Source organism: Sphaeramia orbicularis, chromosome 9 (genome assembly GCF_902148855.1).
Source record: "Sphaeramia orbicularis chromosome 9, fSphaOr1.1, whole genome shotgun sequence".
In the NCBI taxonomy this organism is placed as follows: Eukaryota; Metazoa; Chordata; class Actinopteri; order Kurtiformes; family Apogonidae; genus Sphaeramia; species Sphaeramia orbicularis.
The window spans coordinates 15,633,947-15,706,035 of NC_043965.1; positions in this window are offsets into that span (position 1 = coordinate 15,633,947).

A 72,089-nucleotide genomic window follows, 5' to 3' on the forward strand; every position below is an offset into this window, starting at 1 on the left:
AAAGAGAATTTTTAAGCGATAGTGTCATTACATTTGGTGTGCGTTTGGTGCAGGAAGACTGGGGCACTTTAAAGGGGGGTAAACATGACAAATTCATGGGGCCCAGCATTTCTGGGGGGCCCATAGAGCAGTTGAGGGGGTCCAGGGGATTCAGGTCAGAAGAGGTGAAAATTTTGTGTACGGTGTGGCGTACAACAGAGGCATAGAAGCCGGAACTCAAACATCTGAAGTGTCTCGAGTTTGACTTTTGGTTTACGCCATTTATGGTAGTTAAGGTAGTTACCCCCAACCCACCCCTGCTGCTCCGACAGTTACTTGGAAAGGCCCACAACATTTAGCTTTCAGGGGGCCCACAATTGCTAGCAGCGCCCCAGCAGGAAGAGACAGTAAAAACTGTCTTCTGAGGGAATTTCTTGCAAGCAGGAAGTCCTTGCATGACAGAAAACCTATCACCACATTTCTATTGGTGGAAAAGTGACAGCCCAGACACAGAGACAAGCCATTGCGTGAGTAATTTTACTTAAAAAAAATACTAAATAAATTTAAAAGTAAGTGTTTAATACTTTTAGTTAAGTAAGATTGTTCATTTCATCCATTCATTTTCATTCATTTATTTGTTTTGGAGCAGAAGAGAAAATTTAACATTTTTTGTGTACAAGGAACTAATAAACGAGCAAATACATTAATAAATAAAGATAATCAAGACAAAATAGCAAATGCCATGAACACTAGTAATAACAAAATAAATTCAATATGTACTGCTCAAAAAGGAGTGGGAAGAAGAAAACTTATTAAATCCCACCTCCTTCTTACATTTATACAACATAACACATTACTTTTGCTTCCTTAAAGATATAATAACATCTGTTTAGAGTCCTAATAATGTAAATAACATAGAAAACAGATTAGGAAAACTGATGTATATTCCACTTAGTAACTATTTAAATGATAGTCTGCATAACTTATAATACAATATATGTCAACAATAATCACATACCAACAATGGTAGTGGAAGTGAAACATACCAACAAAGGTAAGAAAGAGCCAAGGATGGATGTAGTACTTTTACTTGAGTGTATATTTTTTGCAGGATATTTGTACTTTTACTTAAGTACTAAGCCTCAGTACAGCCTCCACCACTGGCTGGAGTGGGCAAGTATTGGAATTGGAAGGTTTGATATTTGCTTGTTACTTATTTCTGCTGTTGTGTAACACTGTGACCAGTGTTCAGAGATTTTAAAAGAAAAAATAACAACACTAAATCCATAAACCAGTCAAGCAGTACTTTCACAATGTTCACACGACAATCATAATTTTATATAACACTGATTATTGTACATCTTAAACTCCAGTTAATACAACTTGACGTGATAAAACTCTTTCTCCGTTAAAACGCTGTCATCTGTTTTGTTTGAGTTTGGCTTTTCAGCAGATTCCTGCCTGCAGTTCTGGAAGGTAATTCATTACATTAGAGCTAAATTCAGCCTTGACAGTCCTAGTTGTTACATTAGACCTCAAAGAAAGCCTCACTGGGCCTCAATAAATCACACATGCAGATACTAATGGAGATCTTCGTACCATTTATAAGCAATGCTCTGGCAGTGCAGAAAGGGAAGGGTAGTGTCTGATCTGAAACACATAAGACTTGTTCTCAGATCCATAAAAGAGATTTTGGTACAAGTGAGAACAAAGTGGTCAGTCAGGAATTGCTCAGTGAGAGATGGATTTATGCCAGTGGAAACTGTTTGAAAAACCAATGACTGAGTCTCCAAAAGGTTGACTCTTTTGAGACGGCGCTGAAAGGCACCAGTCATTGTCAGTGGTGTGTATGATACCCCAGAAAATGTGCACTATATGGCCCACATCCAAAAGAACATTAAGAATTCATTCAAGCTTTACTTTAATGCCAAATGTGTATTTTAACATTTGCACGTCTTTATACTTGAGTTCTGTTAAAGATGTGTAATTTATCACTTTAAAGAGCTCTATCACTTTCACAGAAGACAGAAAAAAAAAAAAAAAAGTGTCTTTTACTCCTAGTCTGCTTTGGCTTCAAATACAAACACCCATACTCTTATGTTAAGATTTTTTCTGTCAGGATTGCAAGAAAAAAAAGATCTAAGCATGTGGAATTAATACCCACAATCCTTTCTATATCTACAGCCATGGGAGCAGCATGCCTCTTTGTTGGTTCATGGATCAGTTTGTTCTTTTTGGTCCAGCTTTATCAAACCACATGTGTTGATGTTCTGGTAACACATTAGGAAAGGTCAGGTGATCACACAAGGCATTTGGATGGATCCATTAGGCATCATGACTTTGTGTTGAGAATGTCATGGCAATCTGGACAGCAGTTTACCAACAGACTGCTTCCAGCTGTAGTATGATAGTATCACTGGGCAAAAAATCCATAACCGTTCCCTATGTTTCGTGATTCAACCGGTCTGAAAGGAAACTAGAGTTCTGCATCGACTCCCTGTGTGTTTTCAGGCTTTGTTTTCTGCTGGAATTGTCAATCAATGATCAGATCCATTCACACACGAACTGGATGAAATTCTACTGCTCTTTTTCATTTCTCAGTATCAGAGTTTGGAAAAGCAGCATCACTTTTCCGTAACAGCATGAAAATGGTGTCAAGTCATCTATCTTTATATACAGGTACATGTCAAAAAAATTAGAATATCATGAAAAGGTTCAATATTTTTTGTCACTCATTTCAGAAAGTGAAACCGAGATATTATAGACTAGGAGTGCAAACAAACTAACGATTAATTGTCAATAAGAATTTGCTCGATTAAATTATTAATTGTCAGTTAATTGCCCTTGTCCACCTGTCCGAAGGCTCCCGGTTGTTCTGCGCTGTGAAGCTGCGGCTGGGATAGCCAGTCATTGAACCAGATCATGGCGTTGATGAGTTCGAATGTCTTTATGGACATGGTGGAGCCAAACACAGACCGGCCGGTTTGTGGGAGCCCAGCGGTACACCCCCGACTAAATACATGCAGAAATGTGGGGTCGGTATCGGAGCATTTTCACTGGAGGTTGGTCTAGTCCAAGGTCAGTGAGACAGAAGTTGAAAATATCCTCCAGGCTCCTGATTTGGATCACATGTATGTAATGCATTTGTGAAGCTTCAGGAGGTGGAGAAAAGATAAATGAGCGAAAAGTTTCACTTTCACTTCTGTGGGTGCACAGACTGTACTACCCCCATAGTATTAGAAGTAGGACGGAAGTGACGCACGCACGCGCACGGTTAACAACCAACACGCACGCATCCCCCTGCGTGGGGCAGACCGACAGAAGCGTGGCTGCCAGTCTGCCCCCTGCGTGGGGCAGACTGACAGAAGCGTGGCTGCCAGTCCACACCTACAGCCCCTCTGATCATTCACACACATTCTTACACCAGTGTGAGTAGCCCCACTGGAGGCAAGGGGGGTGAAGTGTCTTGCCCAAGGACACAACGGCACATGGATTCAAACCGCCAACCCTTCGGTTATTGGACAACCCGGTCTACCATCTAAGCCATGGCCGCCCTATATTATTCTTTATATATTATTGACTTTTAACTTTTTTTTTTTTTTGACATTATACAAACACATCAGACATACATACCCATACACACACACACACACACACACACACACACACACACACTTAGGGTTGCCAACTCCCTGAAAACAAAAATAAAATAAGGGACACCTCGTTGGCAGGTCCGCCCGACCCAATTGCCTTCACCCTTCCCGGGGTGGTGAATTCATTTTTCGTTTTTTATATGTGTGAAACAATTAGTAAACTTTTAGACTGAAACCTCAATTTAATTAGATGCATGTTTTTGAGTGATACGAATACATGGAAAACAATTTATTATTAAAGTGTATTTTTTTAATACAAAATGACAAAAGTAACAGATTGAAATAAATAGATTTCTTAGCCCTATTCTGTTAAAGTTCACTGAATAATTATTTTTTTAACAGAACTCTGACTGGCTTAACTTAAAGTACAATAAAATAAATACCTTTCTTGAACAGAATTCAGTCCTGCTTAACTTAAGATCGTATAAAATAATAGAAAGCAATAGAGAGCAGAACATTCTTGTAATAGTGCACATTTAGAGTAATAAGAAAACAGCAAACAGAAAGTCTGTGGAAACTTGTAAACAAAACACTTTGTGCCTCAAAGGCCATGACTGTATAGTTGTAGCAAATAATAATAATGAAAATACTGAACTCAAAAGCTCAGTGCTACATAATATAGAAATAGCTTATTTCTTCCATTTGTATTTTGTCTGAGCTCTAGCTGCAGCAAGTAGTTGCTTGCCTTTCAGAGTTGCAGAGTAAAACTTTGAGTAAGACATTTCATAATTGAGAGTAATAATGAGCTCACTTCTAATGAGGACACAGGGTAAAACAACTTGAATGTTGGGGAGGTCAGCTGATGAAGAACTTACATCCACCTCTCTGCTGTTCCTACGCAACTGCTTGAAGCCCGTACTGTCGGCAGTGTCCGACTCCACGACCCCAAAATTACTGTTTTTTGTTGCCATCGCTTGCCTTCCAGTATCTTCCTTGCAAGGAATAGTACCTCGACCAATGAGATGAGGCAGATTCTGTGTTTTCAAATCCTCCTGAGGCCCAGCAATGCATTTTTGTCCTCTGTAGGCGACAAAAGTTTGACAGTGTGACTCAAAAAATGCTGTCCATTGCCAAGGACATTCCATTAAAAAATAAATAAATATACATAATAATTAAAAAAAAAAAAGTATCTATCATTGAGAACACATAAGTATACTGTTCAGTTTTTGTTTATGTTGGGCCGAAAGGCTGTTATGACCAAATGGGTTGGAGAAGAACCTCCTTCAATATATCTGCGGAAGTCTTTGATATCAGACTATATTTCTCTGGAAAAACTAAGATTTTATATTAACGATCAGAAGAACATCTTTACAGCAAAGTTTGGAAAAGTGTTGGATCCGGTGTCATGTAAAATCTACGACCGTAAAGCTCTGTTTCCACTACATGGTACTGGGTCGACTCGACTCGGCTCGGCCTTTTTTGCGTTTCCATTACGAAAAAGGACCTGGAATCTGGTACCCGGTACTACTTTTTTGGTATCACCTCCGCTAAGGTTCCAGGACTGGGGACCAGATACTAAAACGTGACATGTACACACTACAGACCACTGATTGGTCAGACAGTTATCTCTGTGACCCGCCGTTTTACAAAAAACAGATACGGAAGTTGACAGTAAATATAGCGGTACATTAATCTACATGATAACAGCCCAAAACTACACCATGGTCGGTCGAGGAGATTCAGATGAGACAACACGCAACGAGCGACTTTATCAGCAACTCTCTGAACAGACGACACGGAAGTAACGCGCTGCATCACTATGACGACCAGGTACTGTAAAGTCGGTAGTATCTTGTAATGGAAACGCTCTCCAGAAATACCGAGCCGAGTCGAGGTAGTTCCACTTAGTAGAAACGCGGCATTAGTGGGAGACATCTCTGGTCTCTTTGACGCACTTCTCCTGTTGTATTTATGTCTGTACTCCCATCTATGTAGTTGAACTTTGTCGAGTAACAGTCACATAGAGCCAAAGACAAACTCAGAGATCGAGCAGAATTCGAGCCGCATAAAGTGTTTATTCATACACAAAATAAACACTGAGTTGACATCTGCAGAAACAACTGACTTCGCACTGGGAGACCACTTTTATATCGTCAAAAGTAGGTTGGGTTTAGCTACAAACCATACCCATTTTTTATCATATATTGAACATTAATCTAGTCACGTCGGAAACCCCCTTTTTTAGCTTGTCTCCGATAGAGTAAGGTCTTTTTGGTGTCTGTCAGGATTGGTCCCAGTATTTGATTACCATATATACATATGTAACTTTTTCCTGGAAAATGTATGGTACTTCCCAGAATGTTCAAAAATTTCCACTCACGTCTACTTCTTTTGTACACCACGTTTTCCAAAACTTTCCAGGAGCTCACATGCTCTTTCTGCCCACCCCATTTTGTGACTTTGCATAAATTCACGTGTTCTTTCGATGGCTACATGTGTTTGTTCTTTTGTGGGTCTCCCAGGCAAAAAAAGTCAACTGCTCTGTTACAACCGTGACATTATATTGAAATTTTACTTTTGGCATGCAAATGAATACTTTGATAGAAAATGAATACTTTGGTTAAAATACTGGTTTTTGACACCACACTGGGAACTCAGTCTGCAACTACCTGAAATAGATTTAATACGGACTTTTAGATCATTGATGTGGACATATTTTGGATCTGCTATACATTTCATATGACTTGTAAGCACTGTGCTGGACTGTATAATTTTGAAAATGTTCAATAAAAAGAATGTTCCAAAAAAACCAAAAAGTATCTGAAAAAACTGTTGCATTAAGCAGTTTCCAATCAAGACAATTGTTTAATGTAAAAAAAGCTAAAATGTTGACTTCCCTGGGTCTCAGGAGGATATGGTTGTATGTGTGTGCTGTCAGCTCATTGGTCACAGAGCAGGAGATAGGTGGGAATAAGTTTAAAGTACATTTGGATTCAAAGCTACCTGTCTTTCATTAATTCTGTTTACATTTTACAGGTTATTTTTTATTCTCATTGTAATACGGGACAAAGTGCGTCCCTTTTCATTCAATACGGGATGCGTACTTTTGTTTCTAAATACGGGACGATTCTGTTTTTCAAGGGACAGTTGGCAACCCTACTCACACTTAACATGCATCACATCGTAATAAATTAAGATGTTCCCCCAGAACAGTGGTAACAGAAATATAATCAATAATTAAAGCAGAGTTGAAAACAATAATACATTGTAAAACAAAACAAAACAAACAAACAAAAACGGTAATATTCCGGCAGCAGGGGTGCCAAAAAAATACTGTAAAATAACAGAAAATAACCATCTCATAAAAACACGGTAATTTTCCATAATTAAAATGCAGTTTTTTGCCCTAATTTTTCATGAGATTTTGCTTTTTTTTTTTCTTTTTAATGTTTAATAAATAATATTTTCATGTAACTTAAATTATTCAAAGAACCATATTTTTTGCATTTGTTGTACACATCTTTCTTATTGTGTTGCTTCTGTTTTAGTGCTTTTACTTGCTTCTTGTATCCTGCTGTTGTGCCCTCTGTCAAAGCACTTTGTAAACTTTGTTTTTAAAGGTGCTATATAAATAAAGCTATTATTATTATTATTATTATTATTATTATTATTATTATTATTATTAATATTATTATTTATTAAAATAATCAAATTACCTATAAATAAATATATAAATAATTTTCAATGAGACTAAGTTGTACAATCCACTGATAAAAACTGTATTTGGACAGTTTATCAGTGCTTATACATGTTATACATTCACAAAAATACATTTATTCAACCTTTTTGTTGTGAAACCTCCTGTAATTAAACAAGATATTTGTCAATTAACAAACAAGTCTTGTTAAACTTACAGAACAAATACTTCTTTTATGGTTAATTGTAAGTAATTTTATATTGTTTTATTATTAATTTTTTTACAGTATTAAACTTTAAATTAACAGTTTAATCTCATTAATAGAAAAGAAACATTTGTGAAATCATGATACATTTGCAAATGTATTTTAACTGTATTTTTCTGTGAAAAAAGAAAAAAATTCTTTTAAAAAAATGGAATTTTTTTTGTTATTCGCAGTTACAGTTTTTTTGTGTTATTTTCCATTTGACATGTAAAATCACAGCCTGTTTTTGTCATTTCATTGATATTTTCCTGTATCTTGAAAATACAGGAAAAATCTGTAAAATAAACAGTGAAAATTCTGTTAAATTACAGATTTTTTTTTACAGTGTAATATAATAATGATAAAGTAACTTAAAACTATCTATCTTTACCCACAGATGAATGACTCTAAAAATCCACTGCTAGAACTATTTATAGACTTAAACAGATTTCATACTTTTGTAGCAGTTTTTTTTTAATAGTATGCACACAGCACTGTTATATAACAGCACTTTTTACATATTGAGATGGAATATTTGACAACTGTATTTATTTTTTAATACTATGTTTGAGAGTCATGCAATGAAATTTCGTTCAAGTGCACAGTTATTTTGTGTCTATCCATCCGTCCGTCCTTCCTTCCTTCCTTCCTTCCTTTTGGCAGCCCATACAGCACTATGTGTTGTGATTTGTTGTTTGGAATTTAAATGCGGAAGGACTTAACTGGTCCGAGTAAACAGACACACAGTTCCGTCAGTGATGTGTCATTTTAGGGATTCTGGTTAAACATCTGAGTAGGGTTTCACTGGACCATCTCCAGTGGCAATGAGGCAGTAGTTCAGTAATCAGTGATTTTACTACTGGATAATTAACCCTTTCATGCGTACTAGTCACTACAGTAGACAGGTATTCTACAGCTGTTCTCTTGTATATTCATGGGTTTTGTTGTTTTAGTTGCGTATCAGCCAACACAGTGGACACTTATGCATCATCCCATAAACTGCAATTCATACCATTACTGTAACTTTGCTGTTCTTGATAAACCTGATCTGCAATAATAGGTTTTAGTGTAAATCCATCGCTAATTGTTATTAGACTGTAAGTAACAGTTTTCTTATTCAAAAACTTTTTTTTTTGTTGTATATTATCTCCATGAAGTGAGTGATAACTAGTATTAGAGAGTGTTAAAATGTGTGAAAACCTCAGATTAGCTGAATGAAATATATTTTTATTTCATAGTTTACACTTAGTTTATATCACTTTTGATAAAGAATTAAAAACATGCACGTCACTCACCACATTTAAAAGGATGTTTAACCTTTTCATGCATGAATTATGAGAACCTTATTCAATTTTTTTTTTTTTTCCTGAGTGTTTTTATTCTTCTTTAGGCGTAAAAAAAAAAAAAAAAGGTGATTGAAATTTTTTATGAACCTATTTTTCATGTTACAAAAATGTCCACTCAGCTGGACACCATGCGTTTTAATGTATTTAGTTTTTTTTTTTTTTTTTTTTTTTTTTTAATTTAACCTTTATTTAACCAGGTAAGTTAGTTGAGAGCTGATTCTCATTTACTGAGAGAATGACTAGCAGCACAGGTTGCATGTACAATTGAAATGTATTTTTGAAGCAAAGAAATATGCGTTTACTGACATACTGTGTGAAAATTATGAAATAAAAACATTTTCAATGCTGCTAATCTGATGTTTTCTCGCATTTTAACGTATTGTAACACTCTTTATTACTTACTCAGATAATGTGCAACAAAAAACAACTTAAAAAGAACTGTTAATTACAGTCTAATAACAATTAGCAATTAAGTTTCATTCAAATATGTTACTGCAGATCAGGTTTATCAAGAACAGGAAAGTTACAGTAATGGGATGAACTGCTGTGTATGGGATGATGCAGAAGCATCCACTGTGTTGGCTGATATGGAACTAAAACAACAAACCCATGAATATACAAGAGAACAGCTGGAGAAGAGCTGTTCATTGTAGTGACCACTATGCATGAAAGGGTTAAAGCTAAGGTATTCAATAAATATAAAATATTAGGATAAAGTAAGCTAATTATCAGTATGAATCTCAGATTTGGCTTAGATTGTATTATTTGTTTTATTATATTATTGTTTAAAGCTGCGCCATCTTGTTGTCTTGTTTTGTTTCTGCAACTTTCCTTCGGGTCGGCGTAAATAAACTGTTGTATATATGTATGTATGTATGTACATGTATGTTGTATGTGTACTGTATGTATGTATATATCATGTTTTGTTAAATGGACGAATAAATGACTGCTACTACTACTACTATTACTACTACTACGTTCTGATGATGGTTTCTTTGCTTCAAAAATTTAAAGCATAGTGTCCAGATGAGTGGACATTTTTGGAACTCCATGAAAAATAGGGTCATAAAAAAATTTCAATCGCATTGTTTTTTTCAGGTTCTAATAATTCATGCTTGAAAGGGTTAACACTCTGGACCCAGGTCATCTCTGGAGTTGAGGTCTTGGATATACAAAAACAATAAAAAAAACCAATCTATCTTTACCCGCAAATGAATGAAAGACTAAAAATCCACTGATAGAACTATTTATAGACATTTAAACAGATTTTAGATTTTTAAAACTGTTTTTTTAGTAGGATGCACACAGCGCTGTTATATAACAGCACTTTTTATGTGTTGAGATTGAATATTTGATAACGGTATTTATTTTTTTTAATACTATATTTGAGTCAAGCAACAAAATTTGGTCAAGTGCACTGTTATTTTCTATCTATCTATCTATCTATCTATCTGTCTGTCTGTCTGTCAACAAAAAGTTAAGGATATTTTCAATTTTTGGACTATTTTTTTCAGTTGGGATTCTTGCACAGCGCTTTTTACCTTTTTTTGTGTGTGAATTGAATTGAAACACATTTTTTTTAATGACCGGACATAGTTTCATTTTTTGTTTTCTATCTATCTATCTATCTATCTATCTATCTATCTATCTATCTATCTATCTATCTATCTATCTATCTATCTATCTATCTATCTATCTATCTATCTATCTATCTATCTATCTATCTATCTATCCATCCATCCATCCATCCATCCATCCATCCATCCATCCATCCATCCATCCATCCATCCATCCATCCATCCATCCATCCATCCATCCATCCATCCATCCATCCATCCATCCATCCATCCATCCATCCATCCATCCGTGGGAAATATAGATAATTACAGAGTTTAAAATATAAAACTATAATTACATGGTTCACAGACACCGCCATTCATTTTTTTTTTTTGCTGTTGTATTTTTATATTCTGAATATTTGACAATTTTGAAAAGTGTTGTAATTTCGTAATTATCTAATTGTTCCTGAATGCCTCATGTATTGTAAGCTAAATATTGTTTATATACTTCATGAAAAGAGCCTATCTATCTATCTATCTATCTATCTATCTATCTATCTATCTATCTATCTATCTATCTATCTATCTATCTATCTATCTATCTATCTATCTATCTATCTATCTATCTATCACCAAGTGGAGAGAGAGCTACAGAAGGAAATCGTGCATATTCTTATTTTGCGTTTTTCACTCCTTATGCTGGTTTCTGCAGCTTTAAATCCTCAGTAGACAATATTCTCTTGGCATCGCTGTGCAAAAAAAAAAAATCCATATCAACCTTTCACATATTGTAATTCAAGTGGTCTGAGAGGAAACAAGACTTGTGCATCTCCTCCTAGAGATGGCGTCAGAAAATCTATGACAAAAGACTTTTGATCACTAACCTCACTTTTCTATAGCAGCATGAAACAGCATCATCCAGCTTTATATACAATCTGTGCTTAGGATCGTAAAGAGAGCACTGCAGGTGTGTATTTTCATTTTCTGCTTTCTGTAACTTTAACATCACATTTATGGATCGACAATGCTGGAAAAAAAGCTTTGTGTTTCCACAAACTCTTTGTTCCAGGAAAAAAGAAACCAAACAGATAAAGGGGTTGAATGATAAAACTAACAACTGTAACACTGTAACATGAGTTGTAAAACATTAAACCATGAAAACCCAAACATCCACCCACGACCAATGGCATTTACTGATGTAAAATGTTCAGTAACTCTTGATCCACTAATCCTATCAATTCATGTAAATAATTGGTGTAAAATGCAGTTGTCATCTTTTCATGCTCATCAGATATGACCCATTTGGACACTCAGAGGCTCCATAGTTACCGTGGAAACACTGTCACCTTCTACAACATTGATTCACCAGTAAAAGCCATGGAGTTGGATCAATGACAGTGGATGGACACACTTGGTTCATATGTTTAGTTATTACCCCCACCAGGAGGTATTGTGATCACTTTGCTTTGTGTGTTTGTTTTTTTGTTTGTTAGCAGCTTTACGGGAAAACTATTCCAACCATCTTTACCAAATTGTCCCCACAGATAGGCCTAGGCCCTGGGACCAAGCCATTAAATTTTGGGCCAAGTAGGCCAAAGTTCAAGGTCACAGCAAGGTCACAAAATCTCAAATTTTCCTATCTCTAATCTATGAGCAATTTTCGAAGATTCATAAAAAAATTCAAAACGACTCCAATTAGCCTCCAATTTGATCTACCCGTAGCTTATAAGAATATCTTACATCTGGCACAAAATTGTCCACATCCACTGTGGAATGTGGACTCTGTGGACATTTACATTTAACATTGAAAATCCCATTTACCACACATTTTTCATTATAACTCAACAAATATTGATTGGAATTTAATATAATTTGACATACACATGACTGGTACCAAGCTTCAACTTTGTACAAAATATTGTTCCGCTCCATTTCTCTTCCGTTACACTCTGTTGACTTTTATTATTTTTTATGCATCATTTTCATCAAAAATCATAAAAAACGCAATTCGTCAAATATCATCATGAAATTTGGTTTGCACATCCATAGTTTAAAAAGAAATAGTCGATCCACACATGCACACCGTTCAGGGTACTTGGCGGAGGTTTGCCTTCTCTGAACATATGTTGATGTTTTGCTGAAAAAGCTGCATTTTTTTCAGTTTTTTTCTGTTTCTGATATAATAACCCTCAACTTTAATCTGAGCTTTAATGTACATCTATGTGATCAGTAAATTACATATATGAAAATCCCCTATTTTCACTAAAAGAATGCCAAACACATTGGATAATATTGTAATAAATTGTGATAAATCACTCTAGACAGATTAAATATAGAGCAAAAAATCATTTGGGAATGACCACAAAAGTAACACTGGGTCTTTATGGGTTAAAATAAGTTGACTCGGATTGAAAAAAATAACACGCAGTTTCAACACAGATACTCTAATTCAGGGAACTTCACAAACCTGGTGTAGAATTTATAACAGCATTGATAAATGCCTCTTCAGATTTGCTGTGTGGCTAAGACCCCTATTTTAAAGTGGTGTCATATATCTTTTTTCCACACATAAACTCAATCTGACTGCAATCTGAGAGGGACTGGGCTTCAGTCGCCTGTTGATGGGATCAATACTTATGATGTGTGTTAGTGTACAGTGAATCTAACAATGTGCTGGATGGAGGGAGTGTGTCTGTTCGTGGCTGCAGGCAAGATATGATAGATTGGAGGCCAAACCGCAGGCCCTCTCGGCTCTCTGCTGGGTGCCTGAGGCGTCCACAGTTCAAAGTCCACAGATATTTGAGGAAGACACAACGTTGCATGACTGAGAAGCTATCTAATGTGTGTGAAAGAATCCACAGGGATACAGGGTTGGAACTGTGAGGACGAATGGAGGGATTGAGATAAGGATGCACTGTAAAAGAAAAATCTGTAATTTAACAGAAAGTTCACTGTTTGTTTTACAGATTTTTCCTGTATTTTTAAGATACAGGAAAATATCAATGAAATTCCAAAAACAGACTGTGATTTTGCACGTCAAATGGAAAATAACATGAAAAAACTGAAACTGTGAATAACCATAAAATGTCCATTTTTTAAAAGACTCTCAAACATAGAATTAAAAAATAAATACAGTTGTCAAATATTCAATCTCTATATGTAAAAAGTGCTGCTATATAACAGTGCTGTGTGCATACTAAAAAAAAAAAAAAAACTTATAAAAGTATGTAATCTGTTTAAGTCTATAAATAGTTCTCTCAGTGGATTTTTAGAGTCATTCATCTGTGGGTAAAGATAGATTGTTTTAAATTAATTTATCATTATTATATTACATTGTAAAAAAAAATCTGTAATTTAACAGAATTTTCACTGTTTATTTTACAGATTTTTCCTGTATTTTCAAGACACAGGAAAATATCAATGAAATGACAAAAATAGACTGTGATTTTACTTGTCAAATGTAAAATAACATGAAAAAACTGTAACTGAATAACCAAAAAATTTCCATTTTTTAAAAGATTTTTTTTTCTTTTTTTCACAGAAAAATACAGTTAAAATACATTTGCAAATGTATCATAATTTCATAAATATTTCTTTCCTATTTATGAGATTAAACTGTTAATTTAAAGTTTAATACTGTTAAAAAAAATTAATAAATAAAATGAGATAAAATTACAGACAATTAACCGTCAAAGAAGTATTTGTTCTGTAAGTTTAACAAGACTTGTTTGTTAATTGAGAAATATCTTGTGTAATTACAGGAGGTTTCACAACAAAAATGTTGAATAAATGTATTTTTGTGAATGTATAACATGTATAAGCACTGATAAACTGTCCAAATATAGTTTTTTATCAGTGGATTGTACAACTTAGTCTCATTGAAAATTATTTCTCTATATACATATATATATATATATAAATATTTATAGATAATTTGATTGTTTTAATACATGTAAATATTCTTTATTAACCATTAAAAAGTCCAAAAAAATATGCAAAATCTCATGTAAAGTTAGTACAAAAAAACCCTGTATTTTAATTATGGAAAATTACCATATTTTTATGAGATGGTTATTTTCTGCTATTTAACTGTATTTTTTCGGCACCCCAGCTGCCGGAATATTATCGTTTTTTTTACAAGTTTTTTTTTTACAGTGTAGAAAGTGAGATAAGAGTGGGGAGAAAGTTTGCGTGGTGCTTTGAGTGCAGAGTCAGAGGGCTCAGGGGCCAGAAGAAGAGGCTCAGCCTATATGCACCATCTTTTCATCTGGATTTATGAGTAGCACTGTATAACAAAAAAAATATATATATACACACACTGCTTTTAGACAACATGTACAGAGCGTGGACCCTGTGGGATTACAGTTTGCTGTACTGTGATTATATGGTGGAGAATTCCACTAAAGTGTCCCACTTCTGGGGTTAGGGATTAGGGATTTGTAAATGGGAAAATGTGAGTGAAGGCTGTTGGTCAGATGCGAAACAGTGGACTCTGTGTAAAGGGCCATGTACCTCAGTGCTTTGCTCTGGTGTTGATCCCCTCCTAAGGGGATTTAAAACGTGAACCTTACCATCCCATCTTGTCACTTTACGCACACCAACACACATGCACACGGAGTTAATGCAGGAGTTCTGCATCATGAATCCCAAGGCTTTAACCCCTTTCTTGATAAACATTCCCCCGACAGTAATCTCAGTTCCTCTAATCTGCAGGTTTTAGAAAAATGCAACCGGCTATCACCAATATGTTCCCACAATCCCTCCCTCTTTTTTTGCAACTAGACAGCTGTAATGTAAATGATAGTACTTTTATAGGCTTCTCTGCCACAGTGACGTTTGCCTTTCCTGCCTTTTGTATCATTATTAGTTCCGTCCTGTACACGGAAACCTCCACCGGGATGTTTATATCATGTCAGTATTTGTATCATGCATTGACTGAAAGCCACTAAGCTCATAATCTAACTCACAGAATCAAATCCTATTGTAGTCATGCTAGCAGACAAGTGAATATGGAGGGACAAGTGACCTTTAGATGTAGTGTTTTGATAGTCATGAGGCATCATGATCAATAGCGGACAAACAATGAGCACAGTGGCTGTCTTTGTTATTGACTGTGTAATGGAAAAGTCTGGGCAAAAAAAAGACTGCTCTTGACCTCATTTTGGCGCACTGCAGTACATTTTGATAGCTGTAGTTGAAATTGAAGGTTTATATTTAGATCCAGAATGTTGTGCAAATTCTTTTTTCAGGTGAGGGCACGTACCTCACCTCTGAAACATTTACAAGTCAGTGCTTGTATCAGCATGTTTCATTCTGTATATTGTTTGGGACAAGGAAACAGCATTCGGCATTTGTCACTGAGCTGCCACTAATGCATAACAAGCCATGCTAGCTAAAATTCCCCTCACTTCAAATCTTACGTTGGTATAAACCCGCTCTACACTTGTCACCTTCAAAACAGCAGCTCTAATCTGTTCGAATAGGATTGCTTAGACGTGTCTCTTTGACGTTACACACACACAAAAAAAAAAGTCTTTTGCTGAGCTGAGCAAAAGTGTGGACCACTCTTAGTGTGCAGACATTTGTTTTTTTCTTTCAACAAATTAAGCGAAATGACAAATTTTAAGATACAAAGATGTCGAACCATGAAGAAAAGATTCTGTTTATCCAATAATGGTGTAAGACTATGGAACAGACTGAGTGTGGAGCTGAAACAATGTCCGAACAATAAGCAGTTTAAAAACAAATACAAACAAATGATTTTTACAAAATACAGAGAGGAAGGGGCCTGAGGGGGAGTCCGGTGTTTTTCATAGTGGGGCTTTGACACATATGTGCTGACAATATCTAGTTTAAATACGGATATATGAATATATTATTACTATATAGGACAATATAGAATATTATATGTATTTATATTATGTATGCATATATGTTTTTGTTTGAGGGTTTTTGTTTGTTTTGTTTTTGTTCTTCTTAGTTTTTATTAATATCTGGTAGGAACAGTTGTAAATGGGTATATCATATTAGTGTATATAGGTAAAAGGATGTGTGATATTATTATTATTATTGTTATTATATTCATACAAAATAATAATTGCTATATAATGATCAGAAGGAATAGAAACTGGGGGTAGGAGTACATAAGTTTTTACTTCTTCCTACTCCTTTTCGAGCATGTATAATTTCATTTCATTATTATTATTATTATTATGATTATTATGATTATTATTATTATTATTATTATTATTATTATTATTATTTACTAGTATTTACTAGAATTTATTTGTTTGATTGTTTGTTTGTTTGTTTTGTTGTTTGTTTGCTTATCAGTCATTTATGTACCAATACTTATATTTTGTTGGTGGATTTTTGTTTTAATTTCACCGTCTGTATGTTCGAAATAAATATTTCATTCATTCATTCGTTCATTCATTCATTCAACAATATATTAATTAACACATTTTTTATATATACACACATACACTTGTAAATAAACACACAACTGTGGTAAGCATGTAGGCCTTACTAACAGAGGCACCTGCAACTCTTTCTTGCTAAATTTTTCATTCACAAATGTAAGTTCTGTAACACAAAACCAAATATTATTTATTTTTTGAAAGATGTTGAACTTTATTTAAAGCTGTTAGATAAATCTTGAAACAAAAAGGCTATAAAAAACTAAGTATTTGCTCTGATTTGGACATTGTATTATAGTGTATTCCCCCTGGCAAACTTATGTTTAGTTCTTGTTGTATACATTGTTTGTATACTCTACTTCATTCAATAAAGATTTAATTAAGAAAAAAATAAACTTTTGTGGGTTCATCACATGATACCATCACATATTTGAGGTCAGAGCAGTGCCTTGCATTGTGGGCTGCTCACAAAAATGACATGCTGACTTCTGTTGTCTTTTGTAGTTTTACCCAAAAATCGAAATTGAAATCGAAAATCAAGTTTTTAGAGGAAAAAAATCAGGATTTTTTTTTTTTTTGCCAAAATTGTGCAGCCCTAATTTAAATCCATTCAACTTAAACTTTTTCGTACTTTCAACTACGTCTACAAATTAGTAGAATATATTTAACATTTTATAGTAATGTCATAAAACTTAAATCATTTAAGTACACTGTAATTAAAGCATTTTAGTAAATACAACTTCCAGGCTTACAGTGTACTGAATGCCAGTCTTCTAATGAGATATCTGTACCTAGATCTAGATGTACCTCACCTCTGAAATATTTACAAGTCAATGCTTGTATCAGCATGTTTCTTTCTGTATATTGTTTGGGACAAGGAAACAGCATTGGGCATTTGTCACCGAGCTGCCACTAATGCATAACAAGCCATGCTAGCTAAAAATCCCCTCACTTCAAATCTTACGTTGGTATAAACCCGCTCTACACTTGTCACCTTCAAAACAGCAGCTCTAATCTGTTTGAATAGGATTGCTCGACGTGTCTCTTTGACGTTACACCAAAAAAAAAAAGTCTTTTGCTGAGCTGAGCAAAAGTGTGCACCACTCTTAGTGTGCAGACATTTGTTATTCTTTTTTCGTAATATAATTTAGTTGAAAAGAGAAGGTGCACTAGCGATCAATAGCAAGTCAGCCAATGATGGATGGCGGCGCGATTACTAATTTCACTGCAAGACAAATAACTCTGTGCCCGGCCCTCAGAGCTGAGAAATAGAGGGAGAAAATGGCAGACCAAGCTACACGGGGAGCCTCAGCTCCCCAATCCACTTCCTTATTCACATGACCATTCATCTCCATTGCTTCTGCACTCCCAGCTTTCACTCTCATTCTCTCTAGGATCATAATGATTGCTGGGGTAATCACATGTGGGAACCTCTACGTCAACCCTTGCTGCAATGGCTTTACAACTTACACAGCTCTAACTTTAATAGCTACAGGAAATCAGGTCAGCTCAATAGTATTCGATCTTTACAGCGCTATGTGTTATTGATACACAATAATAGGAACGCTTAACAATGAGGTACCTCCTTTGTGCTGTGACCCAAGACATGAAATTGGAAACCAATAATCCATGTCAGGTTATTGCACTGCTTATAATTTTAAATGTTAATATTTAACGATTCAATAAAAAAAAAAAAATCACCTTTTTATCGAAGCGTGACATTATGAATAAAAACAAAAGATGATCTTCATTGGTCTTCAAATCAGATCGATACATGCAGGAGAGGAAGGGTGGGGGACAGGATAGGTCAGACAGAAAGAGACGATGGGACGTGTCCAACTTTCTGGGTCTCTCAACGCTCAGATGAACTCATTAGAAGTTAATTAATCACAGGCATCGATCCATTGTCACTCTTCCCTGCACAAGGCTCCACTAGATTTCAGGGCTCGGGTTCTGCTCAGCCGCTTGAAATGCTGAGTTGTATTGTCTCTCTCTGCCTTCATTACTGGGCTGTGGTATTTGTCCTGGCGCCGCGCTGTATGTCAGTGTAGCATGAGATGGCAGATCCATGCCCAGAATGCAGGACGACCAATAGGAATGAAGCCTGGGTAGGATGAAACCTTAATTGAGTGTTAATGCAGTATAGATTTCAATGCTGTATCATAGGATTTCTCACTAAACAATCCATACATCGCCCTTTGGGAAGTAACAGCATTTGTGAAAACAGAATGACCATAGTGTCTATCCGCTTGTCTTCATGTTAATCTGAGTGAGAAACAGATGACGATGCTTAGCAGGTATAAAACGATCTCATTCACTCGAGGGAGTAGGTTTGATTTTGACATTGGCGGGGACACAAAAGTGCTCCAAGGCAGCACTCCAGAAAGTTGATATTTTTTTGCATTTGCGATCATCATTTGCGATGTTTGCTGATCAAACAAGCAAACAATTATAGTCAGGGAAAAAAAATCAGTAATTGACATGTTTATAATGCATAGCTGAATATCTAAGGACAATACAGTTATGTACAGGGTGGGGAAGATAAAATTTACAATATTTTGAGGCAGGGATTGAAAGACAGTGTATGACCAATTAGTTTATTGAAAGTCATGAGAATTTATTTGCCACAAGAAAATTTACATAATAGAAAATGTTTTAATTCTCTGTGTCCTCCTTCTTTCTCAATAACTGCCTTCACACGCTTCCTGAAACTTGCGTAAGTGTTCCTCAAATATTCAGGTGACAACTTCTCCCATTCTTCTTTAATAGTATCTTCCAGACTTTCTCGTAATAGTTTTGCTCATAGTCATTCTCTTCTTTACATTATAAACAGTCTTTATGGACACTCCAACTATTTTTGAAATCTCCTTTGGTGTGACGAGTGCATTCAGCAAATCACACACTCTTTGATGTTTGCTTTCCTGATTACTCATATGGGCAAAAGTTTCTGAAAAGGTATGGATAATAGTGTTAGGTATGATTATGACATCAATATATGTTTGGTTTCAAAACAATTGACGTAGTGCCTGCTGAGAAAAAACAACTAAATGTTCATTGTAAATTTTGCTTCCCCACCCTGTACATGTACTGTTGTCTATTAACAGAGAATACTGACAAATTAATGGTCTTTACAAATATGGCTAATACTTCATGTCATCTACTGGGGAGAATGTAATCAGTTTTGGAAGACAGTATTTGGAAGACACCTTTCTGAGGCAGCTTCTGCCCAAGAGTTTGTCTTCTCTCCAGACATGACCAACTTTAGCAAAATGTTACAATCCTCAGTGAACACTAGGCTTGTAACGGTACACAAAATTTTCGGTTTGGTACGTTTTCGGTTTTCAAAGCCACGGTTGGTTTGTTTTTTGGGTTTGGTACAGGAAGAAAGAAAACCCCTCAAAATGTCTATTAATGCATTTATGAATGTTTTAAACATTTTTCCCCCGATTTTTAGAGACAATAGAATATAGAAAAACAGGAATAATATAATTCTGCTGCTATAAATCAAATAGAAAATAAAATAAATTATTAATATTACTAAATGTATTTTAAACATTAGTATTGCACTTTTCCCTGACAGGTAGTTTTGAACAAACAAGAAAAATCTAATCACAGTTCTGTCAGTTCACATTCTGCATAAAAATAACAAAAAAATCCACATGAAGTGTAACATTAACAAGAGGGTAAACTGGTATTCTGTTGAAACAAACTGAAGAGAAACTTTGACAACACAATGAACCAAATTATTTATTTTAGGACAGAGAACAAACTGTGTTGTGTGCCTGTGTGCACGGGGGATTTTTTTTTTTGTTTTTTTTTTTTGTCAGAACCAGGGGGTAGGGGGGGCGCGCAGTTATATACCTGGGGGTGTGGTCCATAACTAACGTAAGGAACGCTGTCGTGAAACGAAAGTGAAACTTTACATACTTTCAGCGTTGCTCTATTATACAGCGTGTGTGATAGACAGACAGACAGAGCTAGTGTAAGTGTTTTAGAACTACCGTAGTTCCTAGGGGCCAAACAACGTTCATCTTATCACCGTCTCTTTCCTCGTTGTTGTCTTTCACCAGGACTTGAATTGATCCAAACTGGACTGTACTGATGGTAGAGGGTCTTCAGTCTCTTCCTTCCAGGTTCACATCATATTTGTTGTTTTTTTTAACCTTATATCAGCTGCTATTTCATATTTCGGGTCAATGTGTGCGTCCTTCCATATGTCCGTGTGAAACTTGTGCGGATTTAAAGTTCCGCATCGAACGACGTCTTTCGTTCCTTTTTCTTTTTCTCATCATACTGTGCTGTTTCAGTACAGCTGTGTACCGAACCGAACAGGTGTGTACCGAAACGGTTCGGTACGTGTACAGTTACAGGCCTAGTGAACACTGGTGCCCGGGTTCTTGAGCCTAAAGGCCTGTGCTGCAGGTTCCCACATCTCTATGGCCCATAAAGTTTCAGCAATACCAGCCTGGTGGAAGCTTTCAGAAAGTCCACTGCAGCCAGAGAAAACATCCAGAGTGCGATATTTGGGTACTTTAGATGGTTGTGGCTCATTCTGGTTCTCACATGGAACCCTTCTCCACTTCGGCCTTCAAAGTTCTCGTTTGAATATTTGCTACTACCACCAAGATCTGCACCCGCGGCAGCTCCACCTGAAAACCTTTGAGCTTCATCAGTGATCTCCGCCTGGGAAAGGCCACCCCCATGTTTATTCTTGTTTTCGGTCTTTGCCTGTCCTCGTGACAAAACCAAGAGCAGAGAACAAAGGAGCCTGGTGCTCTGTCTTCTCCCAGTGGCCATAGCCTCCCCGGCCTTCTGCTTCTCAAGCCCTATGAACGTAAAGGCTCTAATAGCCTTAAAACAGAAAGGCCGTTCTACCTCAGTTTTGTGAAGCAGATAGTTTATTTTTGACATTTGTGACTCAGGAATGTTTGAGCCATTCTTAGAAAATAAAGAACTAAAACAGAACCAGCACTTTCTGGGATGTAGTGGATGCTTACTTGTATGTTTGCTTTTCATAGGATGTAATTAGATATTTTTCATGTAGTAGTAGTCTAGTTAGAACAGAGTGTGGGAGAAAAATCATCTTTTTTCATTGAAACACTTTTTTTTTTCCAGTTCCTGCATATTTTTACAACTTCTTTTGCAAATTCCCGCAATTTCACCGCATTCAATCACATAAAAACCCTGCATGTTCTTTTACATCAGAATGGATTTTTGCCCGCATAATCAAAGATTTTTTGCCTGCATTTTTCTGGAGGGACTGGTTAATGTAAATGGATGTGACAACAGCTCCCAAAAGTGTTGCCAAAAGATCTCCGCCCCGTTGACTGGCTGCAGTTTAGATCCTAAATCCAATCTCCTCTATGTTAATCAGATGAAGTTACAGTCCATCATCCATCTATTTAATTGAAGGGCTATATTAGGTTAAGGTTAACTTCATATTTGTCCCCTTAGGGAAATTCAGCCTCTGCGTTTGTCCCATCCTAATGCACACAAAGTACCTAGCATTAGCATTAGCATTAGCACACACACCAGGAGCAGTAAGCAGCCATTCGGGGCACTGACAGGAGAATTAACCAATATTTAGTTTTACGTTTTTTTTAATTTATTTATTTTTTTAGTTTTTAGTTTATTTTGAATAGGCAACAAAATAAAGTAATCTTACTTAGGCTTTAGAAATAAAACAGATAGTAAGAAATCATAGGGAAAAAACAACCCAAAAAACTTATACATATACATGAAAGCAAAGTATGACTTCATTTGCATCTTCAAAAAGGAGTGGGAGGAAGTATAACTTATGTAATCCCACCCCTTCTCCACACAACAGTCTATCCTTTAGCTTCCGATGGGCATAATATATAAAAACTCAAGTCCCTTAGATCTCTTATGATTAATTAACCTCACTTGTCATCCTCACACACCCATATTGACACACCAGAAAAGTAAATAAATAACATACATATATACATAAATCCTTAAATATGTACCTGTTTTTAATGGCAGGGGAAATCAGAGAACCTGGAGGGAACCTGTGTGGTGCAAAGAAAACAGGTCCCACAGTGATGGAAAATAATTTGTGGGTATTCTTAATTGGTATTGGTTGTAATTTTGATGACTCATCTTGCAATCAAGGGTGCATTTTCATTTTGTAAGCAATGGTACTGGTGTGTCCCCTACAGACAACCTATTGATTGATTGATTGATGTATTTATTTCGAATATGAGTGTCAAAACAGAAGAAAATAAAAAAACAAAGCGCTTAAACTTAAGACACATAATACATATTTGAAAAGGAGTGAGAAGAACTTAGAAACTCCCACCCCTTCTCCTTATATAATTAATAACAATAACAACCTTCCTAGTCTAAGCATATCTATACTATATACTATAGTATGACTGATACTTATTATTAAATAAATTGGTTGGTTATTTGGTATGAGGAGTTACTCATGGGGGGGAAGTATCATTTTTTAACATCTGAAATTCACAGGTACAATTAACAAATCTGAAATTGAACTTCCTGTATGGATGAGGGCAGAGCAGCCTCCACAGAATACTGTTTTTGCAGAAAACACCTAAATAAGCAAAATCAAATTTCACACTACTACTGTAGCTGATCCATAGGGACATTTAAAACCCACTTATGCATCTTCCATAAAGATCCTTATATCCACTAGTGTGTTTTTTTATGTTCTAATCCAGTCAAGAGCATAAATGGACACTTATGCACATCTGAGTTCTGACATTAGTGGGAAGTTACACAGTACAACCTTTCCCTCAATTCAGTAGTTAGGGATATTTACATAAGCAATATTTTTTAAAATGTTTTTTTTTTTAAATGTATTATTCAAAACTACAAAAACACTCGGAGAGCACAGACCTCTGCCAAGGCAGATCAGCCCCCCTTCCAACAAGACCAAATGTAATCATTTGTTCCTTGTGCCAGTATCAACATTTCCTGAAAGTTTCATCAAAATCTGTCCATAACTTTCTGAGTTATCTTGCTAACAGACAGACAGACAAACCCCAATGAAAATATAACCTCCGCCGTTACACTTGGTGGAGGTAAAAATGAATAAACAGTGATGAAAGTGTTCCGGTTTAGCCGGAAATCCGGTTTTATCCAAAAACTGAGCACATGTTCTGGTAAATTAAATGTTTTCGGATCATTGGGGCGGCCATGGCTCAGTTGGTAGAGCGGGTCATCCAATAACCGAAGGGTTGGCGGTTCAAATCCCGCTCTGTCCTAGTCAGTCCGTTGTGTCCTTGGGCAAGACACTTCACCCTCCTTGCCTCCAGTGCCACCCACACTGGTGTATGAATGTTCGGTGGTGGTCGGAGGGGCCGTAGGCGCAAAATGGCAGCCACGCTTCTGTCAGTCTGCCCCAGGGCAGCTGTGGCTACAGATGTAGTTTACCACCACCAGAATGTGAGCGCGAATGAATAATGGGTCAATAATGTAAAGCGCTTTGGGTGTCTAGAAAGGCGCTATATAAATCCAATCCATTATTATTATTATCATTTCCGTCTGGTTTCAGACGGAAAATTAAACATAAATGACTCCAAAAAGTGTAAATTATGATTATTTGGGTCTGTCTCATGGGCGCGGCCATGTTGCTTTCTTCTCCATTCTAATGACTAATGAGATGCTTGTTTACAACGCGGAACTTGTATCGACGGCTCTGATTGGTCCGTTGGTGACACGTGGTCCGTTTCGCGTCTCTGGAGACAAGATGGCGCATTCGCTTTGAGTATTTTACCGCCAATGTATTTCATCTAAATACTCTATGAAATCATGTCAGAATTCATCGTCCTTCAGCGTGGGGATGAACTGAAGTGTGAGGCAAGGTTATAATAGCTTTGGATTTTTCATTATAGTTTAGTTTTATTTAGTTTTGACTTTTGTTCTCTAATTCAGTTACTTTTAATTAGTTTTTAGAGCAGGTTTGCTAGTTTTTTTTAGTTTTCATTTTTTTCTAAATGCTTAGTTTTAGTTTAGTTTTAGTATTAATTTTAGTTTTGTCGTATCTTTTCTCTTCTTCTCCATCATATTCAAATAAATCCCAGACAGGACTCTGCTGCTTTCTCCCAACTTTAGTCTCCATGTTTCCAGGTAGAGTGGGGACCAGAAGATGACTAAACGACAAGTGACGACAAGTGACAGACAGTGAAGTGCCGTATGGTGCTACTAGCTAAAATTGCTAGAGCGAAATAAATCGCTTTCGTATCAATCCGACATTTACAAAGACGAAAACGAAGGGAATTTTATCCATAATTTTTATATGTTTTAGTTAGTTTTGTAAGAACACAATACAGTTTCAGTTAGTTATTGCTTTTTCTTTTAATTATAGTTTTTTTTAATTTCAGTTAACAAAAATGTTTTTTGAATTCTTGTTTTCGTCATTTCGTTAGTTTTCGTTAACGACAATAACATTGGTGTGAGGCACGAATCAAAAATAAGTTCAAGTGGGTCCTGGCTCGAGGAAACTGATAGAAATGGCGATTTTCTGTCGCAGTACGTCCGGAAGACAAGTAAACCAGGTTTGTTGCTCATTGGTAACAAACCAGGTTTTTGCTCCCAAAGTGCACCAGAATGCACCTAAGAGCATGCAGAATGAAATGCTCGGAAAAGTTCAGCTTTTTTTTTTTTTCTTTCCTCACTTTCATCACTGATAAATAAGGTGAATAAATACACATTACCATTGCAGAAAGTCTTAAGTTACTTCCTGCAGTGCTTTGAGCTACTACTAACTGTGCACAAGGAGCTATACACCAGTTTACAGTAAGCAATGCAGACCTGGACCAGATGGTCTAACCCTGAACCCCCACACATGCAGGTGCTCCACACCTTTTTATATAAGTAACAAATGTCACAAACATCCATCAGCTCAGCTCTCCCACACTGACATATACTTACACCACTTCTGAATGCACTATTGGCACCTTAAAAGCAATCGGAGTGCTTTTAGACACAACAGGTGTCAAATGGATAAGATGTGTGTAGAGAAACCCGGTGATTTTGATTTGGAAATATTACACATCCTATGGGGCAATTTATTTTTTACTCTTATTTGACTTTTTTTTTCTGCGTCCATCAGTTGCACTGCCTTCCCTCTACACATTGCATAAGTAAAGGAATCCATTTTTGTTTCATCTTTTTATATCCACTATAGATTGCACCAAACATGGCAGTATTTATTTATTTATTTATTTATTTTAACCTTTATTTAATCAGGACAAAAGCTCGTTTAGATTAAAAATCGCTTTTTCAAGAGTGTTCTGCCAATAGGGCTGGGAATCTCAGGATACCTCATGATTTGACACATGACTCACAATCAGGGGTCTCAAACTTATTTTCTTTCAGGGGCCACATTCAGCCCGATTTGATCTCAAGTGGGCCGGACCAGTGAAATAATAGCAAAAAAAAACCCAAAAACATTAAATTATGAAAATACTTACTTTTATAAACTATCCAAACAAAAAAGATGTGAATAACCTGAAAAAACTGAAATTTCTTAAGAAAATAAGTGCAATTTTAACAATATTCTGCCTCAACTTATCATTTCTACATGTGCATTACACTGGTCAGCAACAAATTTATTGTTGAAGTTTTTTGAGCTGATTTAGGATCATTTTGGTGTGCTGAATCCAAAAATCACATTAATTTTGCTCAATCAGGTCAACTTTCTGAACTATGCTACATATTGGCTTTTTAACATTTTTGCTTACATTTACGGGCATTTTCACATCATATGATACAAAATTCTTTCATATTTCTTGCAATAAACGAGTTCTGAAGATTTTACTTTTGCCAATTTATGATTAATGTTTTTTTTAATATTACAGGTGAATGAAATGGCTTCGACTAGAAGATCTTGCAAAAATAAGCCTGATGTATTCTGCTACATCTGCGGTGAATACACCATTGTACCTAACAGGAATCCTGTTAGAAAAAAAAAAAAATTTTCTCTTAAAACCTATTTTGGGTGAGAACTATATAAAAAAAATCAACTGATAAAGTCACAAAAATGTAATCAATTTTGAGAGAAGATCAAATTTTTCAAAATCAAATTAACCAAAAAACCTGACCTGATTGAGAAAAAACAGATGTCATTTTTGGATTTAGCGGTGCAAAATGGTCCTAATTCAGTTGAAAAAACCTAGACAACTTGCACAAAACATTTTTTTTGTAACCCAGTGTTATGGATCAGATCTACTAAAACACAAAAACACAAGTAAATAATTGGTGTAAAATACAGTTTGTCATCTTTTCATGGTCATCAGATATGACCCATTTGGATGTTCAGAGGCTCCGTAGTTACCATGGAAACACCAACATCTTCTACAACATTGATTCACCAGAAAAACCCACGGAGTTGGATCAATGACAGTGGATAGAGATGTTCAGTTAGTGATATCTTTGCTGAAGAAGTCCCTTTTTCTTCATTTTTGTCAGTTTTTGATATAACACACTTTTGAATTTTCATGAGCATCTAAATCAGGGGTGTCAAACTCATTTTCTTTCAGGTGCCACATTCAACCCAATTTAATCTCCAGTGGGACAGACCAGTGAAATAATAGCATAATAACCTATAAATAATGACAATTCCAAATTTTTGTCTTTGTTTTAGAGCAAAAAACCCCCCACAAAATTATGAAAATACTTACTTTTATAAACTATCCAAACAAAAAAGATGTGAATAACCTGAAAAAAATGAAATTCCTTAAGAATAATAAGTGCAATTTTAACAATATTCTGCCTCAATTTATCATTTCTACATGTGCATTATGGATCGGATCTACAAAAACACCAAACACTTAGTAACAGGCAGAAAATAGTTAAAATTGTGCTTAATTTTCTTCAGGCATTTCAGGGTGTTGATATTTTTTCAGGTTATTCACATTTTGTTGTTAAAGGATAGTTCGTAAATGTAAATATTTTCATAATTTAATGCTATTTTTTGCACTAGAACAGACAAAAATTTGAAGTTTATCAGCATAATGTAATATTTTTTTCACATCAAACCGAGAAAAAAATATGGATTCATTATTTTTTGTAGGTTTTTATGTTATTATTTTACTTGACGTCATATTTGTCTGTATGTGGAACCTGAAGTAAAATGAGTTCGATAGCCTTGACTCTGGAATTCAAATTCATCCCACGGGCCGGATTGGAACCTTTGGCGGGCTGCATTTGGCCCCCGGGTCGCATGTTTGGGACCCCTGCTCACAATAAGGATAATATCCCGATATGGCGATACTGCGATTAATAACCTGAAATATATCTGTGTGTAAACATTTCTCAGAGTACGCTATAATTGTTTGTCAGCAGCAGCGGTTGTAGTCCATACTGAAAATATGTCCAAACTTCGAGCTGATTACCTAAAATGTTCAGTTGTTGGTTGAACGGGACAGAGTAGCACAGCCAACAACCTGGAGGGGGCGGGGCATGAAGTGGCTCATTTGCATTTAAAGGGCCAGCGCTCAAAATGACCTTTCCGGTGTCATTACTCAGAAATAGGGTTGAAGATGGACCTGTGGAGTTGAATTAATGAAGAATTCAGACCCAAGCATACACAGGAAATTTGCCTGAGTAAAATTCACTCAAATTGATGAAAATTTTACTCTACTCAGACAACATTTGGTCCCTCCCTAAAAAGAATAAAAGTTACTCTTTGGGTAGAGCTCTCCAAACTCAATTTAGAGCCAAATTTTCTCATTATAGAGCAAAATTTACTCTTTTTGAGGAAAATACTTTTGACTCTGGAAAAAAAATGTTCAGTAATTTTTCCTGTGTAGCATTTACAGTTTATGTAGACCACAGGGAAATGTTTTGAAATGCATAATTTCATTAAAAAAAAAAAAAAAAAAGCAAAATATCACTCCTTTAACCCTGTAAAGCCTGAACCATTAAATCATTAACAAAAAAATTCCAGTTCTTTGAAACTGGAGCCTTTATTGGTCCTTTTGAACAACCTTTGAACAATCCTTTTTAAACATCAATTTCCATGTGTGAGTTAAAATTTTGTATCATATTTGATACATCGGGTCTCAATGCTCGAATACTATTATTTTTGAACAAACAAAAACATAATATAACACAAACATGTCTAACAAATTTGTAGTTCCTTTTCAAAATTGGCAAAGTTCCGCCTCCTTAATTAACAACAATCTTACTGTGTCACTATACAGGCCTCTGATGAACAAATTCCTCCCCCCCGGTGGATTATCTGTGTATTGCATGTATCTAATTGTATACATTAGGTTTTTCAAGAAATAAAATATCACACTGATCATGTAGAGCACAAGTGTCAAACATGCGGTCCATGGGCCAAAACCGGCCCTCCAAAGGTTCCAATCCGGCCCACGGCATGATTTTATGGAGTGCAAAAATTACACTGAAGATATTAACAGTTAAAGGTGTTGAACTGGTTTTAGCCCAGTATGATCTAAAGTAAAATAATAGTCTAATAACCATTACAATAAAATGTGTCCAACCTGAAAATTAAGTACAATTTGAACAATATTCTGTCTGTTACTAAGTGTTTTGTGGATTTGTAGATCCGATTTGTAAGTTATGTTAATAAGTTGTCACATAATATTGTAGACATTCTTATTTTAATTACACATTCCAAACTTCACAATTTCAACAATATTACGTTTGTGTAACATTGTGTGTAATGCACATGTACAAGTGTTAAGTTGAGGCATAATATTGTTCAAATTTAGCTTATTTTTCTTAAGAAACTACTTTTTTTTTCTGGTTATTCACATCTTTTTGGTGAAAAGATAGTTTGTAAATGTAAATATTTTCATAATTTAATGTTTTTGATTGCACTAAAATTAAGAAAAAAACTGGGAGTTGTCATTATTTATAGGTTTTTATGCTATCTTTTTAATGATTTGGCCCGCTTGAGATTGAATTGGACTGAATGTGGCCCCTGAACTAAAATAAGTCCGACACCCCTGATGTAGAGGGCTTCAAAACTCATGTATCAAATATGATACGTATGGTGTTAAAGGGTTAAGAAAGGTTAAATAGAGAGCAAAATTCATTTGGTGTCACAAAACTAGCACTGGGACTGTATGGGTTAAGAACGTATCATAAAACAAACTTTCTGTTGCAACTTTCTCAAGAATAAATCTAAGAACAGATTTCAGACCCATTGTTTTAGGTCTATGATAAATCAAGACATCTCTGCAACCCTTACATTGTTTTTGCTCTCATAACCAACTACAATCCCCTTTTATAAAATAAGAGCGGTGGAAAAAGCCATGGGAGGATAACTGGATACAGGTATAGCTTGTTTTTGTGAGTCCGTTTGATGAATTTATGGAGTGTAGCTCTCCCAACTGCTTTTTTTTTTCTCTATTGAACAGTAGATTCCAAAAAAAAAAGTCTATTTGTTTTTGTTTGTCTCTGTCAGATCGCTATCAGATCAGCAAAAACATTTTCATCCACCATTTTGACACAAAAGCCAAATTTGAAACCGAACTGGAAAAGGATGGAAGGTAATTCTGCAGGAATAAACTCAGCAATTCACTTCAAAGTATGAGGAAGGTAGCAGCTCCAGATGGGATTTAAATTACAGGAGGCCTGTGAGTTTGCTGAAATACGCTGTGGCAACTGTGGCTGTAATGATACTGCGGAGGGGGTGAAAAATTACTCACATACAGGCTCTGGACTGGATTAATATTACTGACCAGGGCAGATAATATTAAAATTAAAATCACCCTCCTCCCCTGGGGAAATAAATCCTGTCCGAATGGGCCTTTAGACAACAAAAGAAGTGAAAAGCGTGTTGCTCTTTTTCAACCTGACCTTTTCTACAGAATACAACACTCATATTTTCTCAAATTTGGCAGCTGACCTGCCCAGCTTAACCACATATTTTACATACACCTCTATCTATTTAGGCAAGTCTTCAGCCTATTAAGACCCAGTGCTACTACTGTGGCAGTTCCCAAATGATTTTTTTTTCTCTATTTAACCTTTCTTTAGAGATTTATCACCATTTATTATAATATAACCTCTGTATTTTACATTTTTTCATTGTAAATCATGTATTCTCCTATACTTAATTTAGATCAGGGGTCTCAAACATGTGGCCTGCGGGCCAAATGCGGCCTGCCAAAGGTTCCAATCCGGCCCGTGGGATGGATTTGCAAAGTGCAAAAATTCCACAGTCAAGGCTTTGGACTTTTTTTAGTTCAGGTTCCACAAACAGACCAATATGATCTCCAACAGGGGTGTCAAAGTCATTTTCCTTCAGGGGCCACATTCAGCCCCATTTGATCTGAAGAGGGCCAAACTAGTAAAATAATAACATAATAACAACAACTCCAAATTTTTGTCTTTGTTTTAGTGTAAAGAAAAAAAAACAACATTAAATTATGAAAATACTTTTATAAACTATCCAAACAAAAAAGATGTGGATAACCTGGAAAAACTGAAATTTCTTCAGAAAAATAAGTGCAAATTTAACAGTATTCTGCCTCAACTTATCATTTCTACATGTGCATTATGGATCGGATCTACAAAGACACTAAATACTTAGTAAAAGGCAGAAAATAGTTACAATTGTGCTTAATTTTCTTTAGACATTTCAGGTTGTTCATATTTGTTCAGGTTATCATCCGTTCTCATGTTTTATTGTTTCAGGATAGTTTGTAAATGTGAATATTTTCAGAATTTAATGTTATTTTTTTGCACTAAAATAGACAAAAATTTGAAGTTTATCGGCATAATGTAATTTTTTTTTCATATCAAGCTGAGAAAAAAATATGGAGTCATTCATTTTTGTAGGTTTTTATGTTATTATTTTACTTGACATCATATTGGTCTTTATGTGGAACCTGAACTAATTTAATGTTAGTTTATTGCACTAAAACAAAAAAAAAAAAAAATTGAAGTTGTTGATTTTTTGCTAAATTTAAGATTTTTTTTGGCTTCATTCAAGATTTTTTTTTTTGCTTAATTCAAGATTTTTTTACTTAAATGAAGATTTTTTTTTTTTTTTTTTTTTTTTTGCTTAATTCAACATTTTTTGCTTAATTCAAGCAAAAAAAATTTTTTTTTGCTTAATTCAGTTCAAGACTGTGGAATTTTTGACTTTGCAAAAACATCCCCAGGGCCAGATTGGAACCTTTGGCAGGCCGGATTTGGCCCCAGGGCCGCATGTTTGAGACCCCTGATCTACAATAAAATAATAACATAATAACCTTACAAAAAAGAATGACTCCATATTTTCTTCTTGATTTGATGTGAAAAAAAATATTATGCCTATAAATAATGACAACTTCAAATTTTTGTCTTCGTTTTAGAGCAAAAAATAACATTAAATTATGAAAATATTCACATTTACAAACTATCCTGTAACAATAACATGTGAATAACCTGCACAAATATGAACAACCTGAAATGTCTAAAGCAGTGGTTCTTAACCTGGGTTCGATCGAACCCTAGGGGTTCGGTGAGTCAGTCTCAGGGGTTCGGCGGAGGTCACACTCGACTCATTCTTCGGGTGTGTGTGTCAGGCTAGGTCCAATATACACGGTGTATTGTTGTTGCTTATAGCACTACAACACATCCGGAAGTGTTTATAATTTCTTCCACTCATCTGACGATGAATTATTTGAGTATTTTCCACATCGTTATGACTTTTGCTACTTCCTGTTAACCACGGAGGCAGCCATGTGTTGCGTTTGTTTACATTTTTTGGTCACCGCACTGGTCAGTTACAATCATGTGACGACTGACGCACCGTCGCGGATGGAGAAATCATATTACGCTAAAGCCGAGCTAGCGCCGTAATAAAACAACGATCACAAAAATACTGAAGGAGTACAACGAGAACTTTTTTTTTGATACACTACATGCAATTATCTTTTTTTTTATGTCAAAATTGCGTGGTTTGGAAAGTTCGGAGTGAGATGAAACGAAAACCGGGTTGACCTGACGGCCTACATATGATTTGTGATGTCACGCCCCGCTTGGCTAAAGAAGGGTTCGGTGAATGTGCATATGAAACTGGTGGGGTTCAGTACCTCCAGCAAGGTTTAGAACCACTGGTCTAAAGAAAATTCAGCACAATTTTAACAATTTTCTGCCTGTTACTCAGTATTTAGTGTCTTTGCAGATCTGATCCATAGTGCGCATGTAAAAATGATAAGTTGAAGCATAATATTGTTAAAATTGCACTTATTTTTCTTAAGAAATTTCAGTTTTTTTAGGTTATTCACATCTTTTTTGTTTGAATAGTTTATAAAAGTAAGTATTTTCATAATTTCGTGGGGTTTTTTTGCACTAAAACAAAGGCAAAAATTTGGAATTGTCATTATTTATAGGTTATTATGCTATTATTTCACTGGAGATCAAACTGGGCTGAATGTGGCCCCTGAACGAAAATGAGTTTGACACCCCTGATTTAGATGCACATGAAAATTCAAATGTGTATTATATTAAAAACTGAGAAAAATGAAGAAAAAGTGACTTTTTCAGCAAAGATATCATTAACTGAACATCTCCATCCACTGTCATTGATCCAACTCCGTGGGTTTTACTGGTGAATCAATGTTGTAGAAGATGACGGTGTTTCCATGGTAACTACGGAGCCTCTGAACGTCCAAATGGGTCATATCTGATAACCGTGAAAAGATGACAAACTGTATTTCACACCAGTTATTTACTTGTGTTCATAGGATGAGTGGATCAGCAGGTATTAAACAGTTCAGATCAGTCGATGGTTTCGGTCGCTGGTTGCTTTATGGGTCTTTACGGGTTAATGTTTCAGTTAATGTGCCTATTTAACATTTTTCATATTCACTTTGAAATGTAAATGTGAAGTGTAAGCTCCAAAACAGTCAAATCCAGTAAGAGGCTATCAGATTTTGGGAGTGTAAACTGAAAAGAGTCAACTGTAGATAATTCATAGCATAATGCAGATAAATGGATTATTAGCAGAAGTCTCAAGTGATGCATAACACTTGACCAAAATTTCACCTGTTACATAAAATAAAACTCAACTGGCATTTTCTGCATAATCCAGTGCTTACTCACATAAGAGCCCATAGCTGTAACACACTGTAAGTAATGAGTGGTTATTGTGTTTGCTTGTTATATCACAAAATATATTAACTTTAAAGGGTCATATTTAGCTAAACCCACTTTTATTAGTCTGGTTCATTTATTTGTGTATTTAGACCCTAATAGTTCATAAAGTTTGAATTTTAATCCTCCAGGTGCTGCAAAGATACCTTTATATTCATTCCAGCAAAAATCAAGTGGATTTCGACAACCCGTTTTAATTCCTGCTTAATTTGTTACGTTTTATAACTAGTTACGTTACAACATTTGCACATATAAGGTCAAGACTTCTGACATAGTACATTTCTCAGAGTTTCTCAGAGACATAATTGTCTATCAACAGCAGCAGTTGTAGTAAAAACTGTCCAAACTTTAAGCCAATTACCTAAAATGTTCTGTTGTTGGTTGAATGGGACAGAGCAGCGCAGCCAACAACCTGGAGTGGGTGGGGCCTGAAGTGACTCATTTGCATTTAAAGGGCCAGCGCTCAAAATGACCTTTCTGGTGTCAATACTCAGAAATACACTGTAAAAAAAAACCCAAAAAAAACCATAAAGAAATGATGACATTCTGGCAGCAGGGGTGCTGAAAAAATACTGTTAAATAACAGAAAATAACCATCTCATAAAAATACGGTAATTTTCCATAATTTAAATACAGTTTTTTGCCCTAAATGTATGTGAGATTTTGCATATTTTACTTTTTAATGTTTAATAAAGAATATTTACACGTATTAAAGCAATCCAATTACTTATAAATATATGTATAAATAATTTTCAATGAGACTAAGTTGTACAATCCACTGATAAAAACTGTATTTGGACAGTTTATCAGTGCTTATACATGTTATACCTTCACAAAAATACATTTATTCAACATTTCTGTTGTGAAACCTCCCATAATTACACAAGATATTTGTCAATTAACAAACAAGTCTTGTTAAACTTACAGAACAAATACTTCTTTTACGGTTAATTGTCAGTAATTTTATCTCGTTTTGTTTTATTTATTTATTTTTTACGGTATTAAGCTTTAAATTAACAGTTTAATCTCATAAATAGAAAATGAATATTTGTGAAATCACGATACATTTGCAAATGTATTTTAACTGTATTTTTCTGTGAAAAAAAAAAAAAATCTTTTAAAAAATGGAAATTTTATGGTTATTCACAGTTACAGTTTTTTCACGTTATTTTCTATTTGACATGTAAAACCACAGTCTATTTTTGTCATTTCATTGATATTTTCCTGTATTTTAAAAACAAAAGAAAAATCTGTAAAATAAACAGTGAAAATTCTGTTAAATTACAGATTGTTTTTTACAGTGTAGGGTTGAAGATGGACCTGTGGAGTTGAATTAATGAAGAATTCAGACCCAAGCATAGTATTTACAGTTAATGTAGACCACAGGGAAATGTTTTAAAATGCATAATTTTATTTTTTTTTTAATTAAATATCACTCCTTTAAGAAAGGTTAAATGGAGAGAAAAGTTCATTTGGAAACTGCCACAAAACCAGCACTGGGTCTGTATGGGTTTAATAATATCAAGTCATTGTTTTATGTCACCTCTAAAACCTTTACTTTTTTTTTTTTTTTTTTTTTAAGCCATTGGCACTATTTTTGGAGCTCCACTTAGGATGTCCTACTCCGTAATTGATGTCTTCAAATGAAGTTTCAAAATATCCACATAATTATGCATAAAATACCCAGAGGAACACCCGTCCCTCTGCAGAAAAACAACCCTACCACATGATGCTCTCACCCCCATCCTTCACAGATGGGATGTTAGTCTTTGGGGTACAACCCACACATAACACTGGTCACTACGGTCATACAATGATATTCTTTGTCTCATTTGACCAAAGAACATTACTCTAAAACACAGGTGTCAAACATGCGGCCCAGGGGCCAAAACCAGCCCGCCAAAAGGTCCAATCCGGCCCCTGGGAGGAATTTGTGAAATGCAAAAATTATAATGAAGATATTAACAATCAAGGATGTTAAAATCATTTTAGGTCAATTCAATCTGAAGTGGGTCAGACCCATAAAATACAATCATAACAACCTATAAATAATGAAAAACGCAATTTTTTGTCTTCTTTTGTTAGTGTAAAAAAAGGAAAATTACACAAAAAATGTTTATATTTACAGACTATCTTTTTACAAAAATTGTGACTAACATGAACAAATATGAACAACATGAAATTTCTTAAGAGACGTATGTAGAATTGTACCAATATTCTGCCTGTTACTAAATATTTTGTGTATTTGTAGATCCACTGTGATCTGTAAGTTGTGATGTACATGTATAAATGATAAACTAAGGTGTAATATTGTTAAAATTGCACTTACTTTTCTTAAGAATTTTCAGGTTGTTCATGTGTGTTCATGTTATGTTCAAGTACAGTTCGTAGATGTAAACATTTTCATTACGGAATTTGACTTTTTTCACTCAAAAACATAGAGAAAACTTTGGTGTTAACATTATTTATAAGTTCTTAACCTATTATTTATATTATTTTACTGGTGCGGCCCACTTTAGATCATATTGGGCTGAATGTGGAACTGAACTAAAATGAGTTTGACACCCCTGTCTTAGAGGGTCACTTTTACACCGGTTTTATCCTTATGATAAAATACACAGGGTAAATGAAGTAAGTCATGTATTTTATTCAGTGTGTTATCATTTAACAGCATCTCTTTGATTCATGTCTCTGCTTGTTGGTGTCTAGTGCATTCTAGCTAATAATATTGTCAGTGATTGCTGATATTTTCTTGCTGTGACACAGTTGGTTCCAGAATTTGGATTAGGCTGTGAAGGGTATTTACTCAGCGTTGTTTTGAAGGGGGATAGTCAGTGATAATGAAGTGTTCCGGTAATTCATGATGTGTCCTTTGCAAGTTTGGGCCCTGGGAAGACACGACAGCTATAACAGTTACGGAATTCCTGATTCGTTGTAAAGATTGCGCAGGGTTCAGTCATGCTACCACGGTTCTGTTCAGGGATCCTCTGAGGGACATGGCCTACAAAGATAAGTTGGCCTGGCTGCACCTCCTCTGAAAGTCTGACAGTCGCAGTGGCCAGAATTAATGATGTATTCTGGTGCATCCTCATGAGGTTGAAATTATCCAACTTTATTTTTTTCCAGGACATTTGCTTTCCTTGTCTTCTCTCCTGAAAAGGGTATCAAATAGGAAAAGTTATCAGTATGATGTCATTTTTTTTTAACTCTCAGGTATCCGGGTGCGCCTTTTAGGCACACTTTGCACTTTGTTTTAAAAAACTTCATATTATTTTTCCCAATTTAAATAAGGTTAGAATTCAAAAGTTGTTCATTTTTGCACGATCTTTAAAATTCTGACCACCAACTAAAATGTGCACGTTGTAAACAAAAGAAAATTACCAGACTAGCATCTGTCTCCCAAGTGTGCCTAAAACGCACTATTTCTTCCATTTGATATGTATGATTAGGGCTGAGCTTGATTTACAAAAATAAAATCAAATTAGAGCAGAAAAATAAATCAATATATAATATTTAATAGTTTGATTTATAGGTGTGCATTTTACGCACACTTGGTGACAGATGCTAGAATTTTTGAACATTTGACCTAGCGCCAAAAATAATAATGCAAATTAACCAATGTTGCTGTTAATCACTGACATATGCCAGGCTGCAAAAATCAAATAATGTGTGATCCACTTTTTATTTAGTATATTGGAAAAAATTATTTTTTTGTGTTTTTTGCATCCAAAAAAATGGTTTGTTTACATTACAAACACGTCATTTAAAGGGTTAAAAAATGTGACAATTATTGAGTATTTGGTATTTTTATTTATGGCTCAAGTTGATGAAATAGAAAAAAAGTGTGAAAGAATTAAAAACAAACTGTCTGAAAATTTTTTTTGATATTATTCCACAAGTGTGCCAAAAAGGCAGAGGGTCTACGACCTTTGAACCAGTTTCAAAGAAGTGGAATTTTCTGTCAATGATTTAATGGTTCAGGTTTAGACAATAGATGAAAATCTTATTTAAGGAAATCTTACCAAGATAACTTTCACTTGTTTCATTGTCAGATTTTTTTTTCCTTAATTCAAAAAAATTATTTTTTTGCTTAATTCAAGCAAAAAAAAATCTGACAGTGGAACAAGTGAAAATCATCTTGCTTAGACTGTCTATTCTCGAATGTCTATGCTTAGTCTATGCTTAGACTGTTGCCTCCACGACTTTTTTTTCCCACACTTTTCCCCATATAATTTCAAATTGGGTTAATCTGTTCTTTTCTGTGGTGACATTACATGTGTTTTCACTGTAATTTTTAAATATACTTCTTGGATTTTTAAACATCTTTGCCTCTTACGGGCAAGGAACCAAATATGGTAACTGACTGAAGTGCCATCCACCATAAACAAACCGTTTATTTACAAACAGAGCTGGTAGGTAACTCGGCCATCTTTGATGTTTTGTCGCAACGTGCATTGTGGGAAGTGGAGGTTCGCGTAGCCGTCTGGCAGCGGCAGCAGTAGTGCATCCATACGACATCATATGGCTGCAACTAACATGACGTGGAAACGGCTGGAGTTCAATACATGTTTCTTTGCTTCAAAAATGAAACAAATGTTGTCCATTTGAGTGGACATTTTTGTAACTCCATAAAAAATGGGCTCATTAAAAAAATTCAGTCACATTGTTTTTTTCATTCCTAATAAAAACACTCAGGAAAAAAAAAATCTTGACTAAGGTTCTCATAATTCATGCATCAAAGGGTTCATAAAGATCTCGCAAAAAAAAAAAAAAAAAAAAAAGGCTTTTTTTACTCTGCGTTTACAGACAGGATTGTAACAGACTGTCTTTCATGTGGAAGAAAATTTATGAGATTGGAGCCATAATGACTGAAGACACTGTTAGATGATTTATTCAGATTTATTCCAGGGACAGTGAGGAGACATTTACTTGTTGATCTAAAGGATCTATTCTGTGTGTTCAGTGAATATGTCAACACTGAAGAGCTAAGCCATTTATATGTACAGTATAAACAGCAAAAGTAAGTGGACTCTCCTTTATTGAGAGGTTTTAACTCTTGTCATTTCTTGTCTTTTTTTTTTTTTTTAATATGTTGTATAAGCTGTAACTTGCCATAAATATTCCACCACTGGTGTACAGTTTTTACTGGTAACTGAGTGCAAATAGCTGGTAATTATGACTAGGTGTTATTTCCTCACTTTTGGCTGAATTTTCAATTAAAGGATAAAATAAAGTGCAGTGGATTGTGTGATAGTGATGACAGTCAATGATACAGAATCTGCTAGAACTGGCTTACAGAAATTCAATCACTATATGTTTTATTTTTAACATGTCACCCACGTTACATTCGCATTCATTTTGTTGCAAAGAGATAGAATTTCTCATTAAAGGATACATGACTTATTTTGCCTCTCCTCAATGGACAGGAGGTGAGTTTGCATATGGCTGTAGGTGGTAAAGTAATGAAAGCACTTGATTGTGGTTTGGTTTTTGAAAAACCTTATGAGTCATTTTTTCGTTTCATCTTTGCAGACTTTTTCTGTATTAACCCTTTAACGCCAAACATATCATATTTGATACATGAGTTTTGAAGCCCTCTACATGATCAGTGTGATATTTTTTCTTGAAAAGCCTGATGTATACAATTAGATACATGCAATACACTGATAATCCACCAGGGGGGAGGAATTTGTTCACCAGAGGCCTTTCCAGTGACACTACAAGATTCAATCAATCAATCAGTCAATCAAAGTTTATTTATTTAGCACATGAAGAAGACCGAAAGCTTGTCATTAATGAAGACAGAGGCAGAACTTTGCCAATTTTGAACAGGAACTACCAATTTGTTAGACATGTTTGTGTTATATTATGTTTTTGTTTGTTCAAAAATAATAATATTTGAGCATTGAGACCTGATGTATCAAATATGATACAAAATTGAAACTCATACATGTAAGTGGATATTTGAAAAAACATTTTTATTTTTGGTTGTTAATAAGGACCAATAAAGTTGCTCCAGTTTCAAAGAACTGGAATTTTCTGTCATTGATTTAATGGTTCAGGCTTTACAGGGTTAAATTAAACCATGGGTGTATCTCACTAACACTAAGTGCTTTCAATTTTTAAAGCTGAACCATAAGAAGCTGCATAACGTGGATATTGCAAATCAAGTTGGCAGATACTTCGGAGGACTGAAACATCTGTGAATAATTTGTTTGCCACTTTGAAATTACAATTAACAACATGTATTTATTATGTTGATTCAAATATAATGCATACAGCATTACATTAATGATGCAAGATGTAATTGGAGTTGCAATTTAGTTACATGCAGAGCTGGCAAAAGTACTCACATTCTGTACTTAAGTAAAAGTACAGCTCCTTGTGTGAAAAAATTCTCTCGTAAAAGTAGAAGTACTGATTAATTGATTTGTTTCTTTATTGCTTCAACTAAAAAAAAATTCAATAAAAAAAGTGTTTGAATGAAAAAAAAAAAATGACCCAAAAAAATAGCATTTGAACACTTTTTTTTTTGATTGAAGTGATTTTTAAAAATTATTATTATTGATTTTTTTTTTTTTTTTTTTGGTTAAGGCAATAAAGAAACAAATCTACCTTGATAATTTTTTGTGGAGTTCCAAAAATGTCCATTCCGCTGGACACCATGTGTTTAATTTTTGAAGGAAGGAATGCAATATCAGAAAGTGATCTACTGTGTGAAAACTATAAAATCAAAACATTTTTAATGCTGCTAATCTGATGTTCATTCATTATCCACCACTTATCCGGGGCCAGGTCGCAGGGGTAACAGTCTAATCAGGGATGCCCAGACTTCCCTCTCCCCAGACACCTCCTCCAGCTCTTCTGGGGGGACCCCGAGGCGCTCCCAGGACAGCCGAGAGACATAGTCTCTCCAACGTGTCCTGGGTCTTCCCCGAGGTCTCGGGGACCGGAACACCTCCTCAGGGAGGCGTCCAGGAGGCATCCGAAACAGATGCCTGAGCCACCTCAGCTGGCCCCTCTCGATGTGGAGGAGCAGCGGCTCTACTCCAAGCTCCTCCCTGGTGACTGAGCTCCTGACCCTAAGGGTGCGCCCAGCCACCCTGCGGAGGAAACTCATTTCGACCGCTTGTATCCGGGATCTTGTCCTTTCGGTCATGACCCAAAGCTAATGACCATAGGTGAGGGTAGGAACGTAGATTGACCGCTAAATCGAGAGCTTCGCCTCTCGGCTCAGCTCCTTCTTCACCACAACCAACCGGTACAGCGACTGCATCACTGCAGACGCTGCACCGATCCGTCTGTCAATCTCACGCTCCATCCTTCCCTCACTCGTGAACAAGACCCCAAGATACTTAAATTCCTCCACTTGGGGCAAAGACTCCCCACTGACCCGGAGAGGGCAGACCACCTTTTTCCAGTCAAGAACCATGGCCTCGGATTTGGAGGTGCTGATCCTCATCCCGCTCGCTTCACACTCGGCTGCAAACCGCCCCAGGGCACGCTGAAGGTCCAGGTTCGATGAGGCCAACAGGACAACGTCGTCTGCGAAAAGCAGAGATGAAATCCTGTGGTCCCCAAACCGGACCCCCTCCAGCCCCTGGCTGCGCCTAGAAATTCTATCCATAAAAATTATGAACAGAACCGGTGACAAAGGGCAGCCCTGCCGGAGGTAATCTGATGTTTTCTCACATTTTATCATATTCCCAATTTTTATTAGCAATTGATTTCCACTCAAACTTGTCACTACAGAATCAGGTTTATTAAGAACAGCAAAGTTACAGTAATGGTCTGAATGTCAGTGTATTATAGGATGGTGCATAAGCGTCCACTGTGTTGGCTGATATGGAACTAAAACAACAAAACCCATGAATATATTAGAGAACAGATGTAGAATATCTGTCCGCTGTAGTGACCACTATGCATGAAATGGTTAAAAAGAAATCGTCGATCCACACATGCACACCGTTCGGGGTGCTTGGCGGAGGTTTGCGTTCTCTGAACACTTGTTGAAGCTTGTGGCCTTTGTCAGGGTCATCAAAAAATACATAACCAGCTTTCATAAAATAAGACATGAAATAGCGGAAAAAAAATCTGAAAACCGGTGAAGAAAATGCCAATCCTGTACCACCACACACTGACTGACTAATATACCTACAAAGATGGGATGTGCTTATCAATCATTGTCCCATTACAGCTGATCCATTATACCATGAGGAGGTTTGACTGAACACTACTGAACAGGAAAAAGGTTCTAAATGTTGGTCGATAAATATTTGCTTTGAAATGTGTGTTCTTTTTCCCTTTGGTTGCAAATGAACAGAAGGGCTGTTACATTACTCCTTAGCACTCTATGTTCTGCTGCTTTAATTTGTCAAGCTGCTTCTCAAGGAGGAGGTAACACAGCTTAAGCCTTTGTGTCAGTTCCACATAATGACATGACTTGTTGGCGCTGTTTATATTTTCAGACCCACAGACATGTGTTTTTTGTGATGCACACAATCCGTCTCCACATGTCTCCAGAATCCCACTTTCCTGATCTGAATGCTAATAAATGCACTCATCTATAGCCTAAAGCAGGGCTGTCAAACTCATGTTAGTTCAAGGGCCACATAAAGCCCAATATGACCTGCAGTGGGCCGGATCATTAAAATAATAACATAATAATACATAAATAATATCAATTCCAAAATTTGTATGTCTAATTTCTATGTTTTAGAGTGAAAAAAGTAAGATTATATTATCAAAATTTCTACATCTACAAGCTATCTTTAAAAAAAAAATATGGAAAAACATGAACCGTGACTAAAATGAAATTTATTAAGAAAAAAAGTGCAATTTTAACAATTTATGCCATTATTTGGCCTCAGCTTCTTATTTTTACATGTTCATTACAATGTACAGATCACAGTGGATCTACAAATACACAAAACCTTTAATAACAGACAGAATATTGGTACAGTTACTCTTACATCTCCTCAGACATTTCAGGTTGTTCATATTTATTCAGGTTTTTCACATTATTTGTAAAAGGCTAGTCTGTAAATGTTAACATTTTTGTGTAATTTTAATTTTTTTACACGAAAACAAAGAGAAAAATATGTGGTTTTTGTTTTTTATACTTTATTATGATAGTATTTTACTGGTCTGACCCACTTTAGATGGACTTGAACTAAATGTATTTTGACATCCTTGATTGTTAATATCTTCGGTGTAATTTTTGTATTTCACTAACTCATCCCGCGGGCCTTTGGTGGGCCAGTGTTGGCCCCCAGGCCGCATGTTTGACACCCCTGGCCTAGAGCAAGGGTCTCAAATATGCGGCCCGGGGGCCAAATGTGGCCTCCCCCAAAGGTTCCAATGCGGCCCATGGGATGAATTTACAAAGTGCAAAATTTTCACAGTCAAGGCTGTCGAACTAATTTCAGTTCAGGTTCCACATACAGACTAATATGATCTACAGTAAAATAACAGCATAATAACCTACAAAAATTAATGAGTCCATATTTTCTTCACGGTTTGATGTGAAAAAAATATTACATTATGTCTGTAAATAATGACAACTTCAAATTTTTATCTTTATTTTAGTGCAAAAAATAACATTAAATCATGAAAATATTTACATTTACAAACTATCCTGTAACAATAAAATATGACTAACCTGAACAAATATGAACAACCTGAAATGTCTCAAGAAAATTAAACACAATTTAAACAATTTTCTGCCTATTACTAAGTGTTTAGTGTCTTTGCAGATCCGATCCACAATGCACATGTATAAATGATCAATTGAGGCAGAATATTGTTAAAATTGCATTTATTGTTCTTAGGAAATTTCTGTTTTTTTCAGGTTATTCACATCTTTTTTGTTCGGATAGTTTATAAAAGTATTTTCATAATTTAATGGAGTTTTTTTGCACAAAAACAAAGGCAAAAATTTGGAGTTGTCATTATTTAAAGGTTGTTAATATGTTTTTATTTAACTGGTCTGGCTCACTTGAATATAAATCTGACCAAATGTGGCCCCTGAAGGAATATGAGTTTGAGACCCCTGACCTAGAGTATGGCGCAAACCATCCCATTTCAAGTTTAATAGTCTACATTTGTGATGCTTCATTGCAATTCGCACTGTGCAGACTAACTGGCAACTTCTAATGTGGCATTTCTTACAAGTTACTCATTGCACAAAGCGATGCTGTGAATCAGTCAGTATGCCTCAAAGTGGTTCTAAACGCTGAAACATGTTTTAGCTGTAAACGAAATCATACGATTCATTGTGATGAAATGCAACAACGCTAACGATAATATGCATAAAATTTTGCAAATATGTAAAACAATGGGTTGAAGAATTAAAAATGTCTCAACTTGGCACTTCCTGTTTGAGATATCTCATTTCATTACATTTATTTCGTTTACGGATGTACATTTCATCAGCAGGCATTCAATAACCATCAAGTGAACAAACATGTACACACCCATGCTGGAAAAGGAGCAGGATGAAGAAAATCTTATATTTCCTGCCCCCTTTTACATAATAATAGCCTTAATGGTTAGCTATACACAACTAGCTATAAAATCATAGTGTATAAAGTCAGACAAACTAAACAAAATACATCTAAGGATAATACAAAATGAATACAAAACCAAATGCAAAACTACATATTCAGGAATTACAGAACAAACAAAACATTAGTAAATATATACCTGACGAAATGATGCAAAACAATTATGATACCAGACCAAAATAAGTAAATAAATATGTCACAAGATGCAAAATAAATACAAAGCAAAATGTAAAATCTCATAACTGTTCATATAATCCCATTGTTCTGTCTTTATACAGGGTGGGGAAGCAAAATTTGCAATATTTTGAGGCGGGGATTGAAAGACAGTGTATGACCAGTTAGTGTATTGAAAGTCATGAGAATTTATTTGCCACAAGAAAATTGACATAATAGAAAATGCTTTTATTCTATGTGTCCTCCTTCTTTCTCAATAACTGCCTTCACACACTTCCTGAAACTTGCACAAGTGTTCCTCAAATATTCGGGTGACAACTTCTCCCATTCTTCTTTAATAGTATCTTCCAGACTTTCTCGTAATAGTTTTGCTCATAGTCATTCTCTTCTTTCCATTATAAACAGTCTTTATGGACACTCCAACTATTTTTGAAATCTCCTTTGGTGTGACGAGTGCATTCAGCAAATCACACACTCTTTGACGTTTGCTTTCCTGATTACTCATATGGGCAAAAGTTTCTGAAAAGGTATGGATAATAGTGTTAGGTATGATTATGACATCAATATATGTTTGGTTTCAAAACAATTGACGTAGTGCCTGCTGAGAAAAAAACAACTAAATGTTCATTGTAAATTTTGCTTCCCCACCCTGTACACTTTTTTTCAGTTGGAATATGTTTATAGCTCACTGTGATACTGATATACAGTCATAATTGAGTATTAATTTTGCACACTTGTATTTCAGTCCACCTGTTTTTTGGCTGTTTCTGCCAATCCTCATTCATTTCTCTGTCAAGTCGAGCTGGAGTCTTTTTACTGTTCTATTCCGAACCAACAGACTCACAAACTAAACGATATTTCAGTTCATAAAACTCTCGCCTTGATCAGTTCATTTGTTTGTCACTTTGAATCTGAAATAATATATTAAAGCACCGCAGTGACAACAACAACACAAGCTGCAAAACTGCTCTTTTTGTTGGCAAAACCTGCTAGGTTTAAGGGTGTCAGGGCTTCAGTTCCCCATGGGAGAGGACTGTACGACGGCAAGACAAAAGAAAAGAAGGAAAGTGAAGAAAAACTGGCAAATAAATTAAACGATCAAACTAAAATTAATATTTCAGGCAGGCATTTCTGTGGTGATAAAACTAGTACAAGAACTCAACCTAAGCCTTTCATCGCCTAACATGGTTCTGCATCAGTGTATTGCTGGTTGCTGTAGTTCAGTCTGTGTTGCCATGGTGATGGTACATGATGCTTGTGGCAATATACACATTCTGTACATCCATGTAACCAGACGAACGTCAGCTAAAAGCTCAACAAAATCAAGTTCTGGAAAATAGAATGCAATTAAAACAAGTACTTAAATGAGCAAATATGGAAAACACCCAAAGACCAGTGTATGTCATAAGTATTTTTCTACTAAAACCAAAGAAGCACAAATATAAAGGTTGCAATATGAAGTAGTGATAACAAATTTTTTTCTTAACTTTGCTTCTAATTATAACTTGGATTTATATGAATGTAGCTTCATTCACTCCATTGTTTTGTGTTACATTCTGTGCGTTTCCATGACAACTTTTATTCCTGGTTTAAACCGATTAAAGGTTAGATCCTATTTCAGATGCCCATGTAAACACCTTATTCCAGTTGACAAAGAAAAGTTCGGATTAAATTTAAACCTGATTAAAGTCACTGGTTTAATCCACTTTTGAATCCGGTCTAAATTATTCCTCGGACATGTAAACCCTTTATTCCGTTTGGACTTTATTCCTTCCATTCTGCACATGCTCGTTGTCTTTTCCTGTCGCGATGATGCACACATTCTGCGCTGGCGGACGAATATGCAATCCAGTCTAGTCAACCCAAACCGTTCCAGTGGGCTATTCTGATGGGATCTACCAGCCTGGAAAACCCTGAAGGAAGAGTTCACCACTTGTTTTTTATTCATTCATTTGTCATGCACTAAACAGTTTGCACTGCAGTGCACTGATTGCCTTGTTCTCACAGCCCTTCCGTTAGCTTAGCTTAGCCTAGCTTAGCATAATCGCTTCATTCCTATGGTCAGACATAGCCAGGCTTTTAAAGGTGATTTGTAGTATTTTATGAGTGATTTTGTGAAATTCAGTTCTCCCTAATCATTCCTTTAGTCCACTGGGGTCAATATGATCACAAATTGAGGCTCAAATCATGGCGATGTGACTTACTGCAGTAAGAAAATCTTGGGAAATAAAAACTAATGGAAAGCTAAAATGCTAAAGCAAAGCTAATTTAGCGCATGCATCCCTTCCAACAAAAAGATTTTCCAACTTCCATCAACACAACAGTCCCAAGATTGTATGAGTACAGCAAGTCGCAGATCTAAAGAAATAATTAGGGAGAATCGGATTTCACAAAATCACTTATAAAAGACTACAAATCAACTTTAAAAAACTGGCTACATATGACCATGGAAATGCAGTGACTATGCTAAGCTAAGCTAACAGAGGGGCTGCGAGAACCAAATAAACGTTTCTCATGTAAACCTTTATTCGGGTTTAACATTTCCATGTAAACAGAATAGAAAGTAGTTTAGTTCCGAATTAATTTCTTCTGGAAAAATAAATTGGATTTAAAAAACATCCTGTAACTGTACCCTTTGAAATAATTTCAACTGGAAACAAATGACTCAGGTTTAAAATGGCTGATATCACAACTCTGGCCGTTTCACCTTCTACCGGAACAGAATCCTTCTGTAGAATAGAGTAGAATCTTAAGAATGCTTGAGATGGATGTTAATTTGAGTGTTTTTATTTATTTATTTCTCTTTATTCAACTAGGAAGTCCCATTGAGATTAGAAATCTCTGTTGCAAAGGAGACCTGGCCAAAGCAGAGTCCTGCATGGGTCCACTTTTCCAAACCTGCACCCACCCATACCAGCAAAGGTGAGTACGCAACCTGACCCGCTACCCATATTTTTTTCCAGTCCAGTTTTTCAAGTCCAGTCCGCACCCACTCATACCCACGTACATTAGGCCCACAACCTGACCTGCGTTTAAACACATTATTTGCTTTTCCATTGGACATCTGCGCAAAACTTTACCGATATTTTCTAAATGTTGAAAAAAACGGAAGTGCGTCATGTCAGTTTTTCCATTAAATCACAAATGCGATGATTTGTTCATTTATTATCGTGAGATGACACGAGAAGCCATTCCATAAACATGGCAACAAATGTAAATTAGGTGTTGATTTACAGATATAATCATTATTATTATTATATATCACCCCTCTATCTCGTACTAAATTAAAAAATGATTGGGTTTCCAGGTGTGTCCACACATACCGCGACATGTTTCTTCTTCTTCTTCTTCTTCTTCTTCGCTTGTTGTAACATCCGTCAACATCCGTTTTTTTTAATTCACCTGACTCTAGTTGCAAAAAAAGATCTTTCCATTGCTGTTTTGCGTGATATACCATTTGCCAGAAAAGCCACCTCTTGCCAGCACAAAAACTTTTAATCGAAAAATTAGGCTTTTACCGAAATTGTCGTTTTTACATTAGGTAAATTTTTATGCACGAGTTATACTTGCATAATTTGAGGGTCAATGGAAAAGCGACTATTGTCTACACAGTAACTCACTTTTAAGGGCTTTATTTTTGGCTAAAACGCACAGCATCAATAAATCTCTAATATGTGCTGCTCAGTGACGTCTGTGGGCGGATTTAAACAGAGATGAAGCTCACTTCACAATAAACCCTGCCAGTAGCATATGCTTGTCTCAAAGATTAAGTCATGCAGGTCTAAGTACACATGGCTGGTACAGTCAGGCTGGTTTTTATCTGGCTTTTTATGTTTTTAGCCATTTTATTCTGTCTTACTTGTGTAAGTTGTCCTAATTGTATGTAAGTTTTTTACTCTTTTAGTTCATTTGTGTTGTACTGATGTGCCTCTTGGTCAGGTCTCCCTCAAAAAAGAGATTTTATCTTATGGGACTTCCTGGTTAAATAAAGTTTAAATAAATAAATAAATAAATAAATAAAAACTGGCTGTGGATCAACCACAGTGAAATTACATAATCATCATCACTAAGTATCCTGCAGATTATTTTCATCCACAAATCTTTTATTTTTTCACTTTCTTGTCCGCTACCCGCTCACATTTCATTTTATTTTTACCCATGCATATACCTGCAAAAATTTGTAGTTTTTTAACCCATCCCTACATGTTTTTGCAGGTTACGCTGGTACCCGGCCCAATGCAGGACTCTGGGCCAAGGTAGCAGCCATACAATTCAAAACTGTGTAAAACACATACAGTCAATGAACAATAAAACAGAACGACAATTATTCAACCATAATGGACTCAAAAAAAACAACAAAACAGTGACTCTTAGATACACTGTTAAAAAAAAAAAAAAAAAAAGTAAAGAAAGAAAAAAAAAACCCCAGTAATATTCCGGCAGCAGGGGTGCCGAAAAAATACTGTAAAATAACGGAAAGTAACCATCTCATAAAAATACGGTAATTTTCCATCATTAAAATACAGGTTTTTGCCCTAACTTTACATGAGATTTTGCTTTTTTTTTTTTTTTTTTTTGACTTTTTAATGTTTAACAAAAAATATTTACATGTATTAAAACAATCAAATTACCTATACATACATATATGTATATATATATATATATATATATATATATATATATATATATATATATATATATATATATATATATATATAATTTTCAATGAGACTAAGTTGTACAATCCACTGATAAAAACTGTATTTGGACAGTTTATCAGTGCTTATACATGTTATACATTCACAAAAATACATTTATTCAACATTTTTGTTGTGAAACCTCCCATAATTACACAAGATATTTGTCAATTAACAAACAAGTCTTGTTAAACTTACAGAACAAATGCTTCTTTTACGGTTAATTGTCAGTAATTTTTTCTGGTTTAATTTTTTTTTTTTTTTTTTTTTTACAGTATTAAACTTTAAACTAACAGTTTAATCTCATAAATAGAAAAGAAATATTTGTGAAATTATGATACATACGCAAATGTATTTTAACTGTATTTTTCTGTGAAAAAAGACAAAATGTCTTTTAAAAAATGGAAATTTTTTGGTTATTCACAGTTATAGTTGGTTTTTTTTTTTACATTTGACGTGTAAAATCACAGTCTATTTTTGTCATTTCATTGATATTTTCCTGTATCTTAAAAATACAGGAAAAATCTGTAAAATAAACAGTGAAAATTCTGTTAAATTACAGATTTTTTTTTTACAGATTGAAGACATTGATGCCACTATCCTTAGATATGAAAGACTGATGAACCTGATTTCACATACAAACACACTTGCGCTGCATTATTTCCTGTGTGTTAAATGAGTTGAACTTGCAGATAATCCTTATCCTGAACAATGCGACAAATAAAAGAAACCTCAAATGTTCAAATCTACTGACATTCAAACATTTCAAAACGGTTCTAATAATAACAGATAAATCTGGTAACACTTTAATACATGGGTTTAGTATATTGGCTAGATTTCCGGGGATGAAGTGCGGAGTGTGTGTGTGTGTGTGTGTGTGTGTGTGTGTGTGTGTGTGTGTGTGTGTGTGTGTGTGTAGCCTGCGTTTCTAAACAGGAAATTGCTTTTGTCGGCAGTCTGACCTCTCCTTGGTTCAATTCTCCTCAAAGATTTGTCATTGCCGTCCGGACTGCAAATAGTTTGGGGGTTGGTGTTAAACCCCATTGTAGTGAACCAAATAGTACATGACATACACACACACACACACACCTACACACACACACACACACACACACACACACACACACTACAACATGAATTTATTCAATGGTGTGATTAGATGTTTAAGCGCTATGTAATCTCTTGTCTTGAGAGGTTGCAGTGGGCAGGTAAGGGTCATTGCTGCAATTGTAAACAAACACAATATGTCTGAATGGCTGCTTTACCCACTTCATTTGCTTTTCATTCTAGAGGGATGCACTGTATTTATTTATTCCCTTACTTATTTATTTGCTGACATTCGGTTGCATTAGGATAAAACTTGGTCTTGGAGAACGCCAAGTGAATGTGGCTGGAAATAGAACTGTCTGTGTGCTCCGTGCCCTCGGTACAGGAGGAAATGCTGACTGCTACCATTTTTTTTTTTATGCCAGCGGGGGAAAAAAAATAAAAAATACACCTCTCTGATATTCGGGGTTAGGGTAATGAATAATTAATGTTTTATTTGGGCTGGTTTACTTGGTTACGCACCATAAAAAAAAGACTAAGGAATCCAACAGATGGGTTTAACTAGGAGCAGGAACTAACAGAAAATTCATATAAACGACCAAATTCCATTAAATATTCACCAAAAAAATCGATAAAATTAAGATGTTATGAAATTGAATTATCAAAAGTGACTAAATATCGTTGTTTCTGCTTCTTGTAATTAGCGACCCATTTTTTTTTAAAATTGTGCTTAGTCGTCTCACAATTCTCAAAATTTCACATTTTCAGTCATCCTATTTAAATTGGAGTGGTCTGTAATGTTTATCTAATGAGTTATGGCCAAAAGGTGTTTTCTGAGATCACAGTGACCTTTGACCACCAAAACCCAAAAAGTTCATTCAAGAGTCCATGTATAGAACGATTTAACCCATAAAGACCCAGTGCTACTTTTGTATCAGTTCCCAAATGATTTTTTCCTCCTTTTTTTTTTTTTTTTACCTTTGTTAACTGATTTATTACCATTTATTCTACTATGATGCTCTATATTTTGCATTTTAAGCATAAATCAGGTATTTTCCTGTATTTAATTCACTGAGCATGCATGTGTTCATTAAAGCTCAGGTTAAAGTTGAGGGTTATTGTATCAAAATCAAAGAAAACGGAAGAAAATGGGACTGTTTAACATAAACCAAGTGTGTCCATTCACTGTCATTGATCCAACTCCATGGTGAATCAATGTTGTAGAAGATGACGGTGTTTCCATGGTAACTACGGAGCCTCTGAACGTCCAAATGGGTCATATCTGATGACCATGAAAAGATAACAAACTGTATTTTACACCAATTATTCACATGTATTGATAGGATTAGTGGATCAACAGGGATTAAACAGTTTAGATCAGTAGAAGGTTTAGGTCGACGGTGGATGTTTAGGTCTTTATGGGTTAAAATACTATGAAACTGAATGATCAAAAGTGACTAAATACCTTTGTTTCTGCTTCTTTTGATTTACTGTATTTTGATTTGTGCTTGCCACAGATGCTTGGTCACCTCACGATTCTCAAAATTTCACATTTCCAGTCGTCCTATTTAAATTGGAGTGGTCTATAATATTTATCTAATGAGTTTTGGCCAAAAGGTGTTTTCTGAGATCACAGTGACCTTTGACCTTTGACCACCAAAACCCAAAAAGTTCATTCAAGAGTCCATGTATAGAACGATTTAACCCATAAAAACCCAGTGCTACTTTTCTATCAGTTCCCAAATGATTTTTTCCTCCTTTTTTTTTGCCTTTGTTAACTGATTTATTACCATTTATTCTAATATGATGCTCTATATTTTGCATTTTAAGCATAAATCAGGTATTTTCCTGTATTTAATTCACTGAGCATGCATGTGTTCATTAAAGCTCAGATTAAAGTTGAGGGTTATTATATCAAAAAAAGAGAAAACTGAAGAAAACGTGACTTTTTTTTGGGTCAAATCTATCATTAATTGAACATAAACCAAGTGTCTCCATCCACTGTCATTGATCCAACTCCATGGGTTTTACTGGTGAATCAATGTTGTAGAAGATGACGGTGTTTCCACGTTCACTATGGAGCCTCTGAACATCCAAATGGGTCATATCTGATGACAAACTGTTTTTTTAGTGGATAAATTAGTGGCTCAAAAGGTATTAAATGGTTTAGATCAGTAGATGGTTTTGGTCGACAGTGGATGTTTGGGTTTTTATGGGTTAAGTTCAAGTAAATAATATTTGTGCCAAATTTTGGGGGAAAAAAAATCCATTAAGATGTTCCTCTGATTCTTTTAATCATCAGAATCCTGTGTATGGATGGACAAACAAAACAAAAGAAACCACCACATGTTTCTGTCCCAGGAACCACTGGGTTAGAGACATAATAACCACAGCAAACCAGTACAGTCTAGCCTTCATTTCCATGTCCACAGATAGGGATAGGAATCGAGAACCGGTTCTTTTTGAGAGCCGGATCCCAGTAGCTCGACTCCTTGGAATCGTTTGCCTACCTGCTTAATGATACTGCTTATCAATTCCACCTTTGTTGTGCGTACGCTGCATTGTTTTGGTCAGAGTGTAGCCAACATGGCATTGAGGCAGAAACGATCTAAAAAGATGACACCAGGTCCGCTGGAACACTGCCAAAGCTTCCATGTCTTCAAAAGGGTGGAATCCCTTCAATATGCTCAAACATTCATCCACAGCATGTGAATCATTTGATTGGCTACTTAGCGACACTTATGAATCTAAAACGGCAGGACGTCATCCAGGCCCAGTTCGAGCAGAGTCGAACCGGTTCCACGTAGTAGAAATGCAGCAATAGATGAATTAGTGAAGCGTCTTTAGTTTCACTTTCACTGTATGCCCCCCAAACTTGGCATCATCTGTTATTATTATTTGTACATACTGTATATGGTACATTTTCTGTGCAGAGATGGAAATATAAAAGACAGTTAATGCAAACACACCTGTTTGTACTCTTTTGGGGGGCGGCCATGGCTCAGGTGGTAGAGCAGGTCGTCCAATAACCGAAGGGTTGGTGGTTCGAATCCCCCTCTATCCTAGTCAGTCCGTTGTGTCCTTGGGCAAGACACTTCACCCTCCTTGCCTCCAGTGAAACTCACACTTGTGTATGAATGCGTATGAATGTTTGGTGGTGGTCAGAGGGGCTGTAGGCGCGAATTGGCAGCCACGCTTCCGTCAGTCTGCCCCAGGGCAGCTGTGGCTACATATGTAGTTTACCACCACCAGACGGAGAATGTGAGAGCAAATGAATAATGGATCAATAATGTAAAGCACTTTGGGTATCTAGAAAAGCACTATATAAAATCCAATCCATTATTATTATTTTATTCCCTCACCCAATGAGAATCGATAAGAGAATCGGATCGATAAGCAAAATCGATAATGGAATCGGAATCGTTAAATTCTTATCGATTCCCATCCCTATCCACAGACCTGGTTGTAATGAGTAACACTTAGAAGTAAAAAGGAAAGTGAAGGCGGAAAGTGCTGATCAAAGACCATATGTGATACATTGAAGCACCAGGAAAAAGGGTGTTAGACTTATTTTTTGTCAACTCACTGTAGCATTTCCCTCCACCTACATTATTAAATATAGCCACAGTGCTATTCCCCAAGCAGTCTGCTAGATCTGTGCTCATTAATTAATCCTGGAAAACCACAAGGACAAAAGTGCTTTACGTGATAGTGTAGATCCTTGAAAAAGAAAACCTTTTATTATGCAACATGTATGTAATAAGACCAGCTGGATGGAACTTTCCTCACACTTTTTTTTATGACTGTTTAACCCATAAAGACCCAAACAACCACTAGCAACCAAAAGCATCTACTGATCTAAAATGTTTAATAACTTCTGAACCACTAAACCCATTAATATGTTGAAATAATTGGTGTAAAATACAGTTTATCACCTTTTCAAGGTCATCAGATATGACCAATTTGACCAAGTTCAGAGGCTACATAGTGAACGTGGAAACACTGTCATCTTCTACAACATTGATTCACCAGTAAAACCCATGGAGTTGGATCAATGACAGTGGATGGACACACTGGGTTTATGTTCAGTTAATGATAGATTTTACTGAAAAAGTCACTTTTCTTCAGTTTTCTCTGTTTTTGATATAATAACCCTCAACTTTACCGTGAGCTTTTATGAACATCTACATGTACAATAAATCAGTACCTCCAGAAAACATCTGTGATTATGCGATGGCATATGAAAGGGTTTTATGCGATTTTATGTGGTGAAATTGCAGGAATTTGCGGAAAATGTGCAAAGTTGCGAAAATATGCTGTATCAGGACAAACGTGTTTCAATAAAAAACATAACGTGCATAACTGAAAACCCTCAGCCTGATTTATCAGTGCATGCCAGTGTTTTTGGATGGACAGATGGGCGGACGACCAACTGATGACAGTACCCTGCAGTAGGGCTGCTCGATTATAGAAAAAAAAAAAAATCACGAGTATTTTAGCAATAATTGAAATCACGATTATTAAAAACGATTATTTGTTAACCTTAAAGTTGTTGTTTTTTTTTCTTGCAAAACAATGTAGGATATACTCTTTAAATATAAATAAAGCTTTTAACCATTAAAACAAAGTATGTTCACTTTTGTACGAAACAAAAAAATCTTTGAATGCAAATAAGTGTACTGTAAATTCAAGTATGTTTCCTTTTGTAAAGAAATAGTGCACTGGAATTAAACTGCTCTAGACTTGCCATAGAACTGGAGCAATAAAAAAAAACCTCACGTAAAGTGCAAATTATAAATTCAAGTATGTTCAGTGTAGTATGAAACATAGTAAATTCAGTGGCGTGCCGTGAGGTTTCAGTTAGGTTAATACGGGAGTTGCAGCGTAAAGAGATTCGGAGACTGAAGATTGCGTTGCGGACGAAGTTGTAGACGGAGTTTTTTTTTAATGTGTTTTAGTTTTTCATAAGATTATGATAAAGGTCGCGGTGGTTAAACTTTAGATGGTTAAAAACGTTTGCTGTGTTACTGGTCGGTGCGGACACAACTACGAAACACTTTTTGCACATAATAGGTTTTTGCTCTTCATCAAACCCAAAGTGATTCCATACAATTGAATTTGACTTGCCTTTTTTGTTTACCAAGCACTTCTGCTGTGATTCTCCTGCTATTTTTCCAGACCGCTAGGTACAACTTTCCTCTTGGAGCGGACCTGCCGGCTAGCTGGCAGCAGTAGCTTAGAGGGGGGCGGGGCAGAGCAGCTCATGGTAGCTTGCGTGCGCGTACATAATTTATTAATTATTAATTAATAATTTTACATAATTTTTGTAATCGTTGTGTGTAATAATCGAAATCTTAATTGAATTTCGATTAATTGCACAGCCCTACCCTGCAGCCAGTGTAGCTGAGGGTAAAAACTGATTCTTCTCCCACACCCTGTTCTAACTAAGCTACTACTAAATGAAAAATGTCTAATTACATCTTATGATCAGAAACATACAAGTAAACATACACTACATCTTAGAAAGTGCTGGTTCTGTTTTAATTCTTCTTTATTTTCTAAGCATGGTTCAAACATGACTTTAACGTTCCTGAGTCACAAGTGTCAAAAAGAAACTAACTGCTTCCTGCTTCACAAAAGTGAAGTAAAACAGGCCATCTGTTTCAACACTAATATATTATATTTCTTTATGTTCATATAACATTAGTTTCTGCTGCAGCCATAATATTTTCAAATGTTTCACACTGGTAAACTGGCTCCAGTGTTGATTTTCTCTTTTGTTCCAATGTACAGTTGTATGGGGTGTAAAATAGTCTGAACCTGCTTGTAGAAGCCAATAACGTAATGACGACCCATAACGTAATAAATTGGTCATTTTTAAAATGTAATAGGCCCATAGCGTAATAACTGGCCAATAACATAATAAAAACCTGAAATGATAACGTAATAACTTTTGGCCCATAACATAATAACTTATTATGTTATCAGTTGGTTATTACGTTATTGGCCTGATTAAAAAAAAAAAAAATCTTTGCAAATGTAATAACTCAGGGGTGTCAAACTCATTTTGGTTTAGGGGCCATATTTAGCCCAATTTGATCTCAAGCGGGCCAGACCAGTAAAATAATGACTTAATAACCTATAAATAATGACAAATCCAAGTTTTTCTTTTTGTTTTAGTACAAAAAAAACCCAAATTAAATTATGAAAATATTTACATTTTACAAAAAAAGATGTGAATAACTTGAAAAAACAGAAATTTCATTTGAAAACTTAGTGCAATTTTAACAATATTATGCCTCGACTTATTATTTATACATGTACATTACACACAGTGTTCCATAAACATTTGGTAACAGGCAGAATATTGTTAAAATTTTAGAGTTTGCAACTAAAATTTGAACAATTTCTACAATATTCCATCTCTTATTATGAACCCAACTACAGATCACAGTGGATCCATAAATGCACAAAACATTTAGTAACAGGCAGAATATTGTTCAAATTGCACATTTCAGGTTGTTCATCTTTGGTTTTTTTTTCCGTATTTATTTGCATTTTATTGTGAAAGAATAGTTTTTTGTGAATGTAAATATTCTCACAGTGTAATGTTATTGTTTTTCACTTAAATTTTTTTCCACATAATTTTTCCCAAAGAAAATTTGTAGTTGTCATTATTTAGGAGTTATTGTGTTGTTATTTTTACGGTAGATCACATTGGTCTGTATGTGGAACCTGAACCAAATTCACTTGGACAACCTGGACTGTTTAGGTTAATTTTTGCACTTTCATCCCGCGGGCCAGAATGGAACCTTTGGCGGGCCAGATTTGGCCCCCGGGCCGCATGTTTGACACCTGTGTAATAATTGAACGGCGATAAAGTCTCTCTCTCTCTCTCTCTCTCTCTCTCTCCATGTATCATACCATTGTCTATGTTTGTAAACATGTGCTTCCACTTCGTTTGGAGATAGTTTGAAAGGCTAAGGAGCAGCGGACAGGACTAGAGATTATTTTAATCATCAAGTTAAATAGACAAATACATGGTGAGAGAGAGAGATTTTATCACCGTTATATGTAATAAATGAAACTTAAATACAGTGATATTAATGTATTATTACGTTATTGGCTCAGTTATTACATTTGCAAAGAATTTTTATTTTTTTTATCAGGCCAATAACGTAATAACCAACCGATAACGCAATAAGTTATTACATTATTGGCCAAAAGTTATTATGTTATTGGTTCGGAACTTTTATTACGTTATTGGCCAGTTATTACGTTATTGGCCTATTACATTTTAAAAATGGCAAATTTATGATGTTATGGGTCGTTATTACGTTATTGGCTTCTACACTGCTTTTGTGTAGGACGTCGGGTACTGGTTTGTTCTGTCTTGTGCAGATATTTTTGTCGGCAAATGAGCTGCATTTTTCATCTTCTTGCAGGATTTTTTCTGAGTTTCATGGTTAGTTTATTTTCTGTGGATGCACAAGCCGATGACATTGCACATTGCATATTACATCACTACCCGTGTCAAGTTACAATACAATATTTTTTAAACTTTATGTGGAAAAATGCAGGGATTATGAAATCATGCGAGCCTTGCATATTTCACATATTTTGCATGAAAATATGTTATTATTTAGGGGTGAATATACACCCTTTTGGAAAAAAACACAGACCTCTGCATAATGTGCGCTATTTGTTTGAGAATTATGCTTTGAATTATGCAATCACATAATCACATTTTTCTTGAGGGACTGAGAAATTAAATATAGGAAAAAAAACAGATTTAGAAAAAAACCCCACAAAATATAGAGGACGATATGAAACAAATGGTGATAAATCACTTAAGAAAGGTTAAATATAAAGAAAAATAACCTGCCACAAAAGTAGCGCTGGGTCTTTACGGGTTAAATTTAACCATAATATTTCTGTTTTCTACCATATCTGTCATTAGTTTTAGATTATAAGAGAGAGAGAATCTTTTTCTCTATAGTACCACTGCCTTCAAATCAAAGGTTCCTGTCAGAATTTGCAGTGGAACACATCACAGACTCTATAAATATCACAGAAAAACAGGAAATATTAAAGAAAAAAAAAAAAAATCCAATATTTCAACACAGCTGTTGGCTGAATCACCATGTATTTCACTATAGCGATACATAATCCCCACTATTGAGCAGGGAATGATTACATCACTGTCAAATCAGTACATTTTTTTGTTTCTTGTGTTGTCTTTGGAAAGCTCTTATGTTCTATGACGTGTAAAAGAGGACAACATGGTTACGTAAGCACACGGCTTCATTATGTGACGAAGGACTACAGCCATTATTAGGAAGAGGGACTATTATTAGACCAGACGGGCCTAAATGTAAGGGATATTAATCAGTGTTCAGGTTTGTAGTCGGTTGGTTAGAGACATAAATTATCTAGTAGAGGAAGTCGAGTCCATCCCATCCCCCATCCCCCAACCTCAGCTCGCTTTACCCTATTTAATTGTCAAACTTCTTGTAATCCAATCTACATCAACCCTCCTGTGATCTGAAAGTGGACTTATCTCAAATTCCTTACCCTGACCGACTTATTTGCTTTTAAACACATCATTATAATTTCCCTTAATTTCACAGGACCAGGCTCCATTAACCCTTTATCCTCTTTTACACGGGTCATTTGTTTTGCGCTCTAACCTTGGAAGATGTGTTGCGCAGAGTCTTCAAACCCATTACCTCGTTGCCTGCTCGTACTTAACTGATTAATCTTCCTCTGTCTCCGGTTCTTGAAAGTCGGGTTGCTCATTCCCAGGGATCCAGGGGTGACTGGCCTTAAGGCAGTGCCATTTCCCTGGACCTAAATAGCCAATTAGCTGAGACCTTGGAAACCACAGTACGGCAACCATTAGTAATTAGCCATTGACATTTTGGCTGTTATAGCAATGGAATAGTAGCCTTATATTCAGCTTAAATTACCATTTCATTGAAATAGTGGAGAAATCTCAAATGTCAGCAGCGATCAGAAGCTTGAACCCAGACTAATGAAACAGGAACGGTGAGGGTGGGGTGATATGGATCAATGCTTTTTGATCAATGATTTTAAACCTTTATCTTTGCGTCACTTTCTTCAAGGAAGTCTTGAGTAACATTTTTCAAACTGTAACTTCTGTTCGTCCATTGGAGGCCACACAGATCACATGGTCCCCAATGCTCTGCAAAGACATAGAGCAACACTGTAAAAAAAAATCTGTAATTTAACAGAATTTTCACTGTTTATTTTATAGATTTTTCCTGTATTTTTAAGAGACAGGAAAATATCAATGAAATGACAAAAATAGACTGTGATTTTACACGTCAAATGTAAAATAACACGAAAAATCTGTAACTGTGAATAACCAAAAAATTTCCATTTTTTAAAAGAATTTGTTTTCTTTTTTCACAGAAAAATACAGTTAAAATACATTTGCAAATGTATCATAATTTCACAAATATTTCTTTTCTATTTATGAGATTAAACTGTTAATTTAAAGTTTAATACTGTAAAAAAAATAAATAAATAAAACCAGATAAAATTACTGACAATTAACCGTAAAAGAAGTATTTGTTCTGTAAGTTTAACAAGACTTGTTTGTTAATTGACAAATATCTTGTGTACTTACGGGAGGTTTCACAACAAAAATGTTGAATAAATGTATTTTTGTGAATGTATAACATGTATAAGCACTGATAAACTGTCCAAATACAGTTTTTATCAGTGGATTGTATAACTTAGTCTCATTGAAAATTATTTATATATATGTATATATATTTATTGGTAATTTGATTGTTTTAATATATGTAAATATTCTCTATCAAACATAAAAAAGTCATTAAAATATGCCCAATCTTATATAAAGTTAGGGCAAAAACCTGTATTTTAATGATGGAAAATTACCATATTTTTATGAGATGGTTATTTTCTGTTATTTTACAGTATTTTTTCAGTACAACTTAGTGGATTGTACAACTTAGTCTCACTGAAAATTATTTATATATATATATATATATATATATGTATAAATATTTATTGGTAATTTGATTGTTTTAATACATGTAAATATTCTTTATCAAACATTGAAAAGTCATTAAAATATGCCAAATCTTATATAAAGTTAGGGCAAAAACCTGTATTTTAATTATGGAAAATTACCTTATTTTTATGAGATGGTTATTTTCTGTTATTTAACAGTATTTTTTCAGTGCGCCTGCTGCCAGAATAATACTTCATGTTTAGTTTTTTTGTTTTTTTACAGTGTAGTCCCATGAAAGGTAAACGTTGCAGACCTTTCAGAAAAATAAAATACAGTATCTTGTCGATCTGTCGGAGTGCAGGGGGGTTCTATACATATCGCATATACAAACTGCATTTTACATCAATTATTTACACGTATTGATAGGATTAGTGGCTCTAAGGTTATTAAACATTTTCGATCAGTAGATGCTTTTGGCCACTGGTGTATATTTGGGTCTTTATGGGTTAATGTAAGTCTTTGTGTTGTCAGTCATGCATGGCAGAGGCCTTTTTGAACATTTAGTAGCTTTGTAACTCTTGAGATGGAGGCAAAAGAAGCAGCGATGTGATTATGAATCATATTTCAAGTGTTCACTGCTGTGATGGCTAAAGCCTCAGACATCAGTGTGACACTTGAGACATACTTCAAGCAATTATCTGCATACATCTTGATTCACTTCAATTTAGACTACAATAATGTCTCGGGTAATCAGGAGGTATTGTAGTGTTGAAGGTTTCATTAGTAATTATTAGTTCTTATGTAGCATGCATAAACACTTTTCCATTTTTCTGATGAAATGACTAAATTTAATTCAGTTTACTATTTTAGTTGGTAAAGCAACACAACTGAACTAAGTAACCCTTTCAGACACTTATGATTCTGCAGGGCTCATGTGATTCTCTGATGTCAGATGCCTTCCCTCTTTGCATCCTTTTAACAGAATCAGAATAATGCAGTGGGAGGAGTTCAGCGCAGAACTCAAGTACATTCGAGTGGAAAACAAAGCAAAACAAATTTAACCTCCAATACTATTTTGCTGTAGTTGGTGTTCCATGGCTCATTTTTATCTTTGTTGTAATTATCCAAATTACATCCAAAAATAACGAAGCGAGACTCTCGGTTTAAAAACATTTATTTTTACTGCATGTGGCAACTTGAAACTCACATACAACTTTTCACAACTCGTAGCGTACATACATCTCACTTCTGTGAAAATTCCCTATGCTTCTTAGGTAATGCTAAGCCTCATGGGAAACGTAGTTATCTTAATCTTAGCATTTACTATTGCTTATTTTAACTCAACTTTTAACATAAATCACAAATGAAATATACTGTATATTTTTACTCAGAAATAAATTAACCGCAATTGCATATGTATCATGAAATTAAAATAAATCCAAACACAAATTACTTATATTTTATATTCCCAAATAAAGTCACGACAGTCTTTTAACCCTTTATAGGACACTCATTGAAATACTCTGAAATTCTACATTTCAACCTCAGTGTGTTATTGGATATCATCATCTACCTCCTTGTCGGTTGGCCTGACAACAGTCTCCCTCCTGTTGTCCATAAAATATGCGAGCAGCGTTTGCTAAAAAGTCAACACATGCAATGAAAACAAATGTTATAAGGTCATAAGTAGATGAACATCATTCATTTTCACTATTTTAAGCTTCAAAACTTCTATAAAATCTCTATGAATTACTGTATAGAGTTAAGCGGGGTACACACATGAGGATTTTCTAAAACTGGAGAGATTTTTTATCCATTACAAACCCCACACATGAAGATAAAAAATCAGGCATTGAACAGTTTTGATCATATTGTGTGTGGTGTGCTCCGATAATCTCAACACAGCACACCACACACATAACGATTCTGTCCCAACACCGATCTAGAATCTCATCCACCAAGACAGAAATCTCGTGTGATCAGACGTGATTGAACAAAAACAAAGAAGAAACATAGCAACAACCGGAAAACACAACGCACAACATGTCGTTTCAGTTGTGGTGAGACTTAGCGGAGACGTTGAATAGACGTTCCACGAGCTGGTCCTCCATTTCTGAGGTCCACCAAACTTTATGTTTCAGGTCGGCCATGCTTGTTTTTATTTACGCCTGCTTCCTTGTTCCTCAGTCAGCTCGCTTCTTAATTGGCTACATTCCATTCTACGTCACAATTCGTGGAGTCATTACTTGGGAGTCAGTGGCTTTCCCCACACATGAAGATTTTTGGTCTGAAGAATAATTATGGAATAAATACAGTCTTGCTCTGAGCTGCTCTAAAATGTCACAGTAATCTCATTTATTTTTCTACCAGTGATGAAAGCGAGGAAAGAAAAAAAAACCCTGAACTTTTCTGAATGACTTCAATGAGTAACAAACCTGGTTTGCTTGTCTTCCGGACGTACTGCGACAGAAAATCGCCATTTCTATCAGTTTCCTCGAACCAGGACCACTTGAACTTATTTTTGATTCCTGCCTCACACTTCAGTTCGTCCCCACGCTGAAGGACGATGAATTCTGACATGATTTCACAGAATATTTGGACAAAATACATTGGCAGTAAAATACTCGAAGTGAATCTGCCATCTTGTCTCCAGAGACACGAAACGGACCACATGTCATCAACGGACCAATCAAAGCCATCGATATAAGTTTCGCGTTGTAAACGAGCATCTCATTGGTCAAGACGAATGGAGAAGAAAGCAATATGGCCGCGCCTATGAGACGGACCCAAACAAACATAATTTACACTTTTTGGAGCGATTTATGCGTAATTTTCTGGCTGAAATGTTGCCAAACCAGACAGAAATGATCCGGACCCATTTCATTTACCAGAACATATGCTCAGTTTTTGGAAAAAAAACGGATTTCCGGCAAAAACCAGAACACTTTCTTCACTTCTCTACTGATAAACTCGCCTCCCAGTAAACTCATGGACGTCACTACTGATAAGTTCACGGTCAGCTCTGCTCGCTGGGTAAGATGTTGTGGCAACAGAGACTGGGAACTTGCACTCCGATAGATACACGTCTACGACAACAGTCATAACACTTTGGGTAGCACGACGTGAACTGACGATTGGCAAGTCACGTCAATAGGTCCGATCCAATCAGAAGACGGAGTCAGATGATGTTGCAAAGTCTAACCTATGGTTCGGAGTGGAGACATCCAAGAAGGTAATTGTCAATCGGACCTGGAATTTGAGGCTCTTTGACTGGAGTTCCTGCGGGAGCTCTTGTCCAGAGAGACCAGCGCTGACTTTTATATTTTACATGTGATCACAATAAATTCTTGAACTGAGACCAAGTGCGTCCTGAACTCGTCTTTGAAGCTTCCAATCAATGAACACAAAAAATCCTAACAGTTCATAAATATTGAACAAGTTTAATATTTACAATTGTCGGCTCGTACCCATTTCAGAGCCGATTATCGGGGCAAGTTCACTCTTAACACACCTCAGACCACAAGATAATCTTATTGGATAATCTCATAAAACATACAGTAATCTGACGTTTGCTGTCCTTGGTCAGGAAGGGGGAAAATCGGGACAAAAACAGCCCGATTATCTTTACGAGTGTACCCCACTTTATAAAAACCAACATGCTTCTTGACCTCAATGAGGCACAGGATTGGCCCCATATTTAACCCTTTCATGCATGAATTATGACAACCTTAGTCAATATTTTTTCTTTAGTGATTTTATTCCTCTTTAGGCATGACAAAACAATGTATCTGAAATTTTTTTACGAACCTATTTTTCATAGACTTGCAAAAATGTCCACCTAGCTGGACACCATGCATTTAATTTTCGAAGCAGAGAAACATGCAGTTAAAACCCATCATCAGAAAGTGATATACTGTGAACGAATGAATGAATGAATGAATGAATTTATTTTGGTTTTACATCAATCATTGCACTTAGTACATTAATCATAATAAACATAAAAATCAAAAAAGGAATCGACTAGAAGCAAAAGCTTATTTTTTTGCCTATCCTTTTCACCTAATACACAGCTTACGTCAACTTAAATGTGTACAGCATCGAGCATTCACACCATAAAAAAAAAAAAAAATCAACAACAAAAACATACCTATCATCTTAATTCAATAATTCTAAATAATTTAAACTTAAAACATTTTTTTTACTTCTATACTGTGTGAAAACTATGATATAAAAACAGTTTTAGTGCAGCTAATCTGATGTTTTCTCACATTTTAATATACTCTAATACTAGTTCTTACTCACTTCATGGAGATAATATTCATTCATTCATTTTCTGAACCTGCTTTATCCTCACTAGGGTCACGGGGCTACTTAAGGGCGAAGGCGGGGTACACCCTGGACAAGTTGCCAGTTCATCGCAGGGCTGAACATATAGAGACAAACAATCGCTCTCACATTCACACCTATGGGCAATTTAGATTAACCAGTTATCCTGTCTGTGCATGTCTTTGGATGGTGGGAGGAAGCCGGAGTACCCGGAGAGAACCCACGCAGACACGGGGGGAACACGCAATAATATGCAACAAGATAACCCAGATAGCAAATATTTTGGCAGTATTATGGCATACACTTGGCATTTTTGGCTTTCTTTTGCCATTATGAAAACCTTTAGGCTTAACTATGGTATGATTAAGGTTATCTATAATAGATATGGAGGCACCAGCAATATATGGCTGAGTTCTGGCATATGTCTGGTTAACTAAAAGACTGGGCAAAGAGCGGGATCAAGTATAGGGATGGTATGGCATGTTTATGGCAAGCTAGAAGATTGACTAAAGAGCGGCAACATCTTATTCCATATATGGATGTGTTTTGGTTGTGTTTTGGCATATTTCTGTAAAGCCAAAACACTGCGCAAAGAGCGGGAATTTCTACCCAGAAGAAAACTCCACTTCATTTTAAAAGCATGATCAACACAAATTTGGGGTGAATTTTGGCCTCCTTTTGGCCTCTCTTTAGGTCAGTTTTGGTTACTTTTTGGCTGGATTATGGGGATTTGGGCTATATTTTGGAAGTCCGCAATTACTTTTGGGTGAATTTTGGCTTTCTTCTGTTTTGATTTTGGCTTGCCTATTTTGGGCCATTTAGGGCCCATAGATCCGCCCAGAACTTTGGCAAAATGGCATACCAGTTTTGGGCCAGATTTAAGCCATAATGATTTTGCTATCTGGGAATATGGAAAAAAAACAACTTTTGTTTGAGAAAACTGTTAATTACAGTCTAATAACAATTATAAATTGATTTACACTCAAACATGTTACTGCAGATCAGGTTTATCTAGAACAGCAAAGTTACAGTAATGGTATGAATTGCAGTTCATGGGATGATGCACAAGTGTCCACTGTGTTGACTGATATGGAACTAAAACAACAAAACCCATGAATATACAAGAGAGCAGCTGAAGAATAGCTGTCCACTATAGTGACCACTATACATGAAAGGGTCAATGTTTGGGGAAATTACCAAAAATAGTCACTTGACGGATAAAGGGTTAAACTGTCATATGTATTTTTCTTTCAGTTTACAAAAGCAAAAATGTTACACCCTTAATTCCCAGTTGGACCGGAGCCTTCCTTTGTGTCATTTGCATATTGCCCTGTGCAGTGTGGCAGGGTGACTTTCCTCCAGTTTCCCCCACTATTAAAAACCTGTATGCTAGGTTAATTCTCCTGTCAGTGCTAGCATAGTTGGTCTCCAAGTGCTTCCAGTGCTGCTCCTTGTGTGTGTCCTTGGACAGGTGCAATGCAGAGGTGGTTATTTCCCTGTGGACACAATAAAATTGAACTTTATTTGCATGGGTCTATACAAACAGGATCACTGTTGATTTGGAAATTAACCCCCACCGTCTGTGTTTCATGAGGTGCACAGAACAAGCAAAGACTATGTTTTATTTGAATTTATTGATACTATTTCTGATGTCAAGGCTCCCCATTTACAGTCTTGAAAAATATGTAAAAATATTCCTCTCTCTACGCTGCCATGCATTTCTTCCATCTCATCACCTTTGAGACGTCTCTCTTCTGACGGATTTAAGTTTGCTCTTTTACTGAATATCCATGTTATAGAGTAACTTGAGCCTCTTGAATTTCCACCCAGAACACTTATAAAACTTTCATTTTGGATCATCAGCCGGTCTCCATAGGCCTCAACTAGGAAATAGGCTGAATAAATGCACAGAGGAAGTATAAAATGTTACAAATTCCTCCAAATCCATCCGTCGATTTATACAAGACTAATATCATCACAGAACCTCTGTGTTTGACAAAATAGAGTAGGTAATTTGTGCTGGAATTTTTACTCTTCAAATTAGACACATGGCAGATTCACATGGGATTCAGATCATACACAACCTCAGCAATTATTATAAATGACTAGAGATCCACAGGAAGTACTAGTCCTGTGTGAATAGGGTTATAGTCGGCAAAATGAGGACCTGTTTCTAATTTACACAAATGTAAAGGATCTTTTAACGGACATACAACTTGTTACAAAAGTAATGCATGACAGTAACAGATTACTTTTTGCTGTAACGCTTTAGTGTAATGCATTACTCATCAATTTTTAGTCATGTTTTACTTGGTACATGTTCAGTAGCACTTGCGTTACAACACATATTTCACCCATTATTTAACTGTGCAAATGAAAAAAACAAAAACAGCAAAACCGTGAGACCTAAAGGAATCAAAAATGTGATAGGAAAGTTCTTTTTCCTGTTGGTGTTCAGCCAATGGGTGAAGATGGCAGAAGACAGTCCATTGTCCACATGGACGTACGCTCATTACTAACCCTAACCCTGCTTTACAGAAGCTAGTTAGCATTAGCATGATCCCTGTGATCAGCAATGACAAGGTAAGCTAACGTTTCTATGGCCCAATCCCAATTCACCCCTTGGCCCTACCCCTTACCCCTACCCCTTGGGCCTTGCACGTGGCACCAAGGGGTAGGGGTTAAAAACATTCCCCGATGAAATTAGACAATCCTTTGTAGCCTGTTACGTCATCAGCAGTCATCGATGCCGCTATAAACAGATGCGGCAACTTGGTTCACTGGAAAAAATCAAGATCTTACCAAGTGTGTTTTTCCTCATTTCTAGTCAAAATATCTCATCACACTTAAAATAAGACATAATCCAAATGAACAAAGTTTCAGAGCTATGGTCAAAGTGGATATTTTTTGTTTACACTTACCAAACACAACCTGTTGGAACCCTAAATGTACAAGAAATGACAATATAATGACAATATATCTGGAATTGTCTTGTTTTTTGTGTAATTAATTAATTCTACTTTTCATATTTTATTTATTTATTTATTTTTCTTTTTTTCTTTAGAGAGAGGAGGTCAAAGTCTCTTGGTCTTTCGTATGTGTTTTCTTTATGTAACAATGCATCCATTGTTCACTGTTCAATTGTTTTGTTTATTAACAAAAAAAAAAAAAAAAAAAGAAAAACTGAAATGTTGAGAATGGAAAGATTGGTCTTTGGTCACATACTTGTTACGTGACCACAATGTAATTTAAATGCATGTTGAACTTTTCTCAATATTTCTAAATAAAAATCTCAAAAAAAAGACAATCACCTAAAGAGTAACTTTTCAGTGAGATATAAGAACTTATTTTTACCTCCGCCAGGGAACGGCAGAGGTTATGTTTTCATCTGGGTTTGTCTGTTTGTTTGTCTGTTAGCAAGAGGATTTTGATGAAATTTTCAGGATGCTGGCACAAGGAAAAAATGGTTAAATTTTAGTGGTGATTGGAGGGAGACTGATCTGCCTTGGCGGAGGTCTGCACTCTCTGAGTGCTTTTCTAGTTAGACAAGAGATGTTGAAAATCTTAATTCAAGAAATCTTACCAAGATAATTTTCAGTATTTCCATTGGCAGATTTTTTTTGCTTGAATTGAGCAAAAAAAATCTTGAGTTTAGCAAAAAATCAGCCAATGGAACAAGTGAAAATTATCTTGGCAAGATTTCTTGAAATAAGATTTTCAACATCTGTGGTCTAAAAATAAGTTCTTATATCTCACTGAAAAGTTACTCGTTAGGTGATTACAGGAGGTCCTCGGGTTACGAACGAGTTCCGTTCCTGTGCTGGTGACGTAACCCGAATTTCCGCGTAAGTCGGAATTAACCCTTTAATACCCCCTGTCCTTAATAATGGTTGCCACGGTCGGCTGACTGAAGTCTAAGGCTTTACTGATGTTCATCGGCATCTCGCCTCTCTCCGACCTTTTGATGATATCCAGCTTCGTTTCCATCGTAATGGCTTTCCTCTTGGCTGGACCAGCATCGCTAGAAGATCCTGCTTTCTTTTTTGGGGCCATGATGTGAAAAAAGAGGGTGAAAAAGGCGAGGATACCGAGAAAATTACGGAGCACAAACACAGACACTCTACACTATGGGGCTGGAGACAAAACGGCAGACAAGACTCAGGCGTTGTAAAGTCGAAACAGCGTAGGTCGAGTACCGCGTAACCCGAGGACCTCCTGTATGTCTTATTTTAAGTGTGATGAGATATTTTGACTAGAAATGAGAAAAATACACTTGGTAAGATTTTGATTTTTTCCAGTGGACCAAGTTGTCGCATCTGTTTATAGCGGCATCAATGACTGCTGATGACGTAACAGGCTTCAAAGGGTTGTCTAATTTCATCGGGGAATATTTTCAACCCCTACCCCTTAGCGCCAAGTGCAAGGCCCAAGGGGTAAGGGTAAGAGGGAGGGCCAAGGGGTGAATTGGGATTGGGCCATAGAAACGTTAGCTTACCTTGTCATTGCTGATCACAGGGATCATGCTAATGCTAACTAGCTTCTGTAAAGCAGGGTTAGGGTTAGTAATGAGCATACGTCCATGTGGCCTATGTACTGTCTTCTGCCATCTTCACCCATTGGCTGAACACCAACAGGAAAAAGAACTTTGCTATTGCATTTTTGATTCCTTAAGGTCTCACGGTTTTGCTGTTTTTGTTTTTTTTCATTCGCTTTTTTTGATTTTTGCAGTGTTTGCAAAAGAATTCCCCATGCTGTCAGCAGCTGTAACTGTTTCTATTGCATGGGCTTTGAGCATCTTTTTGCGTCGATCAAGCGCAAACCACAGAAATGCGATCTACAACACATTGAAACGGCATTAAACGGTCGCTCAAGTTATTTACGAAGAAAGCACGTACATTTGGGTGTTTCTTTCATCACACTGCTGCATTTTTTTTGCTGTGTTTACCTCCATGTTGCCGATGATTCGAACAGAATTATGGGTGATTTCTCATACCCCTCTGTTTGTAGTTTGGAAGTAGCTGATCTGGACATTTTTACATCTGCAGCCTTTAGAGAAAATTGCAGTGGAAGTATAACCACACATAACGGGCAGATCCCATAAGGTCCAGACCCTGCATGTCTAAAATGAAGATGGGCGTGTTCTCTTAGCCTTATTGTAATAATGGCGACCACCGAAGCTAAGAGCTAACCCGTGTTTAATCGTACAAGGCAAACAGAAGCCAAAATGAGGAATGAGGTTTCAGGCTTCCCTCTGAGGATGGGTGTGAGTCAGCGAGTCAGGAGCTATGACAAGCTGGGCGGCAGTGTAAATCTACCTTTCAACAGAACGTCAACAACCTCCCTCTGACCTACATTTTCAGACAATAACAGCAGAGAGAAAATTGTGGAATTAGAGCGAGCAGGGCAATTTTATCAGGATGCCCTGGTTGTGGATATGCTCACAGTTTTTTTTCCAAATCTCATGGGACAATCAGTCATATTACCGGAGGCAGAGGATGATTTTTGTCAGGCATTTCCTGTCTCAATAATACATCTATTGTTATGTTTTGCTATTTTGCGAACAGAGAGGTTTGAAAGCTAAGTAAAAATATTTCGGAATCTATTTTTCATGAGCTTGCTGGCCTTCAGAGAAAATTGCGGTGGAGATATTGTTCATTTTAGCAGGAAGACAATGTTGAAAATATTTTGGAGGCCTCAGAGAAAAATGTGCATGAGCGTAAATGTACACACACAACTCATGCATTTGCTATATCGAAGACTGGTAACACAAAGTATGCAGTACCTGTGGTTTCTAGTGCAATCCAAGGGGTGTAAAAACGAAATTTAGCAATATTTCACTGATACTGACACCTTAGTAGCTCATGTTTTCTTTTTTCATTAATGGTCAAAAAAATCAAATTATACACATAAAAGTCAGAATGCAGTTTTGCCGCCTTATTATGAACATAAATCCAGTAGACTGCTTTGGGAATTCCACTGTGGTTATATTTAACAATGTAGGTGGAGGAAAATGCTACAGGCAAGGAATAACTCCAGCCTCGACAGTACATGGTGTTTTACAGAGATAGTTGTCTGCAATCTTGATTTGTGTGATCCGCTCAACTGTTCTGCCAGGAGCTGCAAAAGAAGAAAAGAAAAATACCACAGAATGCCAGAGGTTTAACTGTTAACGGTTCAACTTTTTTTCTTTTTTTTTTTAGTTTTAGTGATTATTTCATTGCATTTTATCATGGCGTGTCCTTGTTCTTTGTACTAGATAGTCAGAAAAGACGTCTAGACAATGCTGTGGTTAGGTTTGGGCAGAAAACGTACTTGATTATAGCTAGGAAGAAGGGTTGGAAGGGCTAAAATAGGAAAGACAACGAAAAAAGACAGAAAATTAAACAAACCCTGGTCTCCAGGTCAGAGACCACAAACTTTGTTGTTCCACCATAACACTGGTCTACAATTTTTTAGAAATGATTTTGCTTCAGAGATTAAATTTGCTAAATGTTACGTATTTTAATAAGATTAATTGGAAAATAAATGACAAAAGTGCCGGTTTGCTGATGTTTTCAAGGTACATGATTAAGTGTTATTACACATATATATTGGTTTATGTACATTTATATAATAGTTGTACAAATCTTCGACTAAATAGAACCTGTAAAGTGAATGTATTCTAATGTGCAGACAGTGTTTTGAAGTAGATCTTGTAGCTCTGAGACAAATATTCCTTTTGAGTCAAACCCATTCTCTCGTTAATTCTTGAGTTTCACATTTTGACCCAAGGCTGTATCTTGGAAAGTTCAGCCAACCAGCATTTTTGACTTGATTTTTCTTTATCAGTGACTCTCATGTGGTAAAATTTAATTACTTTTATTCTGGAAGCATTTTCCTTGTAGACCAGTGTAATCAACAAAACCAACTCCTAGACTTTTGCCTTTTTAACTTCATCACCTGGATTATGTTCAAAACTTCCAACTCTTAAGGACTGACATGGACTTCAATCATAAATCTTGCACATTGAAAACTGACACCATTGACTAGAGCACAGGTGTCAAACATGTGGCCCGGGGGCCAAATCCGGCCCGTCAAAGGGTTCAATCCGACCCCTGGGATGAATTTGTGAAATGCAAAAATTACAATGAAGATATTAACAATTAATGGCGTTAAAATCATTTTAGGTCATTTCAGTCTAAAAATGATCAGACCAGTAAAATACTATCATAATAACTTATAAATTATGAAAACTGCAAATTTTTCTCTTTGTTTTAGTGTAAAAAAAAGTTACATTACACAAGAATATTTACATTTATAGACTCGCCTTTTATATAAAAAAAAAAAGTGAA